The sequence below is a fragment of the Lolium rigidum genome, chromosome 3 (assembly GCF_022539505.1).
Source record: "Lolium rigidum isolate FL_2022 chromosome 3, APGP_CSIRO_Lrig_0.1, whole genome shotgun sequence".
NCBI classification, from domain to species: domain Eukaryota; kingdom Viridiplantae; phylum Streptophyta; class Magnoliopsida; order Poales; family Poaceae; genus Lolium; species Lolium rigidum.
The window spans coordinates 243,052,770-243,124,858 of record NC_061510.1 but is presented as its reverse complement, the minus strand read 5'-3'; the positions used below and the strand labels follow the sequence as shown (position 1 = coordinate 243,124,858).

Below are 72,089 nucleotides of genomic sequence, written 5' to 3'. Positions count from 1 at the left end.
CCGACAACCAAAGCCATGTATCATGGTGGAAGTTTCAGCTTGGACATTAATCCTCAGAATCTCTTATGAGAATATTATTTGTTGTTGAATGCTTAAAGCAAAAAAGAGGAGTCCATTATCTATTTTCTATGTTGTCCCGGTATGGATGTCCTCAAGTTGAGATCTATCAAAATCGAGAAATCAAATGCGATTTATCTCCTTGACCTTTGTACAGGTGGCATAGAGGTACCCCTTTGTGACACTTGGTTGAAACATATGTAATGCGATGATAATCCATGGAAATCCGAGCTAATTAGGACAAGGTGCGGGCACTATTAGTATTCGATGCATGAGGCTTGCAACTTATAGGAAGTTTTATGCATAACCCATATGAATTATTACTACCGTTGACACAATTGTTTCCATGTTTTCAAAATAAAAAGCTCTAGCACATGAGTAATCCCTGCTTCCCTCTACGAAGGGCCTTTCTTTTACTTTATGTTGAGTCAGTTTACCTACTTCTTTCTATCTTAGAAGCAAACACTTATGTCAACTGTGTGCACTGATTCTTATATGCTTACTTATTGCACTTATTATATTACTTTGTGTTGACAATTATCCATGAAATATACATGTTGAAAGTTGAAAGCAATTGCTGAAACTTAAATCTTCCTTTGTGTTGCTTCAAAACCTCTTATTAAGAATCTATTGCTTTATGAGTTAACTCTTACGCAAGACTTTTTGATACTTGTCTTGAAAGTACTATTCATGAAAAGTTTTTGCTATATGATTCAGTTGTTTAGTCATTATCTTTTTGTTAGCAAACTATATACCATTGCTTTGAGTCACTTCATTCATCTCATATGCTTTACAATAGTATTGATCAAGATTATGTTGGTAGCATGTCACTTCAGAAATTATTGTTTTTATCGTTTACCTACTCGAGGGCGAGTAGGAACTAAGCTTGGGGATGCTTGATACGTCTCCAACGTATCTATAATTTCTTATGTTCCATGCTAGTTTTATGACAATACCAACATGTTTTAGTCATACTTTATAATGTTTTTATGCATTTTCCGAGACTAACCTATTAACAAGATGCCGCAGTGCCAGTCCTGTTTTCTGCTGTTTTTGATTTCAGAAAATTTAGTTTACGAATATTCTCCGAATTGGACGAAACAAAAGCCCAGAGTCCTATTTTCCACGGAGCCTTCCAGAACACCGAAGAGGAGACGAAGAAGGGCCACGAGGCGGCCACACCATTGGGCGGCCCGGCCCCACCTCTAGCCGCGCCGGCCTATGGGGTGGGGCCCTGATGTCTACGGGAGCTTATATTCTTGTAGACAGTGTTGGGCCTCCAAGAGCAGAGGTTTGTAGAACAGCAGCAAGTTTCCTTAAGTGGATCATCCAAGGTTTATCGATCTCAGGGAGGAAGAGGTCAAAGATATCCCTCTCAAGCAACCCTGCAATCACAAAGCAAGAAGTCTCTTGTGTCCCCAACACACCTAATACACTTGTCAGATGTAAAGGTGCACTAGTTCGGCGAAGAGATAGTGAGATGCAAGTAATATGGATGAGTATGAGTGGTAATAGCAATCTGAATAAAATATGGCAGCGAGTAAACATGCAACAAAACAAGTAAACAAACGGAGATTCGATGGTTGGAAGCAAGGCCTAGGGATCCCGCTTTCACTAGTGGACACTCTCAACAATGATCACATAATAGGACTACTCTACACCCTCTTGTTGGATGATGAACACCACTAACTGTGTAGGATTACACGAACCCTCAATGCCGGAGTTAACAAGCTCCACAATATTCAATGTTCATATTTAAATAACCTTAGAGTGCAAGATAGATCAACACAATCACACCAAGAACTAACATAGCATGCACACTGTCACCATCACACTATGAAGGAGGCATAAATCACATCAATTCTTATCATAGCAATATTTAACTTCATAATGTACAAGAGATTACAATCATAACCCACGCCAAGTACTACACGATGCACACACTGTCACCATTACACCGTGCAGGAGGAATAGACTACTTTAATAACATCACTAGAGTAGCACATAGATGATATTCAACTAGATCACATAAAGAGAGAGATGAACCACATAGCTACAGCGGAGCCCTCAGCCCGGGGTGAATTACTCCCTCCTCATCATGGAGACAGCGATGGCGGTGAAGATGGCGGTGGAGACGGCGGTGGAGATGACTCCGGGGCAATTCCCCGTCTCGGCGAGGTGCCGGAACGGAGACTTCTGTCCCCCGAATTGGAGTTTCGTGATGTGGCGGCGCCCCGGAGTCTTTTCGGAGTTTCGTCAAGAGGTACTGCGTTTTAGGTCGAAAGGGCTTAAATAGGCGAAGAGGCGGCGCAAGAGGGGCGACAGGGTGGCCCCACACCAGGCCGGCGCGGCCAGGGTGTAGGCCGCGCGGCCCACATGTGTGGTGGCCCCTGGCTCTCCTCCGACTCCCCTTCGGTGTTCTGGAGCCTCCCGGGAAAAATAGGATGTTTGGTCTTTGTTTCGTCGAATTCCGAGAATATTGCCCGAACAGCCTTTCTGGAACCAAAAACAGCAGAAAACAGGAACTGGCACTGTGGCAGGTTAGTTCCGGAAAACGCATAAAATCATTATAAAGTGCGAGCAAACCATGTAGGTATTGTCATAAAACAAGCATGGAACATCAGAAATTATAGATACGTTGGAGACGTATGAGCATCCCCAAGCTTAGTTCCTACTCGTCCTCGAGTAGGTAAACGATAAAAAGATAATTTCTGAAGTGACATGCTACCAACATAATCTTAATCATACTATTGTAAAACATATGAGATGAATGCAGCGATTCGAAACAATGTTAATGCAATGAGTAAACAATTGAATCATAAAGCAAAGACTTTTCATGAATAGTACTTAAAGACAAGCATCAATAAGTCTTGCATAAGAGTTAACTCATAAAGCAATAAATCAAAGTAAAGGTATTGAAGCAACACAAAGGAAGATTAAGTTTCAGCGGTTGCTTTCAACTTGTAACATGTATATCTCATGGATAATTGTCAACATAGAGTAATATAACAAATGCAATATGCAAGTATGTAAGAATCAATGCACAGTTCACACAAGTGTTTGCTTCTTGAGATGGAGAGAAATAGGTGAACTGACTCAACATAAAAGTAGAAGAATGGCCCTTCGACGAGGGAAGCATCGATTGCTATATTTGTGCTAGAGCTTTGGTTTTGAAAACATGAAACAATTTTGTCAACGGTAGTAATAAAGCATATGTATCATGTAAATTATATCTTACAAGTTGCAAGCCTCATGCATAGTATAATAATAGTGCCCGCACCTTGTCCTAATTAGCTTGGACTACGGGATCATCGCAAGTACACATGTTTTAACCAAGTGTCACAAAGGGGTACCTCTATGCCGCCTGTACAAAGGTCTAAGGAGAAAGCTCGCATTTTGGATTTCTCGCTTTTGATTATTCTCAACTTAGACATCCATACCGGGACAACATAGACAACGAGATAATGGACTCCTCTTTAATGCATAAGCATGTAGCAACGATTAGTATTCTCATATGAGATTGAGGATATATGTCCAAAACTGAAACTTCCACCATGATTCATGGCTTTAGTTAGCGGCCCAATGTTCTTCTCTAACAATATGCATGCTCTAACCATTAAAGTGGTAGATCTCCCTTACTTCAGACAAGACGGACATGCATAGCAACTCACATGATATTCAACAAAGAGTAGTTGATGGCGTCCCCAGAAAACATGGTTATCGCGCAGCAAGCAACTTAATAAGAGATAAAGTGCATAAGTACATATTCAATACCACAATAGTTTTTAAGCTATTTGTCCCATGAGCTATATATTGCAAAGGTAGAGAATGGAAATTTTAAAGGTAGCACTCAAGCAATTTACTTTGGAATGGCGGAGAAATACCATGTAGTAGGTAGGTATGGTGGACACAAATGGCATAGTAGTTGGCTCAAGGATTTTGGATGCATGAGAAGTATTCCCTCTCGATACAAGGTTTAGGCTAGCAAGGTTATTTGAAGCAAACACAAGGATGAACCGGTGCAGCAAAACTCACATAAAAGACATATTGTAAACATTATAAGACTCTACACCGTCTTCCTTGTTGTTCAAAACTCAATACTAGAAATTATCTAGACTTTAGAGAGACCAAATATGCAAACCAATTTTAGCAAGCTCTAGGTGTTTCTTCATTAATGGGTGCAAAGTATATGATGCAAGAGCTTAAACATGAGCACAAAAATTGCCAAGTATCAAATTATTCAAGACATTTTAGAATTACTACATGTAGCATTTCCCAATTCCAACCATATAACAATTTAGCGAAGAAGATTCAACCTTCGCCATGAATACTATGAGTAAAGCCTAAGGACATATTTGTCCATATGCAACAGCGGAGCGTGTCTCTCTCCCACATAATGAATGCTAGGATCCATTTTATTCAAACAAAACAAAAACAAAAACAAACCGACGCTCCAAGCAAAGTACATAAGATGTGATGGAATAAAAATATGGTTTCAGGGAGAAACTCGATAATGTTGTCGATGAAGAAGGGGATGCCTTGGGCATCCCCAAGCTTAGACGCTTGAGTCTTCTTAGAATATGCAGGGGTGAACCACCGGGGCATCCCCAAGCTTAGAGCTTTCACTCTTCTTGATCATAGTATATCATCCTCCTCTCTTGACCCTTGAAAACTTCCTCCACACCAAACTCAAAACAAACTCATTAGAGGGTTAGTGCATAATCAAAAACTCACATGTTCAGAGGTGACACAATCATTCTTAACACTTCTGGACATTGCTCAAAGCTACTTGGAAGGTAATGGAACAAAGAAATCCACCCAACACAGCGAAAGAGGCAATGCGAAATAAAAGGCAGAATCTGTCAAAACAGAACAGTCCATAAAGACGAATTTTATTGAGGCACCAGACTTGCTCAAATGAAAATGCTCAAATTGAATGAAAGTTGCGTACATATCTGTGGATCACTCACGTAAATTGGCATAATTTTGTGAGTTACCTACAGAGAATTAGACCCAGATTCGTGACAGCAAGAAATCATGTTTCACGCGCAGTAATCCAAATCTAGTATGAACCTTACTATCAATGACTTTACTTGGCACAACAATGCAATAAAAATAAGATAAGGAGAGGTTGCTACAGTAGTAAAAACTTCCAAGACTCAAATACAAAATAAGAGTACTGTAGCAAAATAAACACATGGGTTATCTCCCAAGAAGTTCTTTCTTTATAGCCATTAAGATGGGCTCAGCAGTTTTTATGATGTACTCGCAAGAAATAGTATTTGAAGCAAAAAGAGAGCATCAAGAAGCAAATGCAAAACACATTTAAGTCTACCCCACTTCCTATGCAAAGTAATCTTGTACACAAATGAATTCATGAAGAACAAAGTGACAAGCATAAGAGGATAAAACACGAGTAACTTCAAGATTCTCAACATAAAGAGGGGAAACTTAATATTATTAAGATGCATATAACCATGTTTCCCTCTCTCATAATAACTTTCATTAGCATCATTAATGAAATCCACAATATACCCATCACTTAAAACATTATTATCATGGCTCATATGTATAGAAGTATCATTAATTTTGGCATAAGAAGAGTTCTTCTCATTAATAGTAATTGGAGCAAGATTATTATCAAGAATTTGAACATGGTAAACAAGTTGCATATTAAGGGAATTGTTTTTGGAAATCCAATCATAACTATGACAAGTTTCATAAGGATAGTTATAACCTATATCATAGCATTCTTTATAATAATCATTAAAGGTCGGAGGCACAGTGTCATCATAAGAAATAGAATAGTTATCTTTCACAGTTGGTTTATCTGTGACCATACCATCATTGTTATTAGAAGGAGATGTATCAAACACATAATGATCAGTAGCAAAAGGATTTTCAAACACCTCTTCCCCAAGCTTAGAGCTTTCTATATCATTATGGGAGGAAGCATGGATAGCATCGACGCTATGGCAATTATTATCATCATCATTTTCAGAATTAGTTTCCCGGAGATTTGCAATATCAAAAGTAGTGTGCTCATTCAAATCATGATCACTAATGTATGTAAAGGGCATAGGAAGATCATTGTATTCAGATTCATTATCATAATAATCATTAGGAGCAACATACTTACGGTTACCTAGCGTTATCTCATTCACGCGGGGATATGCCGTTACCTCTTTCTCTTTATTCTCCTTCTTCTTCTTCTTCTTCTTCTTCTTCGTTCCCTTCTTCTTCTTCTTCTCCTCCATCTCCTCGTTCCCTTCTTTAGGAGGAAGAGGCTTGAAGGGTGGCTTGTCCGCATAACCTGATTTACTTTCGAAACAATAGAAGAAACTTGGGAGGATTCCTCCTTTTCATTAATTAGTTCAAAACACACAGCGGTCCTATCATATTTTGGCAAGGTGTCATCTTCTAAAATATTTTGTATGTAAGTATTTGTATGGCTATTATCAATGCAATAAGAAAAACACCCATGCAGGACATCATCAATATCAAGATCATTAATATCTAACAAAGAAATTTTCCTTGATAACTCCTCACACCACAAAAATAAAGTGAGTTCATCATGCTGATTAGGAGTAATTTCATCATCACAATACAAATTTGCAGCACTCATTGGGTTCAAATTATCATTGGTGGAGCATTGAAAATTAAAATGACCCACTTCATGGCAAACTTCACAAATAAAAGGATAGAGGGCACAAACTTTTTACCAAGATCATCTAGAGCCCTAACCCACTTTCTAGTTTTTTCATTAATATGATGGATACAATATTCATCTTTGATTTGATTAATTCCACAAGGTCTATGCATTCCACAAAAATTAACATGCTTATAGGAAATAGCATTCTTAGGAGTTTGAGCATGCTTATTGCAATCATTAACAACAATTTCATCCTTCATGCAAGCCTCTTTAAAAGGTTCATGATACTTATCAAAATTCTTTTTAGGCAATTCAAAATGAGAAGCAAAGGCTTTATAAAGATTTGCAAGCAACTTGAGAGTCAAGACCATAAGTAGCACTCATATCTCGAAATTTATCAGCATCCATAAAAGCTTCAATGCATTCATAATCATAATTTATACCCGACTCTTCACCTTTGTTGTTCTCCCATCCTTCAAAGATTCTCCTCAATCCGATCAAGAAGATCCCACCTAGTTTCAACCTCCTTGCTTGTGAAGGATCCCTCCGAACGGGCATCCGGATAGTCCTTGTGTTGTCCCGAAAGCCTCGCATAAAAATTGTTAACAATAACATTACTGGGGAGCTCATGAATGGGACATTTGAGCATTAGTGACTTCAATCTCCCCCACGCTTGAGAAATACTCTCTCCATCACGAGGATAAAAGTTATAAATGTAATTCCTATCAATATGCACTTCATGAGGAGGATAAAATTTAGAATAAAAGAGAGGTACAATTTCCTCCCAACCAAGAGAATGACTATTCTTCAACAATTTATACCAATGCGCCGCTTTACCAGACAGCAAAAAAGAGAATAGCTTCTTCCTCACTTCATCCATAGAGATACCTGCACACTTGAATAACCCGCATAATTCATGCAAAAACAGTAAATGATCTCCGGGATGGACAGCTTCCATCCCCTTCATAGCGGTTATCAATAACACGTTCAATAATTTTCATGGGTATCTTGAAAGCAAGTACTTGCGTAGGTGGATTTAAAATATCACAAGCATCATTAGAGTTATCGCATATGGGAGATAAAGCATTATCGTAACAAATTTTCTCCCCTAAGGATGGGAAGCTAAAAAGATCACAGAAACTAGCTTCCCCAAGCTTAGACTTATCCATAGCATTAGCAGTGATTGCGTTCATACTAATAACATTGCTTCTAGCATGCAATTGAGGCTCCATGGGTTCTTTAATTTTCGCATCACACAATTCATGTCTAAACTTAGGAAATAAATTAAAAATCTCATAGTTGTATTCCATTATGCCTTACTAGTGTAAAACAAGAAACAAAAAGATGCAATTGCAGGATCTAAAGGAAATAGCTTCGAGTACTTACAACGGCGAAAATAGCTTAGTATCCGAGATCCGGAGGGTGAGTACCTTTTACCTTTCCTCCCCGAGCAACGGCGCCGTAAAATAGCTTGATGTCTACGGGAGCTTCTATTCTTGTAGACAAGTGTTGGGCCTCCAAGAGCAGAGGTTTGTAGAACAGCAGCAAGTTTCCCTTAAGTGGATCACCCAAGGTTTATCGATCTCAGGGAGGAAGAGGTCAAAGATATCCCTCTCAAGCAACCCTGCAATCACAAAGCAAGAAGTATCTTGTGTCCCCAACACACCTAATACACTTGTCAGATGTAAAGGTGCACTAGTTCGGCGAAGAGATAGTGAGATGCAAGTAATATGGATGAGTATGAGTGGTAATAGCAATCTGAATAAAATATGGCAGCGAGTAAACATGCAACAAAACAGTAAACAAACGGAGATTCGATGGTTGGAAGCAAGGCCTAGGGACCCCGCTTTCACTAGTGGACACTCTCAACAATGATCACATAATAAGACTACTCTACACCCTCTTGTTGGATGATGAACACCACTAACTGTGTAGGATTACACGAACCCTCAATGCCGGAGTTAACAAGCTCCACAATATTCAATGTTCATATTTAAATAACCTTAGAGTGCAAGATAGATCAACACAATCACGCCAAGAACTAACATAGCATGCACACTGTCACCATCACACTATGAAGGAGGCATAAATCACATCAATTCTTATCATAGCAATAGTTAACTTCATAATCTACAAGAGATTACAATCATAACCCACGCCAAGTACTACACGATGCACACACTCGTCACCATTACACCGTGCAGGAGGAATAGACTACTTTAATAACATCACTAGAGTAGCACATAGATGATATTCAACTAGATCACATAAAGAGAGAGATGAACCACATAGCTACAGCGGAGCCCTCAGCCTCGGGGTGGATTACTCCCTCCTCATCATGGAGGCAACGATGGCGGTGAAGATGGCGGTGGAGACGGCGGTGGAGATGACTCGGGGGCAATTCCCCGTCCCGGCAGGGTGCCGAACGAGACTTCGTCCCCCGAATTGGAGTTTCGTGATGTGGCGGCGCCCCGGAGTCTTTCTCGGAGTTTCGTCAAGAGGTACCGCGTTTTTAGGTCGAAAGTGCTTAAATAGGCGAAGAGGCGGCGCAGAGGGGCGACAGGGTGGCCCCACACCAGGCCGGCGCGGCCGTGGTGTAGGCCGCGCGGCCCACATGTGTGGTGGCCCCCTGGCTCTCCTCCGACTCCCCTTCGGTGTTCTGGAGCCTCCCGGGAAAAATAGGATGTTTGGTCTTCGTTTCGTCGAATTCCGAGAATATTGCCCGAACAGCCTTTTTGGAACCAAAAACAGCAGAAAACAGGAACTGGCACTGTGGCATCTTGTTAATAGGTTAGTTCCGGAAAACGCATAAAATCATTATAAAGTGCGAGCAAACCATGTAGGTATTGTCATAAAACAAGCATGAAACATCAGAAATTATAGATACGTTGGAGACGTATCAGCCCCTCGGGCGCCCCCCCGATGCTGCCCCTTCGCCTATTTATTCCTTCCGTCGCGAAAACCCTAGTACCGAGAGCCACGATACGAGAAAAGTTCTAGAGATGCCGCCGCCGTCAACCCCATCTCGGGGGGTTCAGAAGATCGCCTCCGGCACCCTGCCGGAGAGGGGAATCATCACCGGAGGGCTCTACATCACCATGCCCGCCTCCGGACTGATGCGTGAGTAGTTCATCCTTGGACTATGGGTCCATAGCAGTAGCTAGATGGTTGTCTTCTCCTCTTGTGCTATCATGTTTTGATCTTGTGTGCTGCCTATCATGATCGAGATCATCTATTTGTAATGCTACATGTTGTGTTTATTGGGATCCGATGAATATGGAATACTATGTCAAGTTGATTATTGATCTATCATATATGTTATTTATGTTCTTGCATGCTCTCCGTTGCTAGTAGAGGCTCTGGCCAAGTTGATACTTGTGACTCCAAGAGGGAGTATTTATGCTAGATAGTGGGTTCATGTCTCCATTGAATCCGGGGGAGTGACAGCAACCCCTAAGGTTGTGGATGTAATGTTGCCACTAGGGATAAAACATCAATACTTTGTCTAGGGATATTTGTATTGTTTACATTACGCACAGTACTTAATGAAATTGTCTGTTGTTTGCAACTTAATACTGGAAGGGGTGCGGATGCTAACCTGAAGGTGGACTTTTTAGGCATACCTCCATGCTGGATGGCGGTCTATGTTCTTTGTCGTAATGCCCTAAGTAAATCTCATAGTAGTCATCATGATATGTATGTGCATCTCTATTTGTCAATTGCCCAACTGTAATTTGTTCACCCAACATGATATTTATTTTATTGGAGAAACCTATTTAATGAGAGGTACCTTAGGAAGCCAAACCTTGATCATTATAAATTAAGTGATGATCATAAACCCTAAGAACTTGAGGTAGAGATATTAAGAACAAGTTGATCATGTTTAATCATGATCATGCTCTTGAGATATGTGAGGATAAGATAAATCCTAATAGGATAAGTAGATATCATTCACCACATGAAATCATCCATTCATATGACCAAAGTTAATTATAAAAAGAACTATAATCAATATAGTTACTTCAATGATAAATTGATGTCAACAATAGAAGTTAATTGGTGGAAGATAAAACCAATTATCAAATCCTTAGTAATTAGAGAAGCACATGAAAGATTAAGCAAGTAACCATCTTATCATGGTTAGGGGAGATAAACCCTAGCTCATGTAATATGGTGACACCCCATATCTATAACCTAGTGTTATATTTACAACCTTAGTTGCTGCATCATTGGGGAACCACAACTATAGACCTAGTTCACATATAAGTTCTCAACCAGGCATCATTAGGTGAATATAATTAGAACTCTAGAGTTTCTCACTAATTAAAATCTTATGCTTCAATTAAGAAACACTTAGTGTTAAGCCCTATAATTAAACTCATGTGTAGTACCAACCACTTATCCTCATAAATCAAAACCAACCTATGATAGGAATAATGTTCACCTTAGGGCATTTAAGATAGAATTAATATAATACTAGTAGAAAACATGGAATAGATTTAACCTAAGACTCAACTCTTTAGTAATTAAATGGGCACATAAAATAATAGGCATATGACAACATTCTCAAATCATAGAGCTAGCTATGTGATTAAGAGCATTACCAAGACTTGGTAATATTTCTGTTATGAACAGATTATCAATTTTCAAACAACTTTAACAGAATGGATTCCACAAAGAAGAGGAAAATTATAAATGAGAAATTGAAAACCATGCCTATTTGCTATTAGGAACAAGCCACAACTATGCATTATAATCCAATACAAAATACTTGTTTCAAATGAAATAGTGGTGAAATAGTTATTACATCTTCATGGAAATAACACAATCAGAAACCTGCAAATACAATTTGAATTCAAATCAGATTCAAACTGAAAAGAAACACAAAAAACAGAAAATAAAAATAACAGAAAAACAGAAAAGAAATAAGAGAAGAAAGAGAAGCTTACCTGGACTCACCTGGCCGCAGAAGCCCAGCAAGGCAGCCCAGCAGCAGCCCAGAACCGACCCACCTAGCAGCCCAAATACCCCTTCGATAAAAAATAACGGGAGGAGCTCGTCCTCATCCCCTTCCTCTCGCATGCCGGCCAGCACGAAGCCGTGCTTCGATTCTCCTGGTCGCTGGCGCCCTCTCCTGCATCGGCGTCGTGACGAGGCTCGTTCCTGCGTCCTATAAAAGCTCCACGACGAGCACTGGCCCAAGTTCTTCCCCATTTCCGTTAATTTTTGCCCAAAGTGAAACCTTAGCCCGCCCGGCCATCTCCAATCGTCGCCGTTCGGAGCATCCCCGGACCTCGCCGCTATCACCATCGTCTCCGCCGTCATCGATATGCTCTCTGTGCAAAAGGAATCGGGCCGGGGAGAGCTGTAGCCTCGCCGTCGAGCTCATCTTCTCCGACGGCCGGAGCTGTCGATTCCGGCGAACCCGACCGCCACGGACCTCGCCGTCAAGCCCTGCGTCCTCCTGGTGAGCCGCTGAACCTCATGGCATGCTCGCTTTGCTCCCTAGCTCGCCGTAGTGCCGCCGCACCGTGTCCCTGTCCGCGCCGCCGCTCGGCCTCGCCGGCGAGCAAACTCCGGTGACCTTACCGGAGCGGCGCCGCCACCTTTAGGCTCCTCGCGTTGCGCTGGTTCGAATGGAACCAGTCGCCCAGCCGAGCATGGCCGGAATCGGCGACGCCGGCGACGTCTCCCCGACGGTCAGGAGCTTCCCAGGCCACCTCATCGATTTTGACTCTGTCATTGCTTCCGTGGCAGGTGACTTGGCCACTGGCCCACGTGTCTGCGTCTGTAGGTAGTAGTAGCCGGGTACATTTAGTAGTTTTTGTTTTATTTCAAATACCAGAAAATTACCGCAACTTCAAATAAATCTAGAAAATTCAATTTAAGTCAGAAAAATGTAAATAAGATATTAAAATTCTTAGAAAAGAGAACTCTATCCAATAAAAATATAAAATGAATTTTTTATTTTTCATAAAAAATCAATTATTTAATAATGGTTAATTAAGCCTTTAATTTTAATTCCAAATTTAATTAAAATTCAATAATTAAGAAAAACCTCTAAACTTAATAAAAACCAGTAAATAAATCAGGAAAATATTAAAACAAATTTTCCTTTGCTTATAAATTATTAAATCCTTAATAGGAGGATTTAAACCGTGATTAATAATTCCTCTAATTATTAATTGTTTAAAAATAATAAAATGCCAAATTCAATATTATTTTTACTTCCAAGTTACTAATAACTTCACCTTTACCATGAAGTTATTAATCATAGAACTATATGGTAAATAGCAAACCCTAATTCCTTATTGATTGGTATTACAACATTATCATTGCATGTGAAACCCTAAAACCCTAATACCATTAAGAACCCTAGCTCCATTAATTCATAGGAACCCTAAATTGTTTCTAACCTAAACCCTAGGTTAGTAGATATGATCATGATATTTTCCTTTTGATCCATAGAACCATAATTGGCAATTAAATACTTTCCATGTCCACATAAAATGTAGGAGCCCTATTATCCCTAATTCAGTATTCCATGTATGCACACCTATCCTATCTAGATGATCAAATAGGACCAACCCTAGTCCTTATTACCAAGAATCTTATCCTTACTCATCCTTAATTAGCATCACACCATTGTGATGAACTCCAATAGCACCTATGCCTAATAATTATCACTACATAACCATAGTCCACTAAACCCTACAAGTACTTCATAATTATGAACCATCCTATTTAGGAGCCAATAATTCTTTACTTAGGAAATGAAATAGCAAACCTAAACAACCTCAACCTAATTGATATACTTCTTATTACTTAAGAAGTATGTTCTTCAAAAGTTATTCTTTTGAAGTAAATAAAGAATCATCTCCAACCCTGCTTATAAGGACCTATAAACCCTAGCTAGCTATCACCAATAAGATGAAACAATCTTGATAACAACCTTGTATGAACAAATGTTTAGGATGCCTAGGCTTAATTCAACAATACAAGCCCTAGTAACTTATGAATCCAACGAGGATGTGATCCATCTAATACTTACTCTAGAAACTAATTGGAACCATAGGAAACCATAGAACCCCATAAACTTAATTATCACACTTGTTCTTTATCAAAGAACATGTTCTTTACAAGTTATTCTTTTAAAGTATTTACTAAGTAATCGTCAACCATGCACTATAGGGCTTAAAATTGACAACTGCTCTTTACTTATTATACAACTACTATTCCTTGATATGTATGATTGCTACTATGCATGTTACCACTTGCTTATGATTCTAATACAACAAGACCCTAATAAGAAACTTGTTTGCGAATCACTTTAAAAGTGCAACACACCCTAAACTAATCCTTACCACTCACTAATCCTAAATCATCGGGGTTAGGACACGCTTAGAACGATTGCATCTCATACTTATGCATTATGCATCCTGGCCAATCTTTTAAACATCGTCCTTACCGGACGATGATGCTATTTCAGAATTTGGAGTTATTGCGTATCGAAGGCCTTGCCTGCATAATCTTGCAGTCAAGAAAGGCAAGTTCATCACTTGCTCATGTCATTTGAGTATCTTTATCAAATTACTTGCAAAGTACTACGATTACCACTATTGCATAAAAACCAAAACCACTATTTTCATAACTATGAATATGACTATGTGGTTGGCAATGGAACCATGGATTGTGTTGATATGGTGGAGGTTCCATTGCAAGGGTTTATATCCATCTAGGATTAAACAACAAATGTCGCCAAGTGATTCTTGTGCCGTAATACCCGTGTTAACCATAAGATCCGGAGTGGGACGGAGTAGTCAAAAGTGTTTCCACCTCTTGTTCATCAACGGATGCGCTTTACCGTAGACACTTGTATCCGTCTGGGGCGAGCGGTAGGCCGGGGAAGCCTTAAGTCCCCACGGCAATGTCCGTAGACACTTGTCGCCCGAAGAACAAGCGGTAGGCTGGGGAAGCCTTAAGTCCCCACGGTATTGTGGTCTATGATGGGTTGCGGCTACCGGCGTAGGAGTGTATGGTAGAGCCCAAGCATTGTTGTCGTGGTCGGGGTCCACCCTGAAATATATGGGAATAATGGGACCGGCGTGGACCCAGGGTCGGGGCATGCAACAACGGGTGGGTGTTCGAGGTAGCGGAGGAACATGATTGGCTAGACCTTATACCGGGCCCCACACCAAAGGAAGTGTGGACGGGAACATATGCCCGGTTGGCACCAAGGTTAAGATCTCTTATGGGTAAAGCAACACACCTCTCGCAGAGTGTAAAGAACCGTGACCTGTCACTCCCCGTTCCGGATATGGAACCGCGAACGCGGCCGGAAAGGAGCTCCATGAAGTTCTAGTAAACCGGTGAAGGCCGACGGACATAGTTCTTCCGAATAAAAGCAACCTTTTGAAGAAATCGTTATGAAAACCTGCATTGGTATTAGACTTTCTGGTCTAATGTCGTAGCTAGTGCATTAAACACCTCTTTCCCGTAATGAACTTGTTGAGTACGCTCGTACTCATCCCACTCTTAAATCCCCGCTTAGATATGGAGGCCACAAAGGAGGATCTACAAGTGCAACTCGAAGACCAAGGAAATCAACAACTACTTCAAGGGACATGAACCTCGTCGGAGGAGTCAAACACCACATCCAACAAGAAGACAACCTAGATTAGCAATAGAAGGAACTAGCTTCCTAAACTTAGCTCCTATTTAGCTAGAATCTACTCATAGCCTCTCGTAGCTAGTTAAATACTCTACAAATAGAGTTCGTGTTAGGATTAGACTACGAGTCGTTCTCCTGGAGTTTATTTGCAGCTTTACCTCATTGTAAAGTAGGAGGCTATGATGATCTTATGTAATAGAGTCAATATTGTAATTCTATAGACATGCCTTGGACCCGCATATGTTTCTGTTGTACCACTCTGAGCGATATAATACTAGTGGAATGGTGTTTCATTGGTGTTATATCAGACTTGCATACTACACCATGCAGTGGTATGCCGGGTCACCACAGGCCGGCGAGCGAGCTTGAGGCGACGACATGGGCTCCTGGCGAGCAGAGTCCTGTCCCGACGAGTGGCGGCCGACGACGCCTGCCGATCTTGGACGGTGACTGCGAGGTTGAGGCGGGCCGGCGAGCGAGCTTGAGGCGGCGGCATGGGCTCCTGGCGAGCAGAGTCCTCTCCCGGCGAGCGGCGGCCGGCGACGCCTGCCGATCTTGGACGGTGATCGCAAGGTTGAGGCGGGCGGGCAGGCGACCTTGAGGCAGTGGCTCGGGTAGCGGCGACCGGACTTGGACGAGGTGGTCGCACGGCGATGCGTGCTATTAACACACGTCCGTTGGGAACCCCAAGAGGAAGGTGTGATGTAGACAGTAGCAAGTTTTTCCTCAGAAAGAAACCAAGGTTTATCGAACCAGGAGGAGCCAAGAAGCATGTTGAAGGTTGATGGCGGCAAAATGTAGTGCAGCGCAACACCAGGGATTCCGGTGCCAACGTGGAACCTGCACAACACAACCAAAGTACTTTGCCCCAACGTAACAGTGAGGTTGTCAATCTCACCGGCTTGCTGTAACAAAGGATTAACCGTATTGTGTGGAAGATGATGTTTGCGAAGAACAGTAAAGAACAATTGCAGTAGATTGTATTTCAGATGTAAAGAATAGGACCGGGGTCCACAGTTCACTAGTGGTGTCTCTCCCATAAGATAAACAGATGTTGGGTGAACAAATTACAGCTTGGGAAATTGGCAAATAAAGAAGGCATAACAATGCACATACATATATCATGATGAGTACTATGATTTAATCGTGGCATTACGACAAAGTACATAGACCGCTATCCAAGCATGCATCTATGCCTAAAAAGTCCACTTTCAAGTTATCATCCGAACCCCTTCCGTGTTAAGTTGCAAGCAACAGTACAATTGCATTAAGTATGGTGCGTAATGTAATCAACACAAATATCCTTAGACAAAGCATCGATGTTTTATCCCTAGTGGCAACAAGCACATCCACAACCTTAGAACTTTCTCGTCACCGTCCCAGATTCAATAGAGGCATGAACCCACTATCGAGCATAAATACTCCCTCTTGGAGTTACAAGTATCAACTTGGCCAAAGCCTCTACTAGCAACGGAGAGCATGCAAGAACATAAACAACATATATGATAGATTGATAATCAACTTGACATAGTATTCAATATTCATCGGATCCCAACAAACACAACATGTAGCATTACAAATAGATGATCTTGATCATGATAGGCAGCTCACAAGATCTAACATGATAGCACAATGAGGAGAAGACGACCATCTAGCTACTGCTATGGACCCATAGTCTAGGGGTGAACTACTCACACATCGATCCGGAGGCGATCATGGCGATGAAGAGACCTCCGGGAGATGATTCCCCTCTCCGGCAGGGTGCCGGAGGCGATCTCCTGAATCCCCCGAGATGGGATTGGCGGCGGCTGCGTCTCTGGAAGGTTTTCCGTATCGTGGCTCTCGGTACTGGGGGTTTCGCGACGATGACTATATGTAGGCGGAAGGGCAGGTCAGGGGGCGTCACGAGGGGCCCACACGCTAGGCCGGCGCGGCCAGGGCTTGGGCCGCGCCGCCCTGTTGTGTGGCCACCTCGGGCCCCACTTTGTTTCCTCTTCGGACTTCTGGAAGCTTCGTGGAAAAATAGGCCCCTGGGCGTTGATTTCGTCCAATTCCGAGAATATTTCCTTACTAGGATTTCTGAAACCAAAAACAGCAGAAAACAGCAACTGGCTCTTTGGCATCTCGTCAATAGGTTAGTGCCGGAAAATGCATAATAATGACATATAATGTGTATAAAACATGTGAGTATCATCATAAAAGTAGCATGGAACATAAGAAATTATAGATACGTTTGGGACGTATCAAGCATCCCCAAGCTTAGTTCCTACTCGCCCTCGAGTAGGTAAACGATAACAAAGATAATTTTTGAAGTGACATGCTATCATAATTTTGATCAATACTATTGTAAAGCACATGAGATGAATGCAGCGATTCGAAGCAATGATGAAGATAATGAGTGAACAACTGAATCATATAGCAAATACTTTTCATGAATAATACTTTCAAGACAAGCATCAATAAGCCTTGCATAACAGTTAACTCATAAGCAATAAATTCTTAGTAGAAAGCTTTGAAACAACACAAAGGAAGATATAAGTTTCAGCGGTTGCTTTCAACTTCAACATGTTTATCTCATGGATAATTGTCAACACAAAGTAATATAACAAGTGCAATAGGTAAACATGTAAGAATCAATGCACACAGCTTACACAAGTGTTTGCTTCTAAGATAGAAAGAAGTAGGTAAACTGACTCAACAATAAAGTAGAAGATAGGCCCTTCGCAGAGGGAAGCATGGATTACTATTTTTGTGCTAGAGCTTTTCATTTTGAAAACAAGAAACAATTTTGTCAACGGTAGTAATAAATCATATGTGTTATGTATAAGACATCCTATAAGTTGCAAGCCTCATGCATAATATACTAATAGTGCCCGCACCTCGTCCTAATTAGCTTGGATTAACACGGATTATCATTGCATAACATATGTTTCAACCAAGTGTCACAAAGGGGTACCTCTATGCCGCCCGTACAAGGGTCTAAGGAGAAAGTTCGCATTGGATTTCTCGCTTTTGATCATTCTCAACTTAGACACCCATACCGGGACAACATAAACAACAGATAATGGACTCCTCTTTTAATGCTTAAGCATTCAACAACAGATAATATTATCATAAGAGATTGAGGTTTTATGTCCAAACTGAAACTTCCACCATGATTCATGGCTTTAGTTAGCGGCCCAATGTTCTTCTCTAACAATATGCATACTCAAACCATTTGATCATGAAAATCGCTCTTACTTCAGACAAGACGAACATGCATAGCAACTCACATGATATTCAACAAAGGTAAAAGAGTTGATGGCGTACCCAGAAACATGGTTACCGCTCAACAAGCAACTTATTAAGAAATAAGATACATAAGTACATATTCTTCACCACGATAGTTTTTAAGGCTATTTTCCCATGAGCTATGTATTGTAAAGGCAAAGAATGGAAGTTTAAAGGTAGCACTCAAGTAATGTACTTTGGAATGGCAGAGAAATACCATGTGGTAGGTAGGTATGGTGGACACAAATGGCATAGTTTTTGGCTCAAGGGTTTGGATGCACGAGAAGAATTCCTCTCAATACAAGGCTAGGCTAGCAAGGTTGTTTGAAGCAAACTCAAGTATAAATGGTACAAGCAAGACTCACATATAAACATATTGTAAGCATTATAAGACTTTACATCGTCTCATTGTTGTTCAAACACCTCAACCAGAAAATATCTAGACTTAGAGAGACCAATCATGCAAACCAAATTTTAACATGCTCTATGTAGTTCTTCATTAATAGGTGCAAAGTACATGATGCAAGAGCTTAAAAATGATCTATATGAGCACAACAATTGCCAAGTATCACATTATTCAAGACATTGTACCATTTACCACATGCGGCATTTTCCGTTTCCAACCATATAACAATGAACGAAGTAGTTCAACCTTCGCAATGAACATTAAGAATAAAGCTAAGAACACATGTATTCATATGCAACAGCGGAGCGTGTCTCTCTCCCACACAAAGAATGCTAGGATCCGATTTTATTCAAACAAAACAAAAATAAAAACAAACAGACGCTCCAAGTAAAGCACATAAGATGTGACGGAATAAAAATATAGTTTCACTAGAGGTGACCTGATAAGTTGTCGATGAAGAAGGGATGCCTTGCTCATCCCCAAGGTTAGACGCTTGGGTCTTCTTAAAATATGCAGGGATGAACCACGGGGGCATCCCCAAGCTTAAACTCTTCACTCTTCTTGATCATATTGTATCATCCTCCTCTCTTGACCCTTCAAAACTTCCTCCACACCAAACTTAAAACAAACTCATTAGAGGGTCGATGCATAATTCATATATTCAGAGGTTACATAATCATTCTTAACACTTCCGGACATTGCACAAAGCTACCGAAAGTTAATGGAACAAAGAAATCCATCAAACATAGCAAAACAGGCAATGCGAAATAAAAGGCAGAATCTATCAAAACAGAACAATCAGTAAAGACGAATTTTTTAGAGGCACCGGACTTGCTCGGATGAAAATGCCCAAATTGAATGAAAGTTGCGTACATATCCGAGGATCACACACGTAAAATTGGCAGATTTTTCCGAGTTACCTACAGAGAACCATACCCAAATTCGTGACAGAGAAGAAATCTGTTTTTGCGCAGTAATCCAAATCTAGTATTGACTTTACTATCAAAGACTTTACTTGGCACAACAATGCAATAAAATAAAGATAAGGAGAGGTTGCTACATTAGTAACAACTTCCAAGACTCAAATATAAAACAAAGTGCAGAAGTAAAATAATGGGTTGTCTCCCATAAGCGCTTTTCTTTAACGCCTTTCGTGTAGGCGCGAAAGTGTGAATCAAGTATTATCAAGAGATGAAGCATCGACATCATAATTTGTTCTAATAATAGAATCATAAGGTAACTTCATTTTCTTTCTAGGGAAGTGTTCCATACCTTTCTTGAGAGGAAATTGATATTTAATATTACCTTCCTTCATATCAATGGTTGCACCAACAGTTCGAAGAAAAGGTCTTCCCAATATAATGGGACAAGATGCATTGCGTTCAATATCCAAGACAACAAAATCAACGGGGACAAGGTTATTGTTAACCATAATACGAACATTATCAATCCTCCCCAAAGGTTTCTTTATAGCATTATCCGCAAGATTAACATCCAAATAACAATTTTTCAATGGTGGCAAGTCAAGCATATCATAGATTTTCTTAGGCATAACAGAAATACTTGTACCAAGATCACATAAAGCATTACAATCAAAATCATTGACCCTCATCTTAATGATGGGCTCCCAACCATCTTCTAACTTCCTAGGAATAGAAGTTTCAAGTTTTAGTTTCTCTTCTCTAGCTTTTATGAGAGCATTTGTAATATGTTTTGTAAAGGCCAAATTTATAGCACTAGCATTGGTACTTTTAGCAAGTTTTTGTAAGAACTTTATAACTTCAGAGATGTGACAATCATCAAAATCTAAACCATTATGATCTACAGCAATGGGATCATTGCCCCCAATGTTGGAAAAAATTTCAGCAGTTTTATCACAAGCAATTTCAGCAGTTTTAGCAGTTTCAGGTAATTTTGCACGCTTTGCACTAGGAGTAGAAACATTGCCAACACCAATTATTTTACCATTGATAGTAGGGGGTTTAACAACATGTGAATCATTATCATTACTAGTGGTGGTAATAGTCCAAACTTTAGCTACATTACTCTCTTTAGCAAGTTTTTCATTTTCTTCTCTTTCCCACCTAGCATGCAATTCAGCCATCAATCTTATATTCTCATTAATTCTAACTTGGATGGCATTTGCTGTAGTAAAAATTTTATTATCAATATCCTCAGGTTTAGCAACCATTTTATTAATTAAGGAGGATTGTGACGCAGACATGTATGAGATTCGGTTTTCAGCATTTGAAATCTTAGTTTGCAAACCCGAAATCTCCATATTCAAATTTTTAAGTTGATTTCCTATATTTTTCAACAAGGTAGATTGTTCATTCATAGTTTTAGTAAACAATTGATTTTGCTCATATTGTGATTGCTTAAAGCTCTTAGTGGATCTTTCAATTTCTAGCATCTTTTCCTCATATCTACCATAAGAATTACTATAATCATTACCACTTGCAGGATATGTCCTATAGTTGTTACCCAAATTATTCCTATAAGCATTGTTGTTGAAATTATTACTTTTAATGAAATTCACATCAACATGTTCTTCTTGGGCAACCAATGAAGCTAAAGGAACATTATTTGGATCAACATTAGATCTACCATTCACAAGCATAGACATAATCACATCAATCTTATCACTCAAGGAGGAGGTTTCTTAAACAGAATTTACCTTCTTACCTTGTGGAGCTCTTTCCGTGTGCCATTCAGAGTAATTTATCATCATATCATCAAGAAGCTTTGTTGCCGCGCCTAGAGTGATGGATATAAAGGTACCTCCAGCAGCTGAATCCAATAAGTTTCGCGAAGAAAAATTCAATCCTGCATAGAAAGTTTGGATGATCATCCAAGTAGTCAGTCCATGGGTTGGGCAATTCTTTACCAAAGATTTCATTCTCTCCCATGCTTGAGCAACATGTTCATTATCCAATTGCTTAAAATTCATTATGCTACTTCTCAAAGATATAATTTTAGTAGGAGGATAATATCTACCAATAAAAGCATCTTTACATTTAGTCCATGAATCAATACTATTCTTAGGCAAAGATAGCAACCAATCTTTAACTCTTCCTCTTAATGAGAAAGGAAACAATTTTAATTTTATAATGTCACCATCTACATCCTTATACTTTTGCATCTCACATAGTTCAACAAAATTATTAAGATGGGCAGCAGATCATCGGAACTAACACCGTAAAATTGCTCTCTCATGACAAGATTCAGTAAAGCAGGTTTAATTTCAAAGAATTCTGCTGTAGTAGCAGGTGGAGCAATAGGTGTGCATAAGAAATCATTATTATTAGTGTTCGTGAAGTCACACAACTTAGTATTTTCAGGAGTATTCATTTTAGCAATAGTAAATAAAGCAAACTAGATAAAGTAAATGCGAGTAACTATTTTTTTGTGTTTTTAATATATAGAATAAGACAGTAAATAAAGTAAAGCTTAGCAACTAATTTTTTTGTGTTTTTGATTTAGTGCAGCAAACAAAGTAGTAAATAAAATAAAGCAAGACAAAAAAAAGTAAAGAGATTGGAAGTGGAGACTCCCCTTGCAGCGTGTCTTGATCTCCCCGGCAACGGCGCCAGAAAATATGCTTGATGCGCAATTAACACACGTCCGTTGGGAACCCCAAGAGGAAGGTGTGATGTAGCCAGTAGCAAGTTTTCCCTCAGAAAGAAACCAAGGTTTATCGAACCAGGAGGAGCCAAGAAGCACGTTGAAGGTTGATGGCGGCGAAATGTAGTGCGGCGCAACACCAGGGATTCCGGTGCCAACGTGGAACCTGCACAACACAACCAAAGTACTTTGCCCCAACGTAACAGTGAGGTTGTCAATCTCACCGGCTTGCTGTAACAAAGGATTAACCGTATTGTGTGGAAGATGATGTTTGCGAAGAACAGTAAAGAACAATTGCAATAGATTGTATTTCAGATGTAAAGAATAGGACCGGGGTCCACAGTTCACTAGTGGTGTCTCTCCCATAAGATAAACAGATGTTGGGTGAACAAATTACAGTTGGGCAATTGACAAATAAAGAAGCCATAACAATGCACATACATATATCATGATGAGTACTATGAGATTTAATCAGGGCATTATGACAAAGTACATAGACCGCTATCCAGGCATGCATCTATGCCTAAAAAGTCCACTTTCAAGTTATCATCCGAACCCCTTCCGGTATTAAGTTGCAAGCAACGGATCAACTGCATTAAGTATGGTGCGTAATGTAATCAACACAAATATCCTTAGACAAAGCATCGATGTTTTATCCCTAGTGGCAACAAGACATCCACAACCTTAGAACTTTCTGTCATTGTCCCGCATTCAATGGAGGCATGAACCCACTATCGAGCATAAATACTCCCTCTTGGAGTTACAAGTATCAACTTGGCCAGAGCCTCTACTAGCAACGGAGAGCATGCAAGAACATAAACAACATATATGATAGATTGATAATCAACTTGACATAGTATTCAATATTCATCGGATCCCAACAAACACAACATGTAGCATTACAAATAGATGATCTTGATCATGATAGACAGCTCGCAAGATCTAACATGATAGCACAATGAGGAGAAGACGACCATCTAGCTACTGTTATGGACCCATAGTCTAGGGATGAACTACTCACACATCGATCCGGAGGCGATCATGGCGATGAAGAGACCTCCGGGAGATGATTCTCCTCTCCGGCAAGGTGCCGGAAGCGATCTCCTGAATCCCCCGAGATGGGATTGGCGGCGGCTGCGTCTCTGGAAGGTTTTCCGTATCGTGGCTCTCGGTACTGGGGGTTTCGCGACGATGACTATATGTAGGCGGAAGGGCAGGTCAGGGGGCGTCACGAGGGGCCCACACGCTAGGCCGGCGCGGCCAGGGCTTGGGCCGCGCCGCCCTGTTGTGTGGCCACCTCGTGGCCCCACTTCGTTTCCTCTTCGGACTTCTGGAAGCTTCGTGGAAAAATAGGCCCCCGGGCGTTGATTTCGTCCAATTCCGAGAATATTTCCTTACTAGGATTTCGAAACCAAAAACAGCGAGAAAACGACAAGCGACTCTTCGGCATCTCGTCAATAGGTTAGTGCCGGAAAATGCATAATAATGACATATAATGTGTATAAAACATGTGAGTATCATCATAAAAGTAGCATGAAACATAAGAAATTATAGATACGTTTGGGACGTATCACACGGCGACGGGATCGAGCCAGGAGTATGAGAGGAATTAGGAGTCGGTCCACGAATTAGGAAAACAGGGATGGAGAGGGCCGGCCAATTCTAAGGAATCACTTGGTTCAGCATATTTAAGGTATATTCTCTTGAGTGGATGTACCATCCCTCACAATTTGTAACCAAACACATATAAAAAGCGAACCATCCCATCCCATCCCTCCTCTGGTTTGGAACCAAACGCACGCTTACTTGAGCTGATGGACCAATGACAGGAAAGGCTCAGTTATGCAGCGAATCGGTGGTGGCGACCGAGGTTGAGAGATCGCAGGATAGAAACTCAGAGGAGACAGAGAGGAATCTTAAAGAAGGGAGACGGGAAGGCTGGGAATCGGTGGTGGCGGATGGGAGGATGCACGGGATGGCTCCTGCCTCGATCACGAGAGAAGACGGAGGATACGCGGGGCTGGAAGAAAAATCCCCTTTCCTCCTCCCATGTGCGTTTCAAGGAAGCCTTATCCTTTCCTCCATGCTCGACCATTGGCGCTGCTACACACGTGGCGCTCATGGCTTGTATGTTTTTATCCTGATGGCCTTGTAGGTTAACAGCACAACACCACACGAGTTTCTTTTCATTTTCCCTAGCATCACTCAATGACATGTTTCTTTTCATTTTCCGTAGCATCTTCCAATGACACGTGGGATATTCTTTCTGTTGTTTACACGTTGCATCAAAAGAGACATCGCACAAAAAAAATGAGTATTTTCCATCAATTATTTTTAAACATTACAATTTAGAAGTGTTTTTAGTTTTTTCTTGAATACGTTTTTAATTTGTAGATATATTTGTATTTAGAAAAAAATAGAGTCAGTACTTTACCGCCTAAATTTTCCTCCAATTATGATACTGGTTCGACTTATGCGAGGCACCACAACGTCAATCCGCTGACTAGGCCTTGTGGTATTACATGCTACTTAATATCTTGAGAAATTGGTGTCGGGATTTCAAGTAGGAGAACATCTGATGGATTGGATAATTTTGCTTCCTACATTTCTACGTTGTGATTTTTTTTCAACATAGTTGTCCGATGAATTTGTGGTGTTGTTAGGTGCGGGATTTGTGTCAGTTAACATTGCAGAATTTGTGGCATTGCTTGATGCCACTGGCCAGCTATGTATTTGCAGGATTTGTCAGCCAAAATTTTGTATGAAATTTATGCAGCTTAATATTTTAATGTGACTTTCTACATAGTTTTATTTACTTGTTCAAATTAAATTTTCAAGATGCAAATTTCAGCGGCCACATTCATCGAGTTTTTCATGATGGTAATCGCATCCGTAGATGGCGCCTTCCAAATTAAATGTGAAGTGAGAGCTAACATATTTGAATGATCTAAAACAAAAGAAAATAAATAGCATGTATGTATTGTTTATTGTAAACCCGGTGCAACGTACGGGCACTTTTAATATTCTTAACTCAAAATTGAATTCCTCCGCCCCCTCAATTCCGGCTCCGCCAGTGGCTCCATTGCCATGCTGCCGCTCATATATGACGTGGCAGCATCTTTAAAAAAGAGACATGTCAGCATCTTAAAAATGTGACGTGGCATCGAAGTTACGAAAAACCGTACGCCGTCCTGACCCAACCCAAACACGCAGCTGGATTCTCTCCACAGACTCGGGCTCCAACCATCCAGCCCACTCCCGTCCCCCGACCGACCGCCGCGCCGCCGCCGGAGCTCCAGTCCGCCGCCGCTAACTCGGCCCAACCTCCAGTAGTAATTCAAACCCTAGGTGCCAAGCACCAAAGAAGACCTCGCCCCCCTCCTCCCCTATCGCGGAAACCCCCTCCCCCTTCGCCTGTGCCAGGGTTGTAGCCGTAACCCGCCGGCTTTGGTTCCCAGGGAGCACGAGCCTGACCGGAGAAGATGTCGACGACGCAGAAGAAGAAGAGTAACTACAAGGAGAAGATGGCGCGCCGGAAGTGAGTCCCTCCTAACTGCCCTATCTCTGTACCTGTTGTTTTCGATTTGGTCTGCGCAGTTGTTACCCACTACCAGCATGCTTGTTCGAACATGTATGAGGGGGAGTTTATTCGTGTTCGGAATTTTTAATGAGTATAGTTAAGGGTGGAAGAGGGATTGGATAAAGCTGCAAAACTTCCATAGCATGGTTAGTAATGTTTATGACATGTAGTTTGCAAAGTTAGAATGTCGTTTATCACCTAGTCTGACTTCTGAAACACACAGAGATAACTTGCAGCCATGGTTCTGGTCATAATTTGAGGAAAAGTGGCACAAACCTACTAATCCTGTGTCGACTCTCTGTGTCATGGAGCTGGTGCTGTAGTAGAACCACGATTAAATGGCGTGAGGGTTGAATAATAGAGTCCTGAAGATCTCTAGGATTCATACTCTCTCTCTCTCACACACTTTGGGGGACTGTGTTTCTACCAAAATTTGGAATCTTTAATTCACGTAGAAACAGGAAACTGTCACGATCAAACAGATACATGTTCAACCACCGCAATAATACCTTTCCTGCAATTAAGTTCTTTCACGCTTCAGCAAACCTAATTCTCTCTGATTTTCCCATGAAAAGAGGAGAGCAAAAAAGAAGAACCAGAGACACCAAGGTACCGAGATCGTGCCAAGGAGCGCCGTGAAGATCAAAACCCGGACTACGAACCGACAGAGCTTGGTTCATTTCATGCCGTGGCACCTCCTGGAGCAGATTTGAGGTAACAGATCCCGTGATTCACGTATCTGGCACTTTCATTTTGCTCTCATTGTGTATTCTATATTTAACTTCTCCAATTGTTTGCGTTGCAGGCTAGCAGATGGCCAAAAGATTTCAATTGAGAAGAGCAAATATCTTGGAGGTTGGTATTGTTGTGATATTTATTTATTTATTTTGGTAAAAATGTATGTTCTGCTTGTATTTTGTGTCTATGTTTTCTCTTGCATTCTATTTGTGTGCACATCCATAAAAGGATGTGCATGAAGTGTCTTACTCGTGATGAACACTTTGCTTCAGGCCGCTAATAAAAATGAGAAGCGGAAAATATTCACATGCTTTTGAAAATGCCTTGTGTCTGTAAACCTGCCACAGTTTCAGAAGTTTTTTTTATTTCCTGAATGGTGTATAAAGAGCGAAATCTACTTGATAATTGATCTAGTCAATCAGTAATATGCAGTTATCAGAACATGTAGTCGATCAGAGGCCAGCCCCCCTCCCAAATACAGCTATTTTAATCTGACACTCTCTAGGTACATGTAATGCTAGATTTTATTGTCTAGACAAGATCTGATATGCAGCATTAATCCTTTTAATGCTCTTGTAATTGAAAACAAAATTATTTAATTTTGAGGGACATATCCTATATAACTAAGAAGATCATCCCCACTAACATATTTCTATCAACATGCAGCTATGCCACCTCAGCAGGCCCACCACCCTCCTATTTCTCACATTATTTTCCTTTTTTATTTTATACAGCAAATAATCGTTATCAGCCTGAAAAGACGTACAAACGTTCTGTTATCCGTAGCCTTGCAGCCATCCCTTAGCCCACCACATGATTGTTCCTCTTCCTGAACGAAATATCTAGATCCACCGAATAACACAACCTCTTAATCAATCTCCACGGAAATGAAACGGCAGAGCATATTAGGGCAGGCAAGCGGCCATCGCATCTTAATTTCTTACCTATTTATGCCCACGGAGCAATGCATCCACGATTGTGTGAGTTCTCCATCCGCAAATCTTCCTCTCATTTCTTTGCCTGATCAACTTGATCAGCGCTGATGTTAGTCTACTCCTACAACAACGCAGAACTTTGTCATCTTCAGCGTCGTGCCATGGTGGAGATCCACCCCAGCAGCGCAATGAGCCGGTAGCTGGATTAGAGTATTATTAATCGCCCTTTTGGTATCTACCAATTACCATACAAATTCGACCTTTTGATCTTGATTCGTCTCTCTACAGGACTAGCACAAGGTTTCCGCTTCGACCCGTTATATAGGGAGTAAGTGATCTTGAGAGGATATTTTTGCAGATCTCATTTGCTTCTTCGATGGCAGCGGATTACTTTTAATTTTAGATTTTGATAATCAATCTCCAATCCCTCCCAACCTGGTCACCTCTGGATGATACGGTGAAAAAAGAGCCTGGCAAATTGAGGTTCAGCCGTTCAGTTCTCTGGTGGATCTTCCAATCTCTCCCAACCAGATTTCCTCAGGGCTCTAGCGTCAACTCACAGCAGTCATCATGCAACCACATAAAATATTTCCAGGAGACCATCCATGCCAATTTCAATATGGAGACGACTGAGCATTGGTTTTTTCTGATATCTGCATCTTTCTGCAGCGAAAATATTTTACTCGACATGCCAAATTGAGAAGACAAGAATGGGGCAGGGACCTTTTCCGCACTACCTACACAGCAGCAGTAAGAGCGAAGCATTCTCCGAATCATGTTTTATTTTACCAATGGAGATTATTGAAAATCTTTCTTTGGTACATCACTAACCATGGGAGATTTTTACGGTTGGCTAGCAGCTCTTTGTGCTCTAAAATACGCTTGCAACAAATGATCCAGGACTATTTACCGAATTTGGCAGCACTCTAAAAGTGCCGCTTTTGATTTTTATTGCCTGGGAAGATATAAGGAGCCATGTGAGTCCGTCCACTACTATTTTCTATGGATTATCTATAGCTAGCTTACAACTGTTGTTGCAAGATGATGAGATTGTAATGCCAAGGCTAGGTACTTTCCACCACAGTTTAGTTTGAGTACTAGTATAACATTTCATTGTACTTTTTCCGTATACGTTACAGTAACACTGATTAGGGGTTTCTGAAAATTGCCAGATTTTAATATGCATTTAGGATCCTGTAAATATGCCAACAAGAGTGCCTTCATATGAATAATGTTCATTTGGAGCATAAGTGATTTAACAATAATTAAGCTGATTCCCGTATGGAAGAACAAACTGGACAACCTCTTAGCTCTTTGTTTGAGAACATATCTAGTGATACCTCACCTTATTTGATACCATGATACCACTCTTCAAAATTTAAATTTTAAATGTCAAAAAATTCAAAACAAAATTTAGGGTGTTCACAAGATGTGTGTCTACATGCCCTGTAACTTTCATAACCAAATTCAAAATACCCTAAGAGAAACAAAAATGAGAAATCAAGCATGAATAGTGTCACATAAAGACAAAAACACAAAAGGCCACTATTCACATAGCATTTGTCTTTTTTATTTCTCTTGGTGTATTTTAAATTTGGCTGTGAAAAATGTAGAGAATGTAAACACACATCTTGTCAACAGCCACAAATTTGTTTTGAAATTTTTTGACACTTACAATTTAAATTTTGTGAAGTGGTATCATGGTATCATGTGAGGCGTGTTATCACTAGATATTTTCCCCTCTTTGTTGGATTTTGACATGGAACATAGAGGAGAAACCAAATACCCTCCTGTTGGGATCTTGGGCAAGAGTTTTCTTATGTGGAATGTAGTTCCCTATTTCTGTTAGGAATGGTTACTTCATCTTGTGAGGGAGGCCAATGCACTTGTCTATTTCTATTGAGACAGACCAAAGCAAATTTGCTCTGTCTGTCTGGTAATAAGTATTTTGCATTTATATATTCTAGCACTTCAGAAAAAAACTAAGGGGAGCCAAGCTACTGCTTGTGTTTTAATCCTATGTTGTGGAACAAAAAACAGATGGTTTGATATGCTAAACATGTAAAGCATTATCAAGGATTTTTCAGGGGATATAAGGAGCACGCACTCTCCCTGGCCTATACGAAGCTCCGCCAGTGTCTATTAGGGCTCTTCATAACTTTAACAGCCTATTTTCTTGATGCTGTTATGCATAAATGGACTTCTTTGGGTATGCCAGTTTATGTTTGCTTGTGTATTACTCTCTCCCTTTCTTCTTATAAGGTGTATTACTTTTTTGGAAAGTCGAACTTGACTATCTTTGACCAGGTTTTAAGAAAAAATTATCAACATCTGAAATACTAAATATATAAAATATGAAAATACATTTCGTTATGAATCTACCAATATTGATTTGGTATTGTCAATGATAATACTATCATCTATAAACTTGGTCAAAGATAGTCAAGTTTGACTTTTCCAAAAACGAGTACACCTTATAGCAAGGAACAGTGGCAGTATTAATTTGCAAACTCAGTTGCTTTAGAGTAGCTGTAGAGTATCTTCTCAGCTGAATATTATTTCATTTCATGTACATCATTGTCAGGTGTCAGCAATCACCAGAACACCTTGTGTTATTAGAATAAAACAGAACATGTAATCTAGTTTTTTTTACTGAAACAGTAGGGGAGAACCCTGCTGAAGTATGAAATTACGCCCTTACTCCATATGCCCTTTGTATGTTGAGAGCATTCTACATTGTTTTTTACTTCCCTTTTTTGCAGGGAAACAAAAGAAGATCGTTCAATCTCATTCCGCACTGCAATTACAAAGGTATAATTCATTTTTGTTTAATATAATTTACTTACTTTGTACACACCCTATGCTATATAAAATGGACGTTAACTGCCACTCTTCATTGATTGCAGTCTGTCTACCAGTGGACTGTAAAGCAACAACAAAGCATGATAAAGACGAACGAAATGTTTCTTCCTGGCCGGATGGCATTTATTTACAATATGGTACTGTCTTTAAAAATTCTCGTGTTAAGACCTTTCCTGTGCTTAATTACGTAATGGTTGTGATTATACACATCTCAATTGTTGGAGAAGGGTCTTGTGGCGTAGACGATGAACACTTTCCTTATTTCCTTACTGGAAATTTTTGTGTCTGCCACACTGGTTTTTGCCAATTTTGCTTTTGCCCAGTCAGTTCCTGGTAATGCATCATTTTGTGCCCTCTCTGGGGCAAAAAGAAAATGGAAATGGTGAAATTTTGTTTTGCTTTTGCCCCTCCATGGGGGGAAATGGGGCAAAAGCAAAATGTTAAAATTTAGAGTGGCAAAAACAAAATTTCCCCTTTCCTTAATCTAAATGATCAGACTGCATACAGATATTTGCTAACTCTCGACTAACTGAGAATTACGTTAGCTCTCGATCGATGGGATCGATCGTAATGGTTGTTTGTTTATTTTATTTTTGTCGTTGTGGGCTTTGCTTTATTTTCTTTGCTGGGGCGCTGGGTCATCCGATATAGGTGTATTTGTAAGCTTTTTGTTTGTTGTTGGGCTGCTAGAGTTATGGGTTTGATATCTTTTTGGAGGAGGGCCTAGGTGCTGCACTGCTGCTAGAGTGCTAGTTACGGTCTTTTTTCAGCTAGTTTTTTTCTACCTTTTGGCATTTTTATGCTTTATTACGTATAGTTACGCAATTGCGTATACGTATGTAATTGGAAATTTATGATTTATACGCGATTACATGTAGATGCGCAATTACGTATATATGTGTAACTGAAAACTCTTGACTTTTGTTTTTATATGTGTTTCACATAAATATGTAATTGTACATATATATGCTATTACACATAGATGCGTAATTGCACATGTGTATGCAATTACACATGGATATGTAATTACATATATGCGCGTGATTTTAAACTTTGTATGCAGTCTTTTTTTAGATTTTTTTTTAAAACTTGTAACCAGGTTTGTAGTTGTGGTTTTGAATTGGGCTTATAATTATACATGGAAAAAAGCCCACAAAGAAAAGGCTGACGGGATTTTCTCTTCAATCTTGGGTGACCTGATCGACCGAGAATTAGACTAATTCCTGGTTGATCGAGCGCTAGGCGTTTTAATGGAATTGTATATGCATGCATTTGTGTTCAATACTTGAATACAGTTCGGAAAATTAACTTAATGCTGCTGTGATGTCAAAAGGAGTACATGTTGCCATTGGCCGTTTAGCTTATATTTCCCATGTGCTAGCATATAAATGATATTATTCTTATTTTATGCTCTTTTTTTTTTGTTTTTACAAGTATATGTAAGATGCAGTTAATCAAATTTCTTTTTCCAACCAGGAGGATGGGCTTAACAATGATATCCCAACAACGGTTCACAGGAGCAAAGCTGATTGCCCTGTTCCAGAGGTATTTGGACAACAACAGTGTCATTGTTTTTTGCGTCTTTGTTTTTTAGTTCAAACAGTCATCTTGCTTCTGCAGGAAATGGTTACTGTCAGTGTGGATGGTTCTGTACTCGACAGAATTGCCAAGATCATGTCATACCTTAGACTTGGATCATCAGGGAAGGTCTTGAAGAAGAAGAAAAAAGAGAGGGATACAAAAGGTATGTGCTTCAGATGAAACTGAATGCTGTATCATAGTAGAAGCTAGGTGGTGTTAAGACCGAGTCACCAAGAAACTAAGAACATGATTACATGAAAAATTTCTCGGCAAAGACAGTGAGAAAACATGTTACTCCTTCCGATTCAAATTAATTGACTCCATTTTGTTAAGATAATGATGTATCTAGTCAACAAAGACATCTAGTTACACCCGTAGCTAGACAAAGTGGAGTCGATTAATTTGGATCGGAGGAAGTGATCTGTTTTGATGTGTACTTTTTCCAAGATGGTTTAGTTTTAGTTCAATAGCTTTTTCAAGATTTAACTTCTGGAGCTTGTGTTATCTATACTAATATTGGCTTTGTCAACGCTGATTCAATGATATCAGTAGTTAAATTTGTGATGGTTATATACTGCTATATACCCAACTCACCATCTTAATATTGCCGTCAGCACCAGTTAATCGCCTGGCTTAATTAATTTGTTAGGTATGATGTGATCAAATTTTCTGCACTATTCTTATGTTCGTTATATCGCAGGGAAGAATAATTTGGCAGGCGGTGACTATGATGAGGCAGTAAGACGCCAAACAAATGGTTCTGCTCTTAAACAGCATTCAGAAAAGGAACTTCTACCACCTCCACCCCCACTCCCACGAAAGAGTAACTTCAGTGAAAAGGAGAAACATAAACCTTCTGTCCCTATTGCTCGTGAAGATGATGATGACATATTCGTTGGAGATGGAGTTGACTACACTGTTCCTAACAAAGAAATGAGTGAGAGCCCTATCTCCGAAGATATGGATGAATCCCCACATAACCATCAGAATCAGTCCCATTTGACTGAACCTGCGTATGGCCCTATTCGACCATCTGAACCTGCGTATGGCCCTATTCAACCATCTGAACCTGTGTATGGCCCTATTCAACCATCTGAACCTGCTCAAGCTTGGCAACAACAATTGGTAAATCTATTTATGTTCAGCGACGTCAGTTTAAGTGAATAGACATATGAATGGTGCAGTTCAGGTTGAACGTGTAAAGGAAGAGTAAAGCATTATTATCTCCTTGTGATTAATATTTTGTTGGTCCACGTTTTGCAGTATTGCTATGAAACTGGATGTTATAGCATTATTATGTTTTCCCTTCAATTCAGATGTACTGATAGTTTATCTCTTGTGATGTTAGGATGGTTATGATGAAATTCAAGCTCAAATGGCAGCTGCTGGATATCAAGGCGAGTGGCCAGGCTATCAGTATCCTGAACAGCAGCTGGCTTATCCAGAGCAGTACATGCAACAAGGTACTCTGGGATATGATGTCTTAGCTGACCCAAATATAATTCAGGATCCAAGGTTGATGACTCAAGCAGACAAAGATAAGGGTCTAGGTTCTGTTTTCAAACGTGATGATGACAGGCTCAAGCAGCTGAGGGAAAAAGATGCGCGAGAGAAGGACCCAAATTTTATTTCAGATAGTTACTCCGAGTGCTATCCTGGTTATCAGGGGTACAATCAAGAGATTGCAGGGAGTGATGATGAAGATGATTTGTCCAAGATGGATATGGGTGGAAGGGTAAGTGAAATTGTTTCTGACCTTGCAGTACAACCCTAAAATATGGGCTTTGATTATCATTTAACATAGTACTATGGATTCTTGATCTTGGTTCTGTGAATGTATTTCCATACTCCATTCTAACTATGACAACCCTGAGCAGGAGAAAGGCCGTCTTCACCGGTGGGACTTTGAGACGGAAGAGGAGTGGGCAAAATACAATGATCAGAAGGAAGCCATGCCGAAGGCGGCATTCCAGTTTGGGGTGAAGATGCAAGATGGCAGGAAGACCAGGAAGCAGAACAAGGACCAGAAGCTCAGCAACGACCTCCACAAGATCAACAAGATTCTGGCGAGGAAGAAGGGTGATAAAGATGGAGGTGAAGGGCATTATGACGACGATATGCCTAGCGGGAAGAAACAGCGCGCTTGATCTCACTGTTCACCAGTTTTTATTCATCCATCCTGCTGGAACTGTAACATGGCCCTGCTTTTCTAGCTGAAACAGTGCAAATCTGTAGGTCAGTGTTATTTATATATGCATCAGTAGTTTCATTTGTTAGCAGAGCCAGCCTTGCATGGCATTTGTTGTAGAATATGTAACCAGATGGTCTCATAAATATGGTCAGGCTGGCATGAAAAGCATGTAACAGTATACCAGAAAGAAGGAAAATATTCTGAATTTTTGCCCATGTCTATGTTGGTCAGCAGCCATGACAAAAGATGTGAATCCTAGGAACTTAATTGGCGCAGGGACTAACTTTTTTTCTTTGTTTATATTAAAACTTTTTTTTGCCCCATCGCTTTTTTATTTCGGCCCATGACAGAAGCCCTCGACGGCCCATTAATTACACAGCCTATATACTCCGATTCGTAAATTTCCTCCATGGATGCATCGGGGATATTTTATAATTTGCCACACATTACATTGGATCTTTATAATTTGCCACACATTACTTTGTCTTCTACTATTTGCCACACATTACTCATTTCTTTATAATTTGCCCTATTTCTCCCTTTACAGCTTTATTAAAAAAAGTTACTCCAAAATACTTTGTGGAATACCGTAACTGTACGTATGTGGCTGGAACTAGTTGAACCGATGAACAAAACGAATCAAATCCCCATTCATTTGGTCGGTCAACCACTGCTATTCCCCATTCCTCTTCCTAGTGACCACAGGGAGAGCACCATCCGACGAGGGAGCGTGCCAAGGTCCGCGCCGGCTGGCCGGCCGCCATGCTCACGCTCGTCCCGTGGCCGGTCGAGCGACGGCGAGCTCCCATGGCAGGGGAGACAGTGGAGCTCCTCAACGCGTGGTACTGGGGCCGGGCGGGGACCCCCAAATGGAGCCATGGTGGTGCTCGGCAGCATACGCGGCTCGCTGCGACGAGGAAGAGCCGGCAATCGCTTGCATCGAGCTGCTTTTGCCGCTGCCCACCCGAAGCCGCTACCGGCGACTTCCGGCGACACCTCCGAAAGCTGATGTTCGCGGCGATGTCCACGAGCTCATGCCGCCGGCCACCTCTTGGATATGCTGCTCCCAGCTACATCCCCAACTAGCTGCTGCCATGCCGGTAAACTATCTCTACTTCCCCTCGATCTATTATTGTTGATGTTTACTTATTTTTTCTGCTGAATCGAATGAGTGGATAGACACTACGGAAAGCACACATGTGTGCAAGATGGAAATACATCCCTCTCAATTGAAAATCATTGTGTGTACAGCTACTACTTGTCTATACGGAATAGATGTGTTCGACTTTGTTTTTTTACTTTCCCTCGCTGCTCGTAATGCACATCCCCGAAAGCATATGCTATCATTTTGTTAATGAAACTGTTGTTATTTTGTTCGAGTGATAGCAAGTTCGGTGATAGCAAACATGTTCCTGCACTTCTTCTTTAATTCCAATATTTAACTGGAGGTGACCAAGCTCACATTGCTTCGAAAGAACTATTTGATTTCGAGGCTATAAAGTGAATTACTTGTACTTATGTTCTGTTTGATGGTTGCTTTGTAGGTACGGTGGTGGCATGAGTTCAGCTAAGGCAGCACTTGAGAGCGATACCGGAGTATGTTCTATGTAGGTTCTTGCTTATGAAGCAGGTCAAAAAGACAAAATCGGAGTGAACACAATATCAGCAGGTATCTTCTTTGGAAAGAGTTGAATAATTGTTTGTTTCCAGGAAACCTTTCGGCATAAATCTTAGTAGTTATAACCTGCTCTCCAGCTATTGAAGCATTTGCACATGAAGCATGCTTCGTACAAGTGTATGTACAAGCATTTAAGACAATAGGTAATAGCATCCATCCATATATCACAAAATCTGTTGGATTACATGGAATTGATATCATTCATCACACGAAGATCACCAACTCATCACCGAGAAATATGCCGAGCTTAAATAATACAGATTTGAAAACATCAAACATCTATCTTAAAATTGAAAACATAGTCTCGACGCAATAAAATCACTATTTCCTCCTCCTTGGAGTTAATTTTTTCTTGCAAGCATTTGAACTTGAAGGCACATCAAAAGTAGGTCTCGCTGGAGATTTAGTAGGTGTCACAGGTGGCGGTGATGCACCATCTCCAGCCAAGGCCATAGCAAGTCTCCTACAATTGAACATTAGGTTAGAAAATTGCTTTTTCCCATGGTTTTGAGCATATGAAAACAAGCAGAAGCATTACCTCCGTGTAATAACCCCAGGGCTGTCATGAAGGCTAGGAGGCAGTGTGATTGTGTCTCTTTTCGGTGTCCCAACAGCCGTAGAAAGTATCTCTTGCTCAAGTACCTCTCTAGATAGTTGATCGTCACCTTCATGAACTTTTTTCGCCCTCTTCTTTACGTTTCAAGTACACAATGAAATAAGAGACTATTACAGATATGATAGTAATACAAAAAAACAAATATTACCTTTCTCTAGGTTCATTTTCTGGACATTTTGTTTGCCTATGCCCCAACTCTCCACATTTTTTGCATCTGTTTGTGGTGCCAAATCTCTTTTTCTCTTTTGGCTTCCCTTTGACTCCATTTTTTTGTGCCTTCTCTTCACCACCATCGTCCTGCTCCTTTCCTTTGTCATGTAGCTTTTTCTTCCCTTTACTGCTACTACCACCGTCTTCAAGGCAACCTTTGATTCTAAGTTTCCTCTCGTCTCCCTATAGGCCTCTTTGAAATCGGTGGCACCATATCAAAATCTAATTTGACCTGAGGCCACTCGAGACTTGTCCGTGATGGGTTCAATCTCTCCGGCATATGCTGCTTGGAACATACTCACCGAGTAGTACTCGATGCACATATGGATGAAAGTTTGTATTTGCCGTCCCAATAAGGAATGCAAGTGCATGATCGCAAGACTTCCCGGTGTGCTGCCATTCTAGGCAAGTGCACTCGCGACTACCTATCTTCACAACATGCCTAAGATTATTCTTGTTCGTGTCCTTAACCTCACAACTTTCTCATGTTGATCTTCCAACATCGAAATGATCAAGTTCTCTGGTCCTATTATTTATCTGTTGAATGATAGCGGGTAGTATATTTCTAGTGAGAATTTTCCCAACCTCTCTGCGCCTATGAAAAAGCTTCATGATTTTCTCTCTTAGTGAGTCAGCTAGCTCATCTGGAGGAAGGTCCTTCATTCCTCTAATCCAGCTATTGAAGCTCTCAGCTAGATGATTGTGAATGTAATCACACTTTATTTCGAGTGTTGAAGTCACATCTCATCCACTTCAAGTTATGATAAGTACTCAAGTAGGTAGCTACCTCGGGTTTAGCTTCAAATATCTTTGCCATATGGTAGTTAAATGTTTCTACGCGATAAGCCTTGGCTGCTGGCCACATCCGACCAAAAACGTCTCCATGAAACTTTTTTTTGAAGTTTTCCATTAGATGCCTAAAGCATTCCCTCTGCTCAGCTTGAGGAAAAACTTTTTTAACTGCATTCTCTAAGCCTTTGCATGCATCTGTACAAATAGCTAGATTTTGAAGATGTCCTATTGCCCTATGCAATTGTTGCATAAACCAAGTCCAATTATCCTCAGTCTCTGAAGCAAAGAATCCAAATGCCAAAGGAAACATCCAGTTATGTCCATCTAGAGCTGTACATGCTGCTAACTGACCATTCCACTTTCCGTTCATGAAGGTGGAGTCTATACTAACATATGGTCTACAACCTTTCAAAAATCCGTCAATGCTTGGCTTGAGTGCCATAAAAAATCTGCAGAAATACACTTTACCTCCTTCACTCTTCGCATCAACCTCTACAATGCTACCCGGAGATCTCTTCTCAATCTCAGCTTTGAAGTTCCAGAGATTCTGAAAGCTCTCTCCCCATGTACCATATAATTTATCCATGGCCTTTTCTTTGGCCCTCCAAACAGTTTGATACCCGTAGTAACTTTGTACTCGTCTTTTAACCTTTTTTGGAGATCAGTAGCACCTATATTTGGTTCAGTCTGAAGTATTCCAATTGACTTTTCTACCACCCATGCTTGATCTCGCCATGCTTGAGACCACTTCAGTCGTTGATGAACAATTATGAGGCTTTACTATTTTGTTAACCTGCATGAAAACACAATATAATCTGTAAGTTGCATGTAACTTTATAAAATAGTTGCAACATACAACATAAAAGGTTGATGCTAGATGAGTTATTACCCTGACTGTTTTTCCATCTTCTGTTGTCCTAGCCGTTATTCTCCAACGACATATATTTCCTTTACAATGGCCTATAAATCGAGTAGTGTCACTATCCTGTATCTGAATGTCAAACTTGCCTCTAATAGCAAATGTTCTCAATAGCATCCTAAACTCTTCCATTGAAGTAAATAAGGAACCTTCCTCTATCACAGGATGCTCTTTGTCATACCAAAAGTGTTTCTCTTCGAGCATATGGTCGGGCACGGGGACAATTGCATCGAGCAAGTAAATGTTGGTCAATATCATCCATACCGACATTGATGTTTGCAATGGAAGCTTCGATCGCTGCTCCAGCTATAGCTCGTTGATGCCCGAATTTATCATCAATTCCAAGTATCAAGCACAAGTTCTCTTCTCGCTACGGGAACTTCAATTTCATTTTCATTCGCAGGTGCTATCTCAATTTGAGACCAATCGATGACTCTATCAACTGAACTACTTCCATCATTGGATCGGGAAATATTCAAAGTAGACAAGTCGGTAGTATCTGTCGTCGATGCCCTAGTCAAAAACAAAATAGCAATTCATTAGTTTATGCGGAAACATAAGTGAGCATTGAATGTAATATTATGCTACCGATATCGACATCTAATATCTAATATGCACACACAGGAACACATGCCAGCATGGTGCGATACAGAAACAAAGGCAAGATGAGGATCTTGGCAAGATGATGAGATTTCTAGTAATTCAATTATACTGCCATGCCATAGATCGTGGCTGCCACTCAAGGGAAATAGGGAAAATATTGATGGGAAGGAGGGAAGATCGAGAGAACAATGTGTTACATGGACCGTGGCTGTCCTTCATGATCGCTGATCATGGCTGCGCCACCGGTGGTCCGGCCGTTGCCGCCGGCGGTGATCCCACTCAGCTTCTCTGTTTCGCGGATCCTGTTTCTCCGCTGCTGCAAAAGGAACAACTGTAGAGGACGGTTTTGTTCTGTTTCAGGATTGATTTGGTTGACCAATCGATTGAGTGCAGATCTAATCCGTTAGGTGATCGTTCCAGCCACATACGTACAGTTACGGTATTTCACAAAGTATTTTGGAGTATAAAAATTTAATAGAGCTGTAAAGGGAGGTATAGGGCAAATTATAAAGGAATGAGTGTAATGTGTGGCAAATAGTAGAAGACAAAGTAATGTGTGGCAAATTATAAAGATCCAATGTAATGTCCCGTCGCACATTCCGGAAGGTTCTAGAAGGCCCGCCGTCGCCCGCGATGTGCGGGATCTTCGCCTACCTCAACTACTGCGTGCCGCGGGAGCGGCGGTACGTCCTCGAGGTCCTCCTCAACGGCCTCCGCCGCCTCGAGTACCGCGGCTACGACTCCTCCGGCATAGCCGTCGACGCGGACCTCCAGCCGCAACCGCCTGGTTCCGCGGCGGTGTACGCGGGGGCGTCTCCGATCGTGTTCCGCCAGGAGGGAAAGATCGAGAACCTCGTGCGATCCGTCTACTCTGGTCAGTACCGTCCAGTTCTGCCCCAGCAGCAATTCGTTTCAGTTTAGGTTGTTCCCCGGCCAGCGGCAGGATTTCTGACGCCCGTTTGGCCGGCGTTTCTAATCATATTTTGGGAGAAAAAAAACATGATTGCAGATGCCGTATACTAATTTTTGGGGTTTGCGACTAAAATCTCATAACTTGAATAATTCAAATGAGATTAATCCATTTGGGTCATATAGAGTAGCTTTTTGGGGGCTTTATCAATCCATGCCGCTTGTCAAACCATTATGCAATTCGGCGCTTATAATTCCTTCTCATTGCAATTTCCAAACCACTGTTTGCAAGTTCCATTCCATACCTCCGTTGGTAAAATTTGAATAGAAGCTAAAATTTACTCAACTACTCTAACTTTTGTCATGGGTTGTTTGTGTCTGATTTCCAGAGGTTGATGAGAAGGGTGTGAACCTGGATGCCGCATTTGCGGTTCACGCTGGAATCGCTCACACCAGGTGGGCCACTCACGGCGTGCCTGCCCCAAAGAACAGCCATCCCCAATCCTCTGGTGCTGGCGATGAGTTCTTGGTCGTCCACAATGGCATTATCACAAACTATGAGGTCTCCTTACCCTCTTCTTGGGATATTGAACATACAACTCTTTTGTGTAGTACCTGTTCCTTATTATCTTCAACTATGATGAACTTTTGCTAGTGGAAACATGTCGCTATGCTAAGTTGCTCCCTGTGTCAAAGTCTCATGTCCTGACTCCCTACACACCGGCTTTCTCCTTATCTCCCTTTGTGTATCAGTGTATGTATGTTTATAAGAATCAACTTTGTAATTTCACAGAATCTCCGGTCGTTTGCACCCTTTTTGAAGATCTTTTAACATAGTTGCAATACGTAATGTCAGATATCATGATATGATCATCTGTTTATCAAATATCTATGGCTCAACCATCAGAAAGTTTTATGCATGATGTGTAATTTCCCGACACTATCACGAGCGAATATGGCATCATATTATAACAAATGATATTTCTATTCTAACCCGATAATGGTGTGTGTTCAGGTTCTGAAAGAGACGCTAATTCGGCATGGGTTCATCTTTGAGTCTGATACCGACACTGAAGTCATTCCTAAGCTGGCAAAGTTTGTTTTTGACAAGGCTCGTGATGGAGAAGGTATTATGTTATATATATTCTGTAATAGTGTCGTCGTAGCAAATTCTAACAAGATATACCGCTCATGGATTACGAGTCTAACGACTAGTCTAGACTAGTATCTATGAGTCCTAACTTGACTGTCGACTAGCTTCTTCGACTTGACTAATTCGAAGAGTGGAGCGGTCAAGCGACTAGTTGTGGACTAGTCTAGACTAGTCGTGGTATTTGAGTCGATCGACTCAATTCAGGGTGGACTACTGTCCAGAGGTGTCGGTGGAAATTAAGAATGAAATCCACAACTTCTTAAATACAAGGAAATTTAGAGCTATGGAGCAATATTTAGACGTGGAGGATGAAGCTGAAGTTCAAAGACATTGTTTCATCATCTAGACACGATAATTTGAGGCCTGTGCCATGAACTTATAGGTTCTACATTATTATGTTATGTAACTTGTGTTGAACTTATGTCAATTTAGTTACTAAATCTCCTATCTGGTTGAGTATTTTGTACTAGCTACTGCTGTTGTACATATCGACTATTCGATCAGTAGTATAGACTAGTCACGACTAGTCTATGAGTCGGTACCCCAACAACTCGGCTCGACTCCTTGACTTGTAATCCTTCATACAGCTTGATATTGATGTGGTTCATTTCTTCCCTAGTTTTAAGTTATTAATTTGGAGCGGTATACATGGCTAAAAAATTATTTGCCACCTAGGCACCATTATACTATTTGTGGTCACCAAGAAACTTCTTTGGCAACGTTACATGATTAATACTATAGTGCAAGAGCACTCATCATAGCATTAGAAAATAAATAGTTATCGACTGAACGAATCTGTATTAGCTAGTTAAGGAAGTTTTGAGATTTTGTTTATTTTCTCAGGAGATATGACATTTAGCCAAGTTGTTATGGAGGTCATGAGGCAGCTTGAAGGAGCCTATGCACTTATCTTTAAGAGTCCACACTATCCCAATGAGCTGGTCGCATGCAAACGAGGCAGCACACTGATTCTTGGTGTTAATGTAGGAAAATAACATCCTTGTATCTTTCTTTTTTAGCTATTAGATATATTTAACTCAAGAAAACATATTGCTGAATTCTCAGTACAAAATTAATTTAAAATTCAGTTTTGAGATCTTTCTTTCATCCCACTTGCTTTGTTCTGAAAACTGGTTGTTTTGTTTTGTGCACGATTAGATGGTATGCTTTGTTAGAAGTTAATAAACCCTTTGACATTTGAAGTAGACATATCATGTGTAGCTACCTACATTTTGTTCTACACTTGTATTGGTACCATGCTCGTCGCTTCCTGCTGAGTAGAAAATGGTCAGCACTGATGCAGTGTACAATTTTATTTTTTCATGGCATATAATCTATGATTTTTCTTTTTTTCCTTGAACTCATCACAAGGTCCGCAGTCAAATACTTGATGTGATAACTATTTTGTTTCACACAGTTCAGTATTTCAGGCATGTTAAACCGCGCAGTAGATTGGTAACTGTGTAGTAGATTGATTACAACATACAATTAACTATCCTATATAATCATTTTTAGAAATGTTGTGCCTTTCTGTAATTGGTTATTGCAGTCTTGTAGATCGCATAATTCCCCTGCTTCTGTGCTTGACTTCCTATGTTATACAAATGATGACTATTATCTTTCTATGATCAGGAAGTAAGTGGTCAAAACTGTGGGAAGTCATTCAACAATGTCAAATCCCTGGCAGCAAATGGAAACCCCAGAGAATTCTTCTTCTCCAGTGATTTATGTGCTATTGTAGAGCATACCAAAAACTATTTAGCTATTGAAGACAATGAAATTTTTCATATTCAGGTACTCTTTCTTTACTTGAGTGCTTCATCTGCTAGTCTGCCGGTGTTTCCTTTTTTATATTTCCCTCTATATTTAATTATTATGGTTTTAGAACATCCTTTTCTTCCGGACCACAGTTTATCTAATCTTCATCAGTTCTTTACTCACCTGCTACCATGATGTCTGAGAAATGTAACTCACTACCTTAATCTGTTGTATTTTCGCACCCTTCTTCTTTCCAATGAATGAAAAAGGGATGACCAAAACTCACTATGTGCAGCAATTCTTTTGTTTCTTCCACGACCCTTGTACTTGACATATTACCCATGCTTTAAGATTGTGTACACTACAGGATGGTAGTGTGTCTATCCTTAAGTTTGACCGGGAAAAAGAGAAGCCAGCATCTGTGCAACGAGCATTGTCTGTTCTTGAAATGGAAGTTGAGCAAATAAAGAAAGGAAGCTATGACCACTTCATGCAAAAAGAAATCCATGAACAGCCGCATTCACTCACAACAACGATGAGGGGTAGACTGAAGAATAGTGGGGTTATTTTAGGTGGGCTGAAAGAACATCTCAAAACAATTAGGCGGAGTAGAAGAGTAATCTTTATTGGGTGTGGTACTAGTTATAATGCCGCCTTAGCTGCACGACCTTTGGTGGAAGAACTTACTGGTAAGTCGAATCAGGCTGTCCAGTTGTATTGTCATGATATGGAAAAGTTTGATATCATGAGCACAATAAGCATTTAGCAGGTTGTCTTTTCAATTTTACCTTTCCACCACAGGTATTCCTGTTACTATGGAGGTTGCAAGTGACTTGCTTGACAGACAAGGCCCCATCTACAGAGAGGACACTGCAGTTTTTGTGAGCCAGTCAGGGGAGACAGCAGACACCCTCCTAGCTCTTGAATACGCACTAGAAAATGGGGCACTTTGTGTCGGCATAACAAATACCGTCGGAAGCACGCTATCAAGAAGAACACATTGTGGAATTCATATCAATGCTGGTTGTGAGATTGGTGTTGCCAGCACGAAGGTAGGTCTCAAGACATTTTCATGTTGTAATACTTTTCCAAATTTAAGCCATCGTTTCCTAACAGTCAGAATCTTGCAATCTTGCAGGCTTATACAAGTCAAATAGTAGTTATGGTGATGATGGCAATGGCTATTGGGTCCAACCAGTTATCAACTCAAACTAGAAGGGAATCTATCATCACTGGTCTTTCAAGTCTTCCAAGTATGTTGAATTGAATCAACAATGTACCACGTAGTCAAGCAAATTGCAGTTTATCGGACACCATTTGAAACACTGTTTATATCATTTTACGGCCATGCCAGTGAAGTTCTCAAACTTGATTCTGATATGAAGGAACTTGCATCTTCGCTGATTGACTCCGAATCACTCCTTGTTTTTGGAAGAGGATATTTTTCGAGAAAACGCAAAGGACCTTTGCGTTTCATTTCATTGAAAAGGTAGAAGTTATTTACATCCTCCTAGGAGGCAGAGTATGGTACAAACACATGAACATCAGTGTACATCCCAGGTTTGTGGCAGCACGACCCGTAGGCCCTGAGCCCCTGCCCTAGCCCAAGCCCTAAGCTCATCCTTGATGTTTTGCAGCAAGAGTTGCAGGGAAGGTTGAGCTCCGTCGAAGACGCAAGAGTTTCTGTGTTTCCAAATCATCCATGGGATCAGGAGAGTGGCGGATGCAAGCCCTTTGCGGAGGGGCGCTGGCGTGTCCTGTCTGGCGTGGTGCCACCAGTCTATGAGGCTGGGCTCGCCGTCAGGTGGTCTCGCCGTCATCCGCAGCCAGGCCAGGACCTCATGCCACGTCTGTCGGGTGAAGGGGCACTCCAGCATCAGGTGGTGCATCGACTCCGTCGCCTGATCGCAGAGGAGGCAACGTTGGTGGTGAGGGAGGCCATGACGGGCTAGGCGCTCCGCAGTCCAACATCTGTCCATGCTTGCCAGCCAATGGAAGAATTTGACTTTGGGTGGTGCCCATGTCTTCCAAACCAATTTCCAGGAGCAGCAAGTCGTCGATCCGTGGAAGGTGGCTAGGTAGCATGAGTTGGCCGTGTAGATGCCGGAGTCCGTCCACTTCCAGACCAGCTGGTCAGGTTGGTCGTTGAGCGCGGTGTCTTGGATCATGCGAGCCTTAGAGGGTGCTCTCAAAGTTAAGGAGGTCGCATTGATGCACAGCGAAGGCATGCTTGCTGGTGAGATGAAACACGGGCCACTAGCACTGGTGGATGAAAACCTTCCCATCGTTGTGATCGCAACACGCGACGCGTGCTTCAGGTAAGTGCTCTGAACATAGTTAGATCTATTTTTGTTTTCTGTGGAAAATTCTTGTCATCTGATAATGTTTTTCCTTCTCAACCTCCTCTTACAGCAAGCAAAAGTCAGTGATTCAGCAGCTCCTTTCTCGCAAGGGGCGACTGATCGTAATGTGCTCGACGGGGGACATATCCGCTGTCGTTCCTAGTGGATCCTGCAGAACGATTCAAGTTCCAGAGGTCCCCGACTGTCTCCAGCCAGTGATCAACATAATTCCATTGCAGGTTTGTGCAGGCTTTTATTTGTTCTGTACCTAGAATATCCCAAAACCTCTATTGCACTTTGTGGCATTTATTTGATTTTCATTTAACGATTAGTTCTTCTAATTTTCTTGATTCAGTTGCTGGCATACCATCTTACTGTTCTTCGCGGATTCGATGTTGACCAACCAAGGAATCTGGCCAAGAGCGTGACTACACAGTAATCATAGAATTTTCATTAAAACAGAACCACATGCACACAAAAATTAAGAGTACTTACATACACATGCAGACACAAAGTAAAAGAAATCATAATCCCCGGAGAAAGAAAAGAAAAAGAAGGAAGTATACGCCTCAGGGCTGTCTAGGGCGCTAGCTGCCAAGCTATTGTTTCACATTGTTACCGCGGTGCAATTTATTTTTCTGGATAATTAAGCAAGATGCTTGATAGCTTCACAACATGTCGATTGGTCAACTGTTTGTGTAATGTACATGTATATATATGCTATTTTTTTAAACGAAGCCTAAAGTTTTGCCTTATCGATTAATTAAGAAGAAAATTAATTAGCAAAAAACAGGGTTAAAACCATACAACAAGGCTAAAACCTAACACCACAGGGCCACACCCACTCTAGATCCAAGAACAATATGACAGCAACAACTCCCGTCAATAACGAGGCAAATGCAACCAAAGTTGCCAACCGCACAAACAGTGACCCGCTGCGCCGAACTAGCCTGTTTTCCAACATTGTGGAAGAGAAGACGCCGCAACCGCTATGAGAGGAGCAGACACGGGCCGCTTCTGCAAAGATGAAGAGGCCGGCCTTTCACAAGATCTGGCACCAAAAGCGACACAAGACGTGCCGACGACCAACACCAAGAGCAACCTAGTCGCCCGCACGACACAAGATCAAGTACTCTCGATGATGCAGAAAGTCCAACTACATGTTGCTATTTGCAAGTGATGATGATCCATTGACTCACTGCGATTTTGCAAGTTGTCTCAAAGTCAAACTACATGTTGCTTTTCCATTGGCTGACGTGCAGAGTCTGCAGGGCAACTCGACCACCTGTATATATTGTAAGTAGTATCAGAGCATCCCCCGTTGGGGCTCCCGGGACGAAATCCGGCGCTATTTAGCGCCGGATTGGATGAAATTTTGGTCTGGGGAGCGTCGAAGTTCTAGGGGCTCCCCGCGACGAAATCTGGCGCTATTTAGCGCCGGATTGGATGAAACTTTGGGCTGGGGAGCGCCGAAGTTCCAGCCGTCTCCCCGGTAGGCACACCCGGGGTTCGCCTTTTTTAAAGAAAAACGTCATTGGATGACAAATTTCATGCATAATTCGGCGAATTTGACCACTTTTGCCAAGATTTGGCTTATTTTTACAAATAAATGTTATAGTTTAACAAAACAAGACAAGTTTTCAAATAAATCAAATGGAAACTAGTTGGTGTTGCCTCGAAGCGTCCATAAGTGCTCCACCAGATCATCCTGCAGCTGTTGATGCTTTGTGGAGTCTCGAATCTCCTGACGCATAGCGATTAACGCAACCCACGATGCCGACACCTGGTGGTTAGGCTATGCAAGAGGGCCCTCTCTGTCATATGGTGCAGCTTGTCCGCTCAGAGGGACCGGATGCTTCCGCTCATCCTCGAGAATCATGTTGTGTAAGCACACACAACAGTTCATCACCTCCCACAGCTGATCTTTCAACCAAGTCAAAGCGGGGAACCGAACTACAACAAATCTCTGCTGCAGGACACCAAATGCACGCTCGACATCCTTTCGGCAAGCTTCTTGTTCCTTGGCAAATTGTTGCTCCTTCCGAAGGCCGGGGTTTGAGATAGTCTTCACAAATGTTGCCCACTTTGGATAGATATCGTCTGCAAGATGGTATCCCTTGTTGTACTGCCGGCCATTGTTCACAAAGTTAACCGGGGGAGCATGACCCTCAATAAGCTTGGAGAAGACCGACGAGCACTGCAAAACGTTGATGTCGTTGTTGGATCCCGGCATACCAGAGAAGGAGTGCCAAATCCAGAGATCATGGGTAGCCACTGCCTCAAGTATCACAGTGCAGCCTTTTTTGTGACCCTTGTACATTCCCTGCCAGGCAAACAAACAGTTCTTCCATTTCCAATGCATGCAGTCAATGCTTCCAAGCATCCCTGGAAATCCTCGAGCTTCATTGATAGCGAGGATCTTAGCAGTGTCTTCGACAGTTGGTGATCTCAAGTAGAAGTCCCCGAACACTGCTATCACCGCCCTGCAGAACCGGTAGAAACAATCAAGGGCGGTGGATTCCGCCATCCGAAGATAGTCATCTGTAGAATCACCAGGAGCTCCATATGCCAGCATCCGCATAGCCACCATGCACTTTTGGAGGGCGGAAAACCTTGCCATGCCGGTGCAATCCAACTTGCATCTGAAATAGGAGTCGTAGTCTCGAAGGGCATACACAATTTTTGGGAAGAGCTTCCGGCTCCTCCTGAAACGATGCCTGAAAGCAGCCTCACCGTGCAATGGATCGTCGACGAAGTAGTCAGCGTAGAGCATGCAGTACCCCTCCATTCGTTGCCTCGGCTTGCACTTCCGGCGACCTGGTGTCGACCCACCACGGCGACCAATGACAGACTAGGTGTACAAACCGGACAGGAAAGCGAGGATGAGCAGGTGCTCCTCGTCTTAGCCGGCGGCAGCCGTTTCTTCTTCAAGAAGCTCGGTGAACATCTGCTCCTCCTCCTCCTCCTCGTCGGAGTCCATGTCCTGCCAGGCAGTTGGACGAACACCTGCCGGGCGTGTCGACGAGGAGCGACGCGAGGGAGCTGCCCGGCGACGGAAAATAGGCAGAGAGTACGACGGGCGGCGGAATATAGGCTGCTAGGTGGAGGAACGGCGGAGTTGGGGCTACCCGCCGGCGGATTGGCGAGGGGTGGTGCCGGCGGCGAGAGAGCAAAGGGAGGGAAGGAGGGATTTTCCTCGACAAAGTGGTGGGGTTCATCTGTTCTCTCGCCGACAGATCGGGCCCGTCCCCGCTTTTCTCTCGTCCGGAGTCCCCGAGCGCTCCCCGGAGGGCCGGGGATGGCCTGGGCTCTCCGGGCGGATGAAAGGCCTAATCTGGACGAAATCGAGGAGCCGTGGGTGCGACTGGGCCGTTTTCGTCCATCCGGATGATAAAAAAGCGTTTTGGAGGCCTCGTCGGGGAGACGGCCGGAGATGCTCTAATATGGTCTTCCTACAGTGAGATTATGTATAAGCATTTGGGTAGAAGTCAGTCAACGATACATATCATCAAACCAAGAGCTGGCTCAAATTAACTTTTGCTAATCTAAGAGACAAGTTGTGTGAAAAGACAATCTTTTCTCGTCAGGTTCAGAGTTTCCAGAGTTCAGATTCAACTAACCAAACACACTCATCGCGATGCAAATACAATAATCAGATCACTGCCACGATACCTTGAGTAAAGTGCTATGCTTAAGTACCAAGAAATTCCATCTCATCTTGGATCACACGCTTAATGAAGCAGTTGACTTGACCTGAGTACGCACTTACATACGAACAGTAATCTCCACCGTCCTGTCCAAATCACCAGGTGATGCCACGATGAGATCCATCATCATCCTAGTGCTCGTGATCACTGTCAGTTTCAGCTTGCTGCTTCCATGTCATCTCGCTGCCACAGCAGCGCGCCGTAGTGTGCTCCCCCGCGGTGCGTCGATCGCTGTCGAGGACCATGAGACCGACTTCCTAGGCTCGCCGGACGGCACGTTTAGATGTGGCTTCTACCTCGTGTCCCCGACGGTCTTCACCTTCTCCGTCTGGTTCGCGGGCGCCAAGGAAAGCGCCGTCGTTTGGACCGCCGACCGCTTGCGCCCCGTCCACAGCAAGGGCTCCCGCCTCACGCTCGACAAACACGGGGGCGCGCTCGTCCTCACCGACTACGACGGCGAGCCGGTCTGGAACTCCAGTTCGGCCGGCGCACCGGCGGCCTCGCGCGTCCGGCTCGACAACAGCGGTAACCTCGTCGTGGAGGATGCACACGGGAATCCGCTGTGGCAGAGCTTCGAATCCCCGACGGACACACTGCTCCCGAGGCAGCCGCTCACTGCCACGACACGCCTGGTGTCGCGCGCCGATGGCGGCAGCGACGGGCGGCTTCTTTCCTCCGGCTACTACAGCCTCGGGTTCAGCGACTACGCCATGCTCTCCCTCTTCTACGACAATGGCAACTTCTCCAGCATCTACTGGCCCAACCCCTACAACAACTACATCGACAACAAACGCAGGATCTACAACTTCTCCCGCGAGGCCGCCATGGACGCGCTGGGCCAGTTCTTCTCCAGCGACAACGCCAACTTCCAGACGGCGGACTTGGGCGCCGCCGGCATGAGGAGGAGGCTGACGCTGGACGCCGACGGCAACCTCAGGGCTTACAGCCTGCACGCGACCAAAGGGACGTGGGCCGTGTCGTGGATGGCGTTCGGTAACCCCTGCATCATCCACGGTGTGTGCGGTGCCAACGCGGTGTGCCTCTACGCGCCGGCGCCGTCCTGCGTCTGCGCCCCAGGCCACGAGCGCGCCGACCGGAGCGACTGGAGTAAAGGGTGCCTGCCGATGTTCCGGCAGCACGACTGCGCGACACCGACGAAGCTGATGGAGCTTCCGCATACCGACTTTTGGGGCTACGACCTCAGCGACGGCGAGAGAACGACGTTCGACGATTGCGCCAAGAGGTGCCGGGAGCGCTGCTCGTGCGTGGGGTTCCAGCACAAGGAGCACAGCAACATGGAGTGCTACCTCAAGAGCGTCCTCTTCAACGGCAGGACGTTCCCAGGCTTGCCGGGGACGGTGTACATCAAGGTCCCGGCCGACTTTGTCGTGCCGAAGATCCACGTCCACCAATGGCAAGAGCATGTACAGGGTCCGCTTCACTTCTTGGAGGATAACGTCACCGGCTGCACCAGCCCCCAAGGGCACCTCCTCCTCAACGTCTCTGCCTTGTCACAGGAGCACGGCCGCGATGCGGCGGCGAAGCCGGTGTGGCCATACCTGTACGGTTTCCTGTCTGCTATGTTCGTGGTCGAGGCCGTCGTGATAGGGCTCGGCTGCTGCTGCCTCTTCTCCAAGAAGGGGCTGTTCAGGCCGTCCTCTCCGGTGTACCCCATGGACGAAGGCTACAAGCTCATCCTCCTCACGAGCAGCTTCCAGCGGTACAGCTACGCGGCGATCAAGAAGGCCACGGCGAACTTCGCCGACGTGATCGGCCGCGGCGGTTCCGGCGTGGTGTACAAGGGCATCCTTGACGACGGCCGTGTCGTGGCCGTCAAGGCACTGACGACGAGCATCAGTCGCTGCCATGGCGAGGAGGAGTTCGAGGCGGAGCTGAGCCTGATCAGCCGGATCTACCACATGAACCTGGCGAGGATAGTCGGCTGCTGTTCCCAAGGCAAGCACCGCATCCTAGTCTCCGAGTTCATCGAGAACGGCTCGCTCGCCACCATGCTGTTCCCCGACGACAACGACGATCACGACGTCCTCGGGTGGAGCCAGCGGTTCCGGATCGCCGTCGGCGTGGCCAGGGGCCTGGCCTACCTGCACAGCGAGTGCCTCCAGTGGATCATCCACTGCGACATGAAGCCAGAGAACATCTTGCTGGACCGAGATCTGGAGCCTAAGATCACCGACTTTGGGCTCGCCAAACTTCTTGACCGCCGGCGCGACGGTTCTGGTTCTGGTGCTCGCACGGCCGGGCTGAACAACTCGAACCCGTCGCGTCGGATCAGGGGAACGAGGGGGTACATGGCGCCGGAGTGGGTGTCGAACCTCGACGTCAGCGACAAGGTGGACGTGTACAGTTTCGGCGTCGTGCTGCTGGAGCTAGTGAGAGGGGTCAGGGTGGCGGACGGCGGCGAAAATACGGATGTCAGGGCCGTCACGAAGGCTGCGCGCGAGAAGATGCGATCCGGCTGCGTGGAGGATCTCGTGGACGAACGGCTCGCCGGCGAGTTTAGCCGTTCGCAGGTGGAGGTGCTGCTTGGGACTGCCTTGTCGTGCTTGGAGGAGGAGAGGAGCCGGCGGCCGAGCATGAGCGCTGTGGTGCAGGCGCTCATCTCTGTTGAAGATGCGTGAGTGAGTCCAAAATTTGTGATCCACGTACTCTTCTGCTTAGAGCAGAGGTCTGGTAAATCTTGTCCGAACTTTCATAAATCTTGCTCATGCGAAACTGCACATCACTTGGCCTAAATTTGTAGTTTCTCTGTCAAAATGTACCTGCAATTTCTAGTTGGTAGGTTATGTTAAATTGAGTTTGGGATCAGAATGATTTGGTTGCTTATCTAGAGGCTCAGAAACAGAATGAATTGAGTTTGGGATCAAGTCTCAGTCGACATTCGCGAAGTTGCGTCGCCATTCCTCCTAATTGTGATGAAACACGATCACTTAGCTTCCGACAAGTGACAGCCAAGTTTGTCGACGGAGACACATGAAACAATTGATAGATTGAGACGCAAGCTAATCCCAGATTTGAAATGAACAAATAACTTGTGATATACACTTTTCATGATTTTTTTACTCGGTACATGAAATCTTACGTGCACGTCATTTGGATGAAATTTACCTTCACGTTGTCATGGAGTGAATAACCTAGTCAAAATTTATAAGCGCACAATTCATGGATTTGTTGAGGGCTTCTTATTCATAGGATAGAAAAAGGACACTGCTGAGGATCCTCCGGAGGATTATTTCCTCCCGAACCTCCGAGTCCTCCGTCCGACACGTGTCCTTTCAGGACCACCACCCCATGTGCAGCTCTCCTATTTTTCACGGAGGAAAAAGTGGAAAAAAACATCATGCAGACTGCAGAGGAATCACTTGGTCGCACCATCCTCCCGGCACACCAGAAACAAGTACGGTGACGAATCTCGCCGGCGATGCGGGAACTCCGGTGGGACGCATCGCTGACTCTCCTTGCAGCATATGCGCTTCCTCCTCGTAGCACCGCCTCCCACCGATGGAAGTGCCATCCTCCTCTTATGGCAGCACTGCCGGCAGCACCGCCACTCTGCTGGTCGCACCACCGCTCTTGCTTGCAGCATCGTTGTCGCCGTTGCCGCCGCTGGCAGCAGCCGCGCTTGGCCTTTGAAGCTCTGGTGGCGGGCCTTTGCAGCAGCCATGCTTGGCCTTTGCAGCTCCGCCGACGGACCTTTGCAGCACCGGCGGTGGGGATTTGCAGCTCCGCCGGCGGCCTTTGCAGCTCCGCCGCCGCCCTTTGCAACACCGGCGGCCCTTGCAGCTCCGCTGCCGCCCTTTGCAACATCGGAGGTGTGGATTTGTAGCTTCGCTGGCGGCCCTTTGCAGCTCTGCCGATGGGCCTTTGCAGCTCCGCCACCGCCCTTTGCAGCATCGGCGGTGGGGATTTGAAGATCCGCGGGCGGCCCTTTGCAGCTTCAACGTCGGACCTTTGCAGCATCGCCGGCCTGATCTTGTAGCGCCGCCGTGGCGCCGCCTCCCCGTGCAGCAGTTATGACCGCCGCTCGAGCAGCACCGGCGACATGGCCTTGCAGCACCGCCGTGGCGCCGCCTCCCACGACGCCCTGGCCACTACATCCTTATCGGCGGCCGGCATCGCAGTTGACCTCGTCGGGGGCCACGCGAGCAGGGGCGGTAGGAGGAGCAGGGGAGGGAGAAGGTAGGAGGTGCATGGGGAGTCACCGGACGAGGAGGGAAGGAGGGGCCGACGGTGGTTCCTATGGCTGAGCTCCCCGTGGTGTTGGAATTTGCTGCTCTCGTGAGGTAGAAGAAAGAGGTGGGAAAAATAAGTGGACGGGAGAGGAGATAAGGTTGATGGTGGGGCCCGGTTTGCTTCTGTGGTTCTGTTCCCGTGGCCTTCACAGGGACGCGTGGCGTGCGGTGAAGCCGGAGGCTGGGACGCGTTAAGCCTCCGGAGGAATCAAAGCATTTTCCATAGAAAAAAGTATAGAATATAAAAAGGTGTGACTATTTTCACAATCGACTGAGAACTACTCCCTCCGTCCCGTTTTAATTAACTCAACCGTAATTTTGCAAAAAAAAACCTGTTGTTTTTTACTCCCTACCCGCCCGCCCGCCCGCCCTTTTTTCGTCGGGATTCGTCGTTGGCTCCCCACCAAAGATCGCAGCGGCGGCCATCTACACGATTTTGACGATTCTTTCTCCCTTCGCCAGCATCCAAACCGGTCGCCATCGCCGCCGCCCGCGCGCCCATGGCGGGGGGCGGTCTCGTCCGGCGGGGCGACCAAAGCGATGCGGCGCCTCACCGATCTATCCCTCGTCTCCAAGGTCTGCTCGGAGCTGGAGGCCCACGGCGGGATCGGCGACCGCGACCTCGCCGATTTCATCGTCCACCTCGCCCGCCGCTCCCCCTTCGAGTTCCACGCCAAGCTCAGGGAGCACGAGTTCCAGGCGCCGGACTACCTCGCCCGCACCCTCCACACCATCATCCACGCCATCCCCGCCGCCCCTCCACAAAACCCCATGGGCCCGGCGGCGACGCGGCGGACGCGGCGCTGCAGCGCCAGCTGTTCCACCTGCACGCATCTTCCCCTCGATCGATCCCAGCTGGATCCATCGATCCATTGGCGAGTTGGTGGAATGGATCTCACGGACAGTAGATTTTAGGGAGTCTGTTTTAAAATTTGAAACGGTACAGGATGGGAATGTAAAAATCAATTTCTGAAGCATCCCCCCCCCACCCCCAAGTTAATTAAAACGGGACGGAGGGAATAGATGATATATTCGAATTTTTGTTACAACTCATGTTGCAACTGATGACTAGCATGATTTTCTTATGTCTAAGCGAAATCCCTCACTGGCAATCAACCGCGCGCGCGGTCGACTCTTCCGCACGAAGCGCTCCGGCGACGCAGTGACCAACCAGACCTCTTTCATGCATGCGCGTGTTTGCTAGCTGGGTGCATGCCTGTGGCAGAGCTGGCCGTAGCCCATCATGCGTGCTGTCGCTGTCATGCTGTCGTGGCAGCCGTTGCTGCTTTTTCGTTCTTTGAATGCATGCATGTTTGGCTGATGTAACACGCAAGGTTTAAGGGCATCTCCAATCGGGCGACCCAAACGGACGCGCTGGGCCGTCCGTTTTGGGCCGTTTGCGTGGCCGCCCGAACACGCGGACAACGCCCCGCGTCCGCGTGTCCGTTTGGGTCGCACGCGGCGCCCAACGCGGCGACCCAAAGAGACGCTACGTGGTTCGTCTTCGTTGCGCGGCTCGCGCCATGGCGGTGCCTCGACGGGACAGCCATGGTGGGCGGTGGAACGCGCGGGAAAGATCCCGCGCGCACCAAGGTTCCCGCGCGCGCGAAACGCCATTGGCGCGCGCTCGCGCCCAAGTTTCCCGCCGGACCGCCGGCTATAAAGACGGCGGCGGTCTCACCTGCACCGCATCACCGTTCTCTTCCCTCCACCTTCTCCGGCGCCATGCCGCGCACCCTTCAGGCCACATGGGCCAAGCTCTCCCTCGCCGCCCGGGCCGGGTTCCCGCGGACGGACGAGGAGGAGCGCGCGGACTCGCGGTGGGTCGCCGACGACGAGGCGCTCGCGCCGCCGCCGAGGCGGCGGCAAAGAAGGCCGGTGACGCGGAGATGGGGGAAGCGGCCGCGGAGGGCTGGCACGAGATCGCGGACGGCCGGTACGAGGCCGCGGAGGAGGGGCGGACGCCGCGGAGGAGCCCGTCGGCCGCGGAGGACCTCGCGGCCGGCGAACATCAACGCCGCCATCGAGGAGCGTCTCGCCGACCTCACGCGCGTGACGAAGGAGCACGAGGGCATCCGGCGGGCCGGCCGCCGCGGCTAGGCGACCTCCTCGGCCGAAGAACGAGCTGCTCGCTATGCGAGCAGCCCGTCACCTCATCCAGATGCCGCCGCCCGAGCGGCGCGCCCGGGAGGATGCTGCGCGTCGGCGGAGCGCGGCCGGCAAGAGCGCATGCGCCGGCGGCAGGACAACCACGAGGCCCGGGCCGCCGGCCGCGTCCGCCCGGAGGCGCGCACCGCCGTGGAACGCGCCGCCCTGCGAGAGCTTGAGCTATGCGGGAAGCGGATGGTTCCGCCGCGAGAGGCGGAGCGCGAGCGCGCCCGAGCTGCGCGGACGGAAAGGAGGAGGATGATGCCCTCCGTCCAAGCCGCCGAGGCCCGCGCCGCCGCCGACGCCCGCGCCGCCGCCGACGCGCCACCCAGCCCGTAGGAAGCTGGAGTGGAATCCTCACGCGTACAGGCCGCCCGCGTCGAGTGAAATCCACGGCCCCGACGGCGAGCCGGCGAGGCCGCCGGCCCCGTACGTATTTAGGATAGAAGTAGTAGCTAAAAAAAAAATTGTAATGAGTTCTATTTAATGAAAAATATTATTTATGCCTATGACACGCGGGCCAGGGGCGGACAAGGGGCGGCCGCGAGCGACCAGCCTTTCGCGTCCGCGGCCACGCAAACCCGGCCAAGATTTGGGCCGGGTTTGCGTCGTTCCGGACGGCGCGGGCATCCGTTTTAGGGATGGGTCCGCGCGCTGGGCCGGGTTTTTGTCCGGCTGGACCCATCAGGACGCGCGGGCGTGGGATGGGTCGCCCGGTTGGAGATGCCCTAAAGATAATGCATTGCTAGCTAGTGGGATCGCTGCAGCTAGAAATGGATGGTACCTTTCTCAAAAAAAAAAAAAGAATGGTACCGTATTAATTTTCTGCCGCCTTGCTAATTTGCTCTCGTCTTGTTTTGAATGCATATACATCAGACGCAGCAGCCGACCGACGGATCATGGATTGAATCTTTCTGCAAGCTCACGTACTGATCCACGCGCGGAATCGATTAATTCACTCGATCTCCTATTATTGTTGCAACAATTTTTTATATAACTCCGCTACAATTCCCTTTTATTAATTATTTTCATCCTTTTTCTATTTTTCTCTTCATCTTTGTTTATCAGAAGTCTTATTATTTGGGCTTACTTTTTTCTATTCTCTTTTTTACAATTCTCTTTTTACTCAATTCCCTTTATTCAATTCCCTTTCATTTTTTCATTTTTGTTTCTACTTTGTATAAAAATTCATGTTATTTGGACTAATTTTTTAAATTCCCATTTTCGGGCTAGTGGTTTTTTAGAGGGGAAAATAACGGGTGGGGAAAACCACTTGTAACTCAAAAGAACTACCACTTGCAATTTAAATAAATATAACTTTTAAATAGTTAGCTTTTCAGGTCGGTAACTTTTCACATTTTACCGTTGATAAATGACGAGAAGAAGGTTGATGATTTTGAGCTAAAAAAAAATCACAAAATATTCTAAATGAAATTAGCTTGTCGGGTTGATAATTTGTCATATTTACCGTTGATAAATAACGAGAAGAGGGGTTGATAAATTGTAAGCTGAAAAAATCGCTAAAATATTCTAAATGAATTAAAAATTTGGGTCGATAACTTTTCACATTTACCGTTGATAAATAATGGGCATATGGGTTCATAAATTGTGATCTAAAAAATTTCCCAAATTATTCTAAATAAAATTAGCTTATCAGATCGATATTTTTTCACATTTACTGTTGATAAATAGTGCGTAGAGGGGTTGATAAATTGTGAGCTAATTTTTTTCCCAAAATATTCTAAATAAAATTAGTTTCGGGTCGATAAGTTTTCACATTTACCATTGATAAATAACGGGTGGAGAGGTTGATAGATTATGAGCTAACATGTTTCTAAAATATTCTCAATAAAAGTAGCTTTTCGGGTTGATAACTCTTCGTATTTACCATTGCTAAATAACGAACATAGCGGTTGATAAATTGTGAGCTAATAATGTTCCTAAAAATATTTTAAATAAAATTAGCTTTTTGGGTCGATAACTTTTCACATTTACCATTGATACATAACTGGCGGAGCGGTTGATAAATTATGAGCTAAAATATTTTAAATAAAATTAATTTTTCGGGTTGATAACACTTCACATTTATCATTGCTAAATAACAAACATATGGTTGATAAATTATGAGCTAACAAATTATCTATTTTTCTTTTTAGCGGTCGGAATCGGTGACTGAATTGCTAAACCTCGCCGCCGTACAATTTAAGTGAACTCAATGATTCGTAAGTGTATTGAATAATTTTTGTTATTTAGTTGCACGTATCCCGTAAATTATATAGACCAAATGAGTCGCCTCTTCTTTTCTGGACAAGAAAGGTTCGTTGCTCAGTTGGTTAGGTGCGATGTACTTGCATGAACCCGAGAGGTGCTGGGTTCGAATCTATTAAAGGCCATTGTATTTTTACCCCGCAGGTGCGGACCGTACCGAAACGGAAAGTCTGTTTGTCGACTGCGCGGACCGTACCGAAACGGAAAGTCTGTTTGTCGACTGCGCTGGCTAGGGAAGCCCATTAGTCTAATGTGCTTTGAGTCGACTGCGGACCATTGTATTTTTACCCCGCGCGGAAAGGGAATAGAGGTGCGGACCGTACCGAAACGGAAAGTCTGTTTGTCGACTGCGCTGGCTAGGGAAGCCCATTAGTCTAATGTGCTTTGAGTCACAGAAATGTGCAACTTAATCGAGTTGCACTTTTCTGAGACATAGGCATACCCATTACAAAATAAATCTAAAGGCCATTGTATTTTTACCCCGCGCGGAAAGGGAATAGAGGTGCGGACCGTACCGAAACGGAAAGTCTGTTTGTCGACTGCGCTGGCTAGGGAAGCCCATTAGTCTAATGTGCTTTGAGTCACAGAAATGTGCAACTTAATCGAGTTGCACTTTTCTGAGACATAGGCATACCCATTACAAAATAAATCTAACGGCGCGGAAAGGGAATAGAGATGAAAATGGAATTCTGGACCGTACCGAAACGGAAAGTCTGTTTGTCGACCGCGCTGGCTAGGGAAGCCCATTAGTCTAATGTGCTTTGAGTCACAGAAATGTGCAACTTAATCGAGTTGCACTTTTTTGAGACATAGGCATACCCATTACAAAATAAATCTAACGGTTCGGATGATTTTTCTTAGTTGTAACCCCACTTGCAACTAAAAAGTCGTAGTTACAACTTTACTTGCAACTGAAAAAAAACTCAGTTGCCACTAAGAAAAACCAGTTGCAACCCAACTTATAACTCATATACACGAATCACGATGCAATCAAACGGTGTGGAATTTAACTAAGCATAAACTTAATTGTCTGCTAGCTGAGAACTAGCAAATCCCATTAAAAAGACATAACATTGGGATGTCATGCCTACTTTCTATGGGAAGATGAAGTGTATTTGATGGTAGTAAGGCTATTCTCCATGAGGTATGACCTAATGTTTTTTATTGGTAGGATTTGCACTAAAAGGTTCCTATAGAATTAGTTACTATATAAGATATGTTCCTATGAATCAAATAACTTGTGCAGAATTTTTTTCCATAGGATCTAAATCCTACACAATTTTTATACCAATCCTACGTGTGAATCAAAGGAGCCCTAGTGGCAAACATTTCATGCCTTGAAAAATTGCATTTGCACAATTCGTTTGCCTTGTGACTTCAATCATTGCATTTGAACAATTCTGGTTACCGAGTAAAATACCGCAGTTAGAGGCCGGTAACTGGAATTCTTAGCCACCTTCCGTAAATGAGTTTATCGGGCAAAATATCTTAATTTATTTCAATTTAAGCTTGTTTTTAAGTCCAATGTAAACAATATGTGTTTCCCCTCCGTTGTAACTCCATGCCCCGATTCATTTGTCCAATATTTTCGACTCTTTCTCCCCTAAACATTATACCCAAAATGTTCAAATATTATCGAGTTTGAAATTCAAATTTTATTTGAGAATCTCATCTGATATTTGACAGTCCCCAAACGAGATTTTTTTTTCCATATCGGTACCCATGTCCTTGGTCGAAATAGGTTCGCAGACTCATGGGCTAGTTTTGTGCGGTAAGTTAGGAGCTTGCGACTATTGTCCTGGCGCGCTCCAAATAGTCGTCGACAGGGGTACCGGCACTATCGTATGGGGGAGTGGGGGCACCGGCACAACATCCTCCATTTGGGGAGCAGCTCCCACACCGACGCCCTCCATACGACAGCCCCGATAGATGAATTAAATTAAAAACTCAAATAAAAGAATAGAAATTCGAATAAGTTTTCGAATTTAAAGTTTGGGCCAACACACAGCCACCAAATTCGAATAGGGTTTACAATATGAAATTTGGGCCAACATACGGCCACCGAATCGCCATCTAGTTTGGCTGCAAAAAAACAACTTCGGCTTCGAGGCCAAATGATCGGATGAACGGGGTCATGGGCAGGCTCAACCTCGATGACATCCTCATCGTCGGCGAGCCCCGGCGGTAGCTCCATCTCCGCAACCGGATCCACGGTCGCCGGGGGAGGCATGAATGTCAACAGTGTGGGGGGAGGCATGAAAGTTGACGGTGCCGGTGGAGTCATGAACGTCGAGGGTGCCGGGGGAGATGCCGACGCAGCTCGCGCCGCCAGCACCTCTTGGCCGATGCGCTCGCGGTACATCTCGTGCCACGCCCTCGCCAACGGGTCCATCTTCTCCATGTCGGCCATCAAGATCTTGGATTGTTGAGACATCTTGGCCAATGAAAGTTGTGTCGCTTCGTTGGTGGCTTTCATGGCGGCGGCGTGAGCTTCCATCTTCGTCGCCTCCACATTCTCCCTCTCAAACTTGATCTTCATGTCTTGCTTGTCTAGTATTGCCTTCCACACGACGGCGACCCTATCCGCCGCTTCCTTGTTCTCCATTGAGAAAGAGGATATAATCTTCTCGAGGGAGGCGTCCATAGCGGCCAATGTCGGCGCCGCATTCCTCTCGGCCTTGTCCTTCTTGTTGCCAATGGGGCACCCGGTGGAGGGGCTGGCTGGATTGACCGGCCCATCTTCCCCATCCTTGTTGAGAGTGTAGCGGATGTCATCCCATTTTTTCAACCTTGTAGTTTGTTGAAGCAATGCATGAAGGGAAAATCTTTGTCCTCGTGTTGGTGCTTGTACATCTTGAGGGCTTCGAGCATCTAACAATACATGATTCAATAAAAAGATATAGAACAATATGAACATCATCAAATAGATACACTATGCTGCATTATGAAATAGACATCACCAAATGGACATAAATCATACCCAATCCACCATCGTCTTGCCGCTTTCCTTCCGGCTCTTAATTTTTTCATAGTAGCCATGGAACTTGCTACACGCCGCCTTGATGATGTTCCAACGGTGGGAGAGGGCGCCCTCGTTAAGGATCATATTGATGGTGGCGTACTCACCATAGTTCTTCTTCTCATTGAATGAATCAAGGATGCAGTTATAGTACTTGCCGGAGGATTGGTTGGCACCGTGATGGGGCAAAAGATCACTTGCTTCCACGCATCGATGAGACATTCATCCTACAAAGACCTCCACCTAGGACCACGAGTGCCACTGGTCCACCTGTTCATCGTCGTGGGCACGCCGGTGTCAGCGTCGATCAGCTCATCCTGGAACTCCTCCTCCTCACCTTCGTCCTCGTTGGCCTCTTCTTCATACTCATCGATGGGGGGGGGGTGATACGTCCAATTTGCATCACTATTTTATATCATAATTTACTGTTATTCATTGATATATTTCGTATTTAGAGATGATACTCATGTTATTCCAACTATTTTTGCATATTTGATGATTATTGGAGAATTAACTGCCGGAGTCAGAATTCTGCTAGAAAAAAGACCGTCAAGATACCATATTTCTGAAGAACAACAATTCCCAGAAAATATCCAGAAACTCCTATTTTGCCAGATGACGGAGGAAGCCAGAAGGGGAGCCTGAGGGGGGCAAGGAGGGGCCCACACTACCCCTAGGCGCGCGCCACCCCCTGGCCGCGCCTAGGCCTGGTGTGGTGGCCTTGGCCCACCTCTGATGGCGACCCCTCGCGTATTTCATCCCCCTGAGAACCCTAAGACTGGGGGAGTGAACAGAGAAATATTCTGCCGCCGCTACGGGGCGGAAAACCATAGAGAGAGAAAAGCTCTCCGGCAGGCAGAAATCTGCCGGGGAAATTCCTTCCCAGAGGGGGGAAATCATCGCCATCGTCACCTCCATCGAGTTGGACTTCATCGGGATCATCGTCATCATCATCTCCACCACCAGCACCATCATCACCGCCATCTCCAAACCGTCCTGCTGTAATATCTTGGGTTTGATACTTGTCTAGTTCATAGGGGAAACTTTCCCGGTGTTGATTACTCCTTGTAGTTGATGCTATTGAGTGAAACCATTGAATTAAGGTTTATGTCCAGATTGTTATTCATCATTATATAACCTCTGATTATGATCCATTTGATGTCTCGTGAGTAGTTCGTTTCGTTCTTGAGGACTGTTGACGCGTAAAGCACACGCCCGTTGGGAACCCCAAGTGGAAGGTGTGATGCGTACAGCAGCAAGTTTCCCTCAGTAAGAAACCAAGGTTTATCGAACCAGTTGGAGATGAAGGCCACGTGAAGGTTGTTGGTGAAGGAGTGTAGTGCGGCGCAACACCAGGGATTCCGGCGCCAACGTGGAACCTGCAAAACACAATCAAAATACTTTGCCCCAACTTAACAGTGAGGTTGTCAATCTCACCGGCTTGCTGTAAACAAAGGATTAAACGTATGGTGTGGAAAATGATGTTTGCTTGTGAAGAACAACGAGAGAACAGAGATTGCGATTGATTGTATTTCAGATGTAAAAGAATGGACCTGGGTCCACGGTTCACTAGTGGTGTCTCTCCAATAAGATAAATAGCATGTTGGGTGAACAAATTACATTTGGGCAATTGACAAATAGAGAGGGCATAACAATGCACATACATATCATGATGACTACTATGAGATTTACTTAGGGCATTACGACAAAGTACATAGACTGCTATCCAGCATGCATCTATGCCTAAAAAGTCCACCTTCGGGTTAGCATCCGCACCCTTCCAGTATTAAGTTGCAAACAACAGACAATTGCATTAAGTATGGTGCGTAATGTAATCAACACAAATATCCTTAGACAAAGCATCGATGTTTTATCCCTAGTGGCAATAGCATATCCACAACCTTAGAACTTTCTGTCACTGTCCCAGATTCAATGGAGGCATGAACCCACTATCGAGCATAAATACTCCCTCTTGGAGTCACAAGTATCAACTTTGCCAGAGCCTCTACTAGCAACGGAGAGCATGCAAGATCATAAACAACACATATATGATAGATCAATAATCAACTTGACATAGTATTCCATATTCATCGGATCCCAACAAACACAACATGTAGCATTACAAATAGACGATCTTGATCATGATAGGCAGCTCACAAGATCTAAACATGATAGCACAAGAGGAGAAGACAACCATCTAGCTACCGCTATGGACCCATAGTCCAAGGATGAACTACTCACACATCGGTCTTGAGGCGATCATGGTGATGTAGAGTCCTCCGGGTGATGATTCCCCTCTCCGGCAGGGTGCCGGAGGCGATCTCCCGAATCCCCGAGATGGGATTGGCGGCGGCGGCGTCTCTGGAACTTTTTCCGTATCGTGGCTCTCGGTAATAGGGTTCTCGCGACGGAGAGTATAAGTAGGCGGAAGGGCAGAGTCGGGGGGCTCACGAGGGGCCCACACCATAGGGCGGCGCTGCCCCCCCTTGGCCGCGCGGCCTTGTGGTGTTAGCGCCCCGTGGCCCCACTTCGTATCCTCTTCGGTCTTCTGGAAGCTCCGTGGAAAAATAAGACCCTGGGCGTTCGTTTCGTCCAATTCCGAGAATATTTCCTGTGTAGGATTTCTGACACCAAAAACAGCACAAAACGAGAACCGGCGCTTCGCATCTCGTTAATAGGTTAGTGCCGGAAAATGCGTATAAATGATGTAAAGTGTGTATAAAACATGTGAGTATTGTCATAAAACTAGCATGGAACATAAGAATTTATAGATACGTTTGAGACGTATCAAGCATCCCCAAGCTTAGTTCCTACTCGCCCTCGAGTAGGTAAACGATAACAAGGATAATTTCTAAAGTGACATGCTATCATAATCTTGATCAATACTATTGTAAAGCATATGAGATGAATGAAGTGATTCGAAGCAATGGTAAAGACAATAATTAAACAACTGAATCATATAGCAAAGACTTTTCATGAATAGTACTTTCAAGACAAGCATCAATAAGTCTTGCATAGGAGTTAACTCATAAAGCAATAAATTCTTAGTAGAAAGTTTTGAAGCAACACAAAGGAAGATATAAGTTTCAGCAGTTGCTTTCAACTTCAACATGTATATCTCATGGATGTATATCTCATGGATGATTGTCAACACAAAGTAATATGATGAATGCAAATAAGCAAGTATGTAGGAATCAATGCACACAGTTGATACAAGTGTTTGCTTCTAAGATAGAAGGAAGTAGGTAAACTGACTCAACATAAAGTAAAAGAAAGGGCCCTTCGCAGAGGGAAGCATGGATTACTATTTTGTGCTAGAGCTTTTCATTTTGAAAACATAGAAACAATTTTGTCAATGGTACTAATAATTCATATGTGTTATGCATAAGACATCCTATAAGTTGCAAGCCTCATGCATAGATTACCAATAGTGCTCGCACCTTGTCCTAATTAGCTTGGATTTACATGGATTATCATTGCATAACATATGTTTCAACCAAGTGTCACAAAGGGGTACGTACCTCTATGTCGCCTGTACAGAGGTCTAAGGAGAAAGTTTGCATTGGATTTCTCGCTTTTGATTATTCTCAACTTAGACATCCATACCGGGACAACATAGACAACAGATAATGGACTCCTCTTTAATGCATAAGCATTCAACAAATAATATTGTTGTGGGTATACTTCATGGGTGTACCATCGACAGTGCCTAGATCCGGCAAGCCCGGGTGGCCCACAGATGGTGATGAGGCGTGTGGCCCATCGGGCGGCCCAGTTGCTGTTGATCTTGACTGAAGATGTCCGGCCCAGGAGCAGGGGAGCCGGATCCGACCGACCTTAGGAGGAACCCGGATCCATGAAGGCCCAGTAGGAACCCGGATCCGGGACGACGTATGGAGGAAGGCGGATCCTTGGTGTGCACGGCAAGACATAGTATCGTAATTAGGCAAACCTGTAATCCGGCTAGGACTCTCCATGTAAACCCTAGATCCGTGCGCCTTTATAAGCCGGATCCTGGGAGCCCTAGAGGCACAATCACAACTCATTGTAACAACGCGAAAGCACCCAGATAATTCCAGACAAGCAGCAGTAGGCCTCGTCATCGTGCAGGTGTTCCGAAGCTCGGGTAACTCGCGTACCACCGTCCCGTGTGCACTCCGCCCTATGGCCCCTACTTCTTCTCCCCCTCGTGAGGATCCCTCCTCCGAGGTACCGTCGATTAGGCAACGACGCTGGCGCCCACCGTGGGGCCTCGCGGCGTCCGGAGGCCGGAACCGGGAGGGTTCCGCCATGGGAAGCTACGACGACACCATCGCTCGTGGGGCGTGTCCTTTACGCCGGAAATCTGCCGATCGTCCCTCCGGATGAGTGCTCGGATTCCGGCTAAAACCGACCCCGTCAAGCTCTCCATCGTCCCGCTTGGCGGCATACACATCTTCATCGGGGAAACCGTCGATTCCGACGGAAACCCACCGGTGAGTAGCGCCGACGCGACCGCCGCCGAGCAGGACGCGAGCCGCGAAGATCCGATCCGAGACGCAGGAACTTCCTAGCGAAGATTCCGCCTTAGATCTGAAAAAATCAAAACCCACCCAATCCGCCCCTGAGCAGGAAATAAATGTGGAAGACCAATGCAGATCCGCCTGGGTCTCCCAGGTGTTAGAGAAGCAAAGGTGTCACTTCGTGCACTTCTTGGCCCATACTGCCGGAACCGCCCCTCAAGAAGTCGGAGCTGGTCCCGAGCAGGTCGAGGCCCCGGAAAACAACGCTGCTCCGGATCAGCAAGAGGTCGTCGGAGAAAGCGGAACTCCGGTTGAAGAGTCAATTTTGGGCAACCTAAGCCCAATTTCCGGAGATACCCAATCCATGGACACTGAAGAGTTCGATCGCAAGGTGAAGGAATATGGATACGGTGGTCAGCCTGAAGTTGACTCCGCCCAGCCAAAGCAGGTACTCGCGACTGTAGCGGCGCTAGGAGAACATGGATCAGAAGAGGCTGGCACCCAATCCGACCCCCAGCCATCCCATCAGGGATCTCCAACGTCGCGGGAGCGACCCTGCAGGGATTCTTCCTCGGAGGACCTCCTGTCACCTGAAGAGATGGTCGCACAAGCAGGCATGGATGCGGTTTATCGCTCGGATATTCTTAACAAACCCATCACTCCCGAAGACGTAGAAGCATTAGAAGCTAAGAGAGTGGAGCTGCTGGCCACAGCCAAGAAGTTTAAGGACACCGCAGCCGCCATGCTCGGAAGAAAGGAAGCACGCCGCAGCTTTTGTGGAAGACTTCATCCAGGCGTGAGCGAGGAGGTGGACGAAGGACCGGCAAAGGTCAAGGAACTCGAAAGCATTGGGAGGACAAGATCGTTGAAGCTCATCAGGAGGTCGAAAAGGTCCGGCGTGAGTTGATAGCTCCCCGCAGGATCACCTTCGCAACTCCAACGGAGCAGCAGCCGTTCGCAACCCCAAAGGACAATATGACGAAGGCTGCAGAGATCTTGAAGAAAAACAACGAGGAGATTGACATCGACTATGTTCGCACGCTCGTCGCTTCATCAGTAAGGCAGCAGAGCAAGGCAGACACTTCGCGCAAGTTAGAGTCTAACCCAGAGCATTGCGTCTCCACCGCGCAGAAGGACGCCCACGACAATCACCATCGAGATGACGAATCGCGAACCGGATCTTCGGAACGCATAAGGAAAGCCAGAGAACATCCAAATCCGATCCCCGTACCATCAAAGACGCCGCCGTCAGATCCAAGAAAGGGAAAGGATGCAATGTACTCTGGACGGGACAAGTACCGCAACCCTTCTCCTCCACCCAATGGTTACCCGCGTCCCCCTCGCCGCCGCAGTCCAGCCGGAAACATCAGGCCCCAGGGGCATGGTGGAATTGTCATCCGCGACAACGTGCTGCCCTCAAGAAACAGAAACAGGGAGCGCACGCCGGAACCTCGCAGGAGTCAGAACAACGATCGTGAGCCTAGGAGGAGTCGGGATGAGGAGCGCGATCCGGAACCTCGCCGGAGCCGGAACGACCAGGGCAGCCAGCGCCACGGCGAAGGCAGCCGCAGGAGCCGGAGCCAGCACCGGGAAGGCCGGGGAGAATCTGAAGGCGGAAGCAAGAAGTCGGATCGGCCCCCTCGCAGGTCTCCCTCACCACCACCTAGCGGTGGCGGCGGAGGTGGAGGCGGAGGCGGCGGCCGGAGATCTCGCTCTCGTTCACAGTCCCCTCGCCACGGCTCGCGCGACGCGCGGGAACGCCTCAACGAATACAGAACCGACTACATCGGTCCGAAGTGCTTTGGCAGGATGATTCGAGAGGAACCAAAGCCACGGATGAACCTCAAGCTACCGGAAACCTGAAGCATTATGATGGCACCGAAAGGCCGGATACCTGGATTGAGGATTACTATAATGCAAGTAACCTTTGCCGGAGGAACCCCTAATATCGCTCGCCGCATGCTCCAGCTTGTACCTTGTAGGTCCAGCCCGGATCCGGCTCAGCGACCTCGAAAAGAACTCCATCTTTTGTCTGGTTTGATCCGAAGACCGCTTTCGAGAAACACTTTAGAGGCACCTACAAAAGACTCCGCCACGGCAAGCGACTTACAAGCTTGTATCCGGAAAAAGGGAGAATCCTCAAGAAACTTCCTCACACGATGGTTGGCATGCGAGAACGAGTGCGAAAATGTCGACCACACCACTGCCATGTACGCCTTCATTGGTGGACTGCAGAGAGGAGGATTGCTGAGGCATAAGCTCACTTGTTTGGCTAACGCAAATAAACTGACTTTGGATGAAATGATCTCCATTGCCAGTGATCATACTGCCGCCGATGATGACGCTGGCGGTGATCTCGCAGCTACAGCAATCCCCCTACATCAACAAAAGAAGAACCGTGATAACGGCAGCAGCCATAAACGCAAGAACCCTGATGACCAGAAGAGTGGCGGATCCGAGATGGTCGCCATGGCGTTCCAACGCGGAGGTTCAGGAGGCGGAAGAGGACGCGGCCGTGGAGGCGGAGCCGGCAGGGGTCGCGAGCACGGCACCGAGGTCACGATCGGCGGATCCCGCGCCCCGCAAACCTACGAGGAGTACAGAGACATGCCCTGCCTGGCCCACCTAGATCCGGTTACAGGGAAGTCCACTCACACCAACCGCAACTGCAAGTGGGTTAATGATCTAAAGAACGACCTGAAAGCAGGATACAAGCGAGCCCGGAAGCACCGCCCTCGTGGCAAAGGAGGCAAGGGCAAGAACAAAGACAAGGAGGAGGACAGTTCCGAGGCGATGGACGAGGATGATAACTCGCCGGATCCCAAAGCCGGATCCGCAGGTAAATCCAACCCCTTCGAGAAAAAGAGCGTGGGCGTGTACCACACCTTCCTCGGAACCCCAACAGTCCGTGCTACCAAGTCAGCCTACCCGGATCCCGAACGCCACGGCTTCCGGCCGTGCCGCAGTATGTCGGTGGTCGGAAGTCCCGTGCACGTTTGGACGGGGAGGATCACCCCGCCATTGTGCCAAAAGAATGCTACGCCTTGGTTGTAAGTCCCCGCATAGACGGGTATGATTTCTCCAAGTGCCTCATGGATGGTGGAGCCAGCTTGAACATCATGTACCTGGAGACTCTGGAACGGATGAACCTCACCAAGGAACAGCTCAAACACAAGCAACACCGAGTTTCATGGCGTGGTTCCGGTAAGAAGGCGAACTCCTCGGCAGCATCACACTTCCCGTGGCCTTCGGCGATGTTCACAATTTCCGCGAAGAAAAGATCACGTTTGAAGTTGTGCCCTTCAAGAGCTCCTACCACGTCATCTTCGGCAGGCCCACCTACCACAAGTTCCACGCAAGAGCGTGCTACATCTACAACAAGCTCAAGATTCCGGGTCCTAAGGGTATGATTACCGTATCCGGAGACTACAAAAAGGCTCATGAGTGCGAGTTGGGCGAAGCCGCCTTCGCGAGTCTCGTGATATCCGGAGAAGAGCCGAAAGGCTACGCAGCCGCGGTGGATCCGACCGAGATGCGACCACCAAGAAGCAGATCTCCGAACCGAAAAACTCCTTCAGGGCCGCGATAGAGACCAAGAAAGTCAACTTCAAGGAAGATGACGCTACCAAGCAAGTCTCGATCGGAGCCAACATGGACCCCAAATAGGAAGACGCGCTCGTCGAGTTTCTCCGCGCTAACATGGATATCTTCGCATGGCAGCCTCTCGACATGTCCGGAGTACCAAGGGAACTCGCCGAGCACTACCTCAACATAAATCCGGGGCCAAACCGGTGAAGCAAGCTATGCGACGCTTTGGAGACAAGAAGCGCCGCGCCATAGGAATGGAATTAGCAAAGTTACTAGAGGCAGGTTTTGTAATAGAAGTAATCCATACTGATTGGGTCGCAAATCCCGTCCTTGTACCCAAAAAGAACACTAAAATACTAAGAATGTGCATCGATTACTCTGGCTTGAACAAACATTGCCCGAAAGATCCGTTTCCCCTACCGCGCATTGACCAAGTCATTGATTCGATGGCGGGGGCGGAACTTTTGTGTTTTCTTGATGCGTATTCCGGGTATCACCAGATCCGGATGAAGGAGTCTGACCAAAAGGCGACTTCATTCATCACCCCGTTTGGCACTTACTGCTATGTTACTATGCCTTTTGGCTTGAAAAACGCAGGTGCCACCTACCAACGTACGATGCAACGGTGCTTGAAGGACCAGATTGGCCGGAACGTACACGCCTACGTCGACGACATCGCGGTCATGACTCGGAAAGGATCCGACTTGATCAGCGATCTCACAGAAACCTTTGAGAATCTCCGTCGGTACAAGATGATGTTGAATCCGCTGAAGTGCGTCTTTGGTGTACCGGCTGGAAAACTCCTTGGCTTCATTGTCTCTAACAGGGGCATTGAAGTAAACCCGGAAAAGATCAAGGCAATTTTGTGCATAAAAAGGCCAACTTGTCTCAAAGATGTGCAACGGCTCACTGGTTGTGTCGCAGCAATCAACAGGTTTGTTAGCCGTCTTGGCGAGAAGGCACTTCCCCTGTACAAGCTATTGAAGAAAACAGACAAGTTTGTCTGGGATGAGGCAGCGGATGCAGCCCTACAAGGGTTGAAGGACATACTCACCTCCCCACCTATCCTAGAAGCTCCAGGAGAGTCAGAGCCTATGCTCCTTTACTTGGCAGCCACCAACAGGGTCATCAGCCTCGTCATCGTGGTGGAACGACAGGAAGAAGGTCACGAATATGGAGTCCAAAGGCCAGTCTACTATATTAGCGAGGTCCTTACGGAATCCAAACAGCGGTACCCTCACTTTCGTAAGTTAGCCTACGGAGTATTCCTAGGAAGCAGGAAGCCGAGACATTACTTCCAAGAACATCCAAGAATAGCCGTGAGCAAGGCTCCGCCGTCAACGATTCTCAATAACGCCGACGCAACAGGACGCACAGCAAAATGGGGCATTGAATTATCCGCCTTCGACATCAGCTACAAATCCAGGACCGCAGTCAAATCCCAGGTCTTGGCAGATTTCATCGCAGATTGGACTGAAGCTCCGGATGCAAATCTAGAGCCGGAACCAGAGACATGGGTTATGCACTTCGATGGATCCAAGCAGCATCAAGGCTCAGGAGCCGGAGTCACCCTGAAGTCCCCTACCGGAGAAGAACCGCAAGACGCTTTGCGCATCCACTTCGAAGCTACAAACAACATGGCGGAGTAGGAGGCTCTACTACACGGACTGCGCATTGCTAAGGAAATAGGGATCAAGCACATTATCTGCTGCGGAGATTCCGACCTGGTGGCACAGCAAGTAGCCGGAACCTGGAATGCCAGAAATTCCGTCATGGCGGCTTATCGAGACGAAGTTGACGAGATCGCTAAGTGCTTTCTAGGATACGAAGTCAAGTACGTCCGGAGAGACGACAACGCAGCGGCAGACATGCTATCCAAGCTCGGATCCGGCAGGAAACCAATTCCGCCTGGTATTTTCCTGGAGCACCTACGGATACCCTCGGTGAAGGGCGCTAACCCGGAAAACCCAGATGTGGCAGTATCTCCGGCTAAAGAAGTGATGGTTATCATTCCGGCTTGGACGCAGCTTTTCCTGGACTACCTCATCGATCAGAAGTTGCCAGAGGACGAGATCCTCGCGCGACAGATCATCAGACGAGCAAGATCCTACACAATTGTTGATGGGCAGCCCTACAAACGAAGCGCAACAGGGGTATTTCTCAAATGCGTCTCTAATCAAGATGGCATTGAAATCCTCAAAGAGATCCATGCAGGGGATTGCGGGCATCATGCCGCTCCCAGGTCACTCGTTGCAAAAGCTTTTCGGCTAGGCTTTTACCGGCTCACGACTAAAGAAGATGCCGACAAGATAGTCAAGACCTGCCGAGGTTGTAAGTACTACGCTACTCAACCAAACGCTCCAGCCCAAGAGCTGAAGACCATACCTATCACCTGGCCGTTTGCGGTCTGGGGGCTCGATATGGTTGGTAAGTTAAAAAGATCATCTCCTGGCGGTTTTGAATACCTCTTGGTCGCCGTTGACAAGTTCAGCAAATGGATCGAGGCAAAGCCAGTGAGAAAAGCCGATGGTGCTACGGCACTAAAATTTGTCTGCAGCCTCGTGATGAGATTCGGCATCCCACACAGCATAATCACAGATAATGACACAAACTTCGCACAGGGAGAATTGAAGGATTATTGCGAGACACTAGGGATTCGACTGGACCTTGCATCGGTAGCTCACCCACAATCCAATGGTCAAGTTGAAAGGGCTAACGGTATAATATATCAGGAATTAAGCCACGCCTTGAAGAACCGCTGCGACGAGCAGCTGGAGCTTGGGCTGACGAGTTAGACGCCGTCTTGTGGAGTTTGCGAACTACCCCCAACAGGTCAACAGGGTTTACCCCATTTTTCCCGGTATACGGATCCGAAGCCGTGCTCCCTCCGACATCATCCACGATTCGCCGCGAGTTTCCGCCTACAATGAAGAAACAACTGACGAGGCCGCATGACGCTATCTCGTGGACCCGATCGAGGAAGCTCGGAATTTAGCCGACCAGCCGCTCCGCCATCTACTGAGCGAAGCTCCGACGTTATCACAGCCGCCGAGTTCGGAA

General features: G+C 44.9%; 3 protein-coding genes across 4 annotated transcripts; all 3 read left to right on the top strand.

Annotated features, from left to right (window-relative positions):
- Window positions 1–12,369: 12,369 nt before the first annotated feature.
- On the top strand, window positions 12,370–34,782 carry LOC124696288 (suppressor of mec-8 and unc-52 protein homolog 2-like). The gene is made up of 10 exons (XM_047229027.1): window positions 12,370–12,466; window positions 26,836–26,974; window positions 27,066–27,119; window positions 30,696–30,744; window positions 30,840–30,932; window positions 32,272–32,340; window positions 32,416–32,539; window positions 33,077–33,501; window positions 33,725–34,111; window positions 34,254–34,782. Exons 1-10 carry the CDS (start codon window positions 12,370–12,372, stop codon window positions 34,521–34,523), a joined length of 1,707 nt encoding a protein of 568 aa, XP_047084983.1. The 3' UTR covers window positions 34,524–34,782.
- A 5,215-nt stretch (window positions 34,783–39,997) lies between these two features.
- Window positions 39,998–46,260, top strand: LOC124699228 (glutamine--fructose-6-phosphate aminotransferase [isomerizing] 1-like). Of its 2 annotated transcripts, none has more exons than XM_047231565.1 (12): window positions 39,998–40,259; window positions 40,684–40,856; window positions 41,310–41,421; window positions 42,294–42,430; window positions 43,080–43,241; window positions 43,573–43,894; window positions 44,007–44,257; window positions 44,344–44,462; window positions 44,560–44,660; window positions 45,379–45,523; window positions 45,618–45,786; window positions 45,903–46,260. In XM_047231565.1, the coding sequence occupies exons 1-12, from the start codon at window positions 40,019–40,021 to the stop codon at window positions 45,984–45,986; spliced, it is 2,016 nt and encodes a 671-aa protein (XP_047087521.1). In that variant the 5' UTR covers window positions 39,998–40,018; the 3' UTR covers window positions 45,987–46,260. The 2 variants fall into 2 exon arrangements, with proteins under 2 accessions (XP_047087521.1, XP_047087520.1); XM_047231564.1 differs by having other exon boundaries at window positions 42,291–42,430; window positions 44,344–44,461; window positions 44,553–44,660; window positions 45,903–46,259.
- A 2,000-nt stretch (window positions 46,261–48,260) lies between these two features.
- LOC124696287 (putative receptor protein kinase ZmPK1) lies at window positions 48,261–51,893 on the top strand. The gene is made up of 3 exons (XM_047229026.1): window positions 48,261–48,323; window positions 48,420–48,537; window positions 49,327–51,893. The coding sequence occupies exons 1-3, from the start codon at window positions 48,261–48,263 to the stop codon at window positions 51,891–51,893; spliced, it is 2,748 nt and encodes a 915-aa protein (XP_047084982.1).
- Window positions 51,894–72,089: the final 20,196 nt, after the last annotated feature.

Bases quoted from the DNA above. Each gene is read 5' to 3' on its own strand.
- LOC124699228 (XM_047231564.1), top strand. From the start codon at position 40,019: ATGTGCGGGATCTTCGCCTACCTCAACTACTGCGTGCCGCGGGAGCGG. The intron at 40,857-41,309 runs GTCTCCTTACCC...GTGTGTGTTCAG, and splicing joins GCATTATCACAAACTATGAG to GTTCTGAAAGAGACGCTAAT. The intron at 45,787-45,902 runs GTTTGTGCAGGC...TTCTTGATTCAG, and splicing joins TCAACATAATTCCATTGCAG to TTGCTGGCATACCATCTTAC.
- LOC124696287 (XM_047229026.1), top strand. From the start codon at position 48,261: ATGCCTGAAAGCAGCCTCACCGTGCAATGGATCGTCGACGAAGTAGTC. The intron at 48,324-48,419 runs GTACCCCTCCAT...CAAACCGGACAG, and splicing joins TAGTCAGCGTAGAGCATGCA to GAAAGCGAGGATGAGCAGGT. The intron at 48,538-49,326 runs GCAGTTGGACGA...ACATACGAACAG, and splicing joins CGGAGTCCATGTCCTGCCAG to TAATCTCCACCGTCCTGTCC.
- LOC124696288 (XM_047229027.1), top strand. From the start codon at position 12,370: ATGGCCGGAATCGGCGACGCCGGCGACGTCTCCCCGACGGTCAGGAGC. The intron at 32,341-32,415 runs GTATTTGGACAA...TTGCTTCTGCAG, and splicing joins CTGATTGCCCTGTTCCAGAG to GAAATGGTTACTGTCAGTGT. The intron at 33,502-33,724 runs GTAAATCTATTT...TTGTGATGTTAG, and splicing joins AAGCTTGGCAACAACAATTG to GATGGTTATGATGAAATTCA.